Source organism: Myotis nattereri, assembly GCF_964212035.1.
Source record: "Myotis nattereri genome assembly, chromosome: 12".
Taxonomy (NCBI): Eukaryota; Metazoa; Chordata; class Mammalia; order Chiroptera; family Vespertilionidae; genus Myotis; species Myotis nattereri.
Genome location: NC_138087.1, coordinates 21,274,739 through 21,346,827, shown reverse-complemented (window position 1 = coordinate 21,346,827; position 72,089 = coordinate 21,274,739).

The window sequence follows — 72,089 nt, the reverse complement described above, 5'->3', positions numbered from 1 at the left end:
AATTGTCTCCCTGGGCAGTCATTCAACCTGGAGTTCGACTGCTCGCTATGACGTGTGCCGATCACCAGGGGGCAGTGTGGAACATGGCAGGTGTTGGCCATGCGGCACTGGCAGCGGGCAGCAGTGGAGGCACTGCTGGCACCGATGAGAGTGGGACAACGGTGGGATGGTGGAGCAGGTGAGTGGGCAGCACCAGGTCAGGGTGGGTGCAAGCGAGGGCCCGATCACCCCGCAGTGACCAGTGGTGGCGGCAGGGGGTGGGGCCGTTGCCCAGATCCCAGGCACTGAGGGAGCCTGCGGGGTGCCTGGCCCTGATCAATCGCCCTGCAGGCAGGATGGTAGAGCAGGTGAGAGGGTGGTGCAAGTGGGGCTGCAAGGCTGGGGGCACAAGCTGGGGCCTGATCTCTGCAGTCCACCCTGAGGGACCCCACCCATGCACAAATTTGTGCACCAGGCCTCTAGTAGTCTTATAATGGAGTATATCTGTCATCCTTACAAAAGATTAAGGCATAAGAATAATGACGCTATGTAGAAGAACTTTTGTATATGTGACAAAGCATGCATGAACACACACATATCCTGGGATATACATATACATTTTTTCTTGTCTCTTTTAGACTTAAGCTCTTCTTTTTTTTCCTTTTTATTGAATTTATTGGGGTGACACTGGTTAATAAAATTATACAAGTTTTAGGTGCACAATTCTATAACATTTCATCTGGACACTGTATTGTGTGTTCACCACCCAAATCAAGTCTCCTTCCATCATTTATCACCCTCATACCCTCCTCAAACTCCTCCCTCTCAGCAATCACCACACTGTTGTCCATGTCCAGGAGGTTTTTTTCCTCTTTTTTTTTGTTCAATCCCCACCCTCCAACTTCGACAGCTGTCTGCTTGCTCTCTATCTGTGAGTCTCTATTTTGCTTATTAGTTCATTGTGTTCATTAGATTCCATATGAGTGAAGTCATATGGCACCTGTCTTTCTCTGACTGGCTTATTTCACTTAGCATAATGCTCCCCAGGTCCACCCATGATGTCTCAAAGGGTAAGATTTCCTTCTTTTTTACAGCTGAGTAGTATTCCATTGTGTAAATGTTCCACAGCTTTTTTATCCACTCACCTGCTGATGGGCACACAGGCTGTCTCCAAATCTTGGCTATTGTAAATAACGCTGCAATAAACACAGGGGTGGATATATTCTTTCAAATTAGTGTTTTGGGATTCTTGGGATAAATTCCCAGAAGTAGAATCCTTGGGCATATACATTTATTCTTGAAGGATATATGAGTGATTTGTTATTTTAAATAATGGTGTATTATTTTTAAAATAATTGAATAAGATTATAAGCTAAATTTGTTTTCTTCTTCACATTATGTTTCTAATAAAAATACTAATAAATATAATTCACAAAAAATAAATGAAAAGATAAAGACAAAAGATTTAGTTACTTAATGCTACCAAGGCACAGATAAAAAGAGGCACGCACACTTAAATGTGACTAATATCAATTGCACTTGCCAGAAACAAAAGTGCAGTGTTTCCCAAGTCTGGAACTGGTCCTTCACTTACACATGTGCAGTATGGGTGTCTGTGTCTGGTGGGAGGGCAGGAGGTTCTGAGGGTTCTATTGCACAAAATCCTGTCAAGTCTTGTCCTGGGGTGAGGTGACTGTTGGAAGAGGTACTATACTGACTTCTTAGAACACAATTTAACTTGATGTCATGATCTGTTAATGTCAAGGTATTTAAGAATTTTTGGTTCACCATGTACAAGACATTGGATCAAAATTAACGGCAAATACAATACTGATTAATTAACAAAAATACACCACTGAATCAAGAAGATTTAATTGAATCAAATTTCCCCCAAAAGTTCATTTTTAAAATATTCCTAATATTTATAATTGAGAGGCAGATATAGACAGGCTGAGGCAAAAGTAGGTTTACAGTTGTTTGTATGAAAAATAACAGAATTAATTAATAATACAAGAATAAACTCTGTGTTTTGCATACTTACAACCGTAAACCTACTTTTGCCCCACCGAGGATAGGTTGCATCATTTTAGAAGGTGCACACTACCTATTTGAAAACAATAATTTCTTGTGATTTTGTTCAGATTCATTTGCACATGCAAAAAAACAAAAACAAAAACCCAGTAATGCCAACAGTGATCTGACTGACCAGCTAAATGTAGCAGGTACCCGAGAAGTCATCTGGGCTATTTGGTAAGAGAATCACTAATGGGAAAGGATAGGATAATACAACTAACTCATATACTACTTTCCTCTTCCAATATACTTGCATATTTTTAAAAAGAAAGAACCTTATTTTGTAAGTTATTAAGTAATTTCTCAGTTTATAATTTCGAAGTCTAGAAGAAGACCATGCCCTTCCCCTATGAAAGAAGCTGTTGTTATTGAAACTTGGGTCCTTTTTTGAATTTTCCTCATGTATCTAGTGAACCACAGTTCCTATCAGGTCCCTGCTAAAATGCAGCTCCTCATCACATACACCTCAAACAAATTTCTTGCAAAATACCGCCTAACCATGAATTATGCTACAACTGGAAACCAGAAAAAATATTATTACGGCCTTTAGCAGTAAGCGTCACATTTTGAAAAATACTGTCAATACAATGTCCTGAAGAAAATGCAGGACCTATTTTTAATTTTTTAATAAAAGAACTAGGGGCCCAGCACGTGAAACCGTGTGGTAGCCCGCCGCTGCTCACCGCCCCACCCACCTGCCCGCCACCCTGCCGCACTCACAGCCCCTTCTGCCTGCCCACCGCTGGTCGCCGCCCTGGCACGCTCACAGCCCTGCCCGCCCACCCACCGCTGCTCGCTGTGCTCGCCACCCTGCCCACCGCCCTCATGGTGACCGGTCATTTGGTCGTCACGGTTGTCACGGACACTGGCTTTTTATTTATATAGATAATGAAAATTTTTATATTTCAAATCTTTAGTAGTCCAATTAACAAAAGTTTGAAGTCTAGAATTCTTCAAATCATACTTTAAATTCATTTTAAGTGAATAATATTATTTCATTTTGTGAATATCTGATCTAGAATTATTCTGGCAACAAATCCAGCATATCCCAGACATGTGGGGGAGAGGAGGTCGTTAGCTATACCAGCCCCAATTAGTACACAGACATAAAGAATGAGAACTCAATCATAGCAACTGAAAAAATGGTGTAACTAATCCTCAATGTGTTTTTCCAGCGCTGGAATACAATCTACTTAACGCTTCATTAAAAAAAAAAAGTTTTCTAAAAGAGGCTAGAGGTAGGGGGCTGATTATGTATAAAGAGCTAGAATGTCCTATTTTTCAAATACAGTATTATGGAAAAATTTGTGGTCCAATCAAGAACATAACTGTGGGGAAAAAATAACATTCACTGAATGTGTTGGTATTGCTTTTGGGAACAGACAATTTGACAGGATGTGCTTAAAGCTACTTACTCCCTAACTGATAGAAGCCAGATGTGTGTCTGCCTACATCTGGGCAAGGGGGGGTGAGGGGTGGTGGGTGGTGGTGCAAGCAAGAAAGGAGTAAAATTATACATATAATTATATGTATACTTATATAATTATATAACTATATACAAACTAAATATAATAAAACGACACATAAAATATATAACAATAAAAATTATACACTTTAGTTTAGGAACATTAATAAAGTACTAAATATCTGTATCAGGTATTAGAAGATGCCCCAGACTGCAGTCACTAAAGCAAAGCGGAACGGGACAAAAGGGTTCAGTTTTATTCCTTGCCTTCTCCAGTACTCCCTGTCCTTCCTGCTGGAAGACCTCATACTCCCTGCCTGTCCAACCCCCCGTCCCCATACACTGTGGTGCCTACACCAAGCTTGCTCTACCTCAAAGAGCCCCATTTCCCCAAATTACACTCCTCTATTCATTCTAAATGCCCTTTCTTCTTTGCCTATGTTCTCCACAGAAATGAGAAAGAAGAAATCTAGCCCAGGGGTCCTCAAACCTTTTAAACAGGGGGCCAGTTCACTGTCCCTCAGACCGTTGGAAGGCTGGACTATAGTTTAAAACAAAACTATGAACAAATTCCTATGCACACTGCACATATCTTATTTTGAAGTAAAAAAACAAAACGGGAACAAATACAATATTTGTATTTGCATGTGGCCCGCGGGCCATAGTTTGAGGACCCCTGATCTAACCCTTCGTTATAGGAATTTAAGACAAAGTGCAAATGGGTTTTTTAGAAGATGAATGTTATACAAAATTAGTTGTTAGAAGATAAGGAAGATTTTTTTAAATCCTCACCTGAGGATATTTTTTCCATTGATTTTTAGAGAGAATGGAAGGAAGGGGAGGAGAGAGAGAGAGAGAGAAAGAGAGAAACATCAATGTGAGAGAGACACATTGATTGGTTGCCACCCACATGCGCCCCAACCATTGGCCGGAGATCGAACCTGCAACCCAGGTACATGCCCTAGACTAGGAATGGAACCCGTGACCCTCTGGTGCTCTAACCACTTAGTAACACACCAAGGGCAAGATAAAGAAGATATTTTAAATAGGGGTATCTCTACCCTACAACTTGTTCCTAAAACAGGCCGAGATCAAACCATTTTACTATTTCCTCAAATTTATATAAACCCAGTGAGAAAAGAAGTTGGGGGAACAGGGGAGAAGCATTTTTCTTTTTTGAGCCAACAGTATATACTTTTACATTCACCCCCCCACCCACCTATTTAACCCTCATGAAAGTGATAGGTATTATTATCCCCTATTTACACAGGTTTAAGCTGAGGCTGAGAAAGTTTAATTACCTCAAGTGAACAGCCCAAGGTAACCAATTTACTACTAATAATTTTGTTAGTTTAACATGTGTTGGGTATCTTTATATGCCAAGCATTATGCTGAAGACAGGGTCTCTGTCCACACTGGGTTTCCAAAATTGGGCACTGCAGGGTTAAACCCTTACCACATTATACAGTTCCACTTAATTTGGTAAGTCCTATGGATAAAGTTATGCACATCCTATATAATAAAGAGCTAATATGCCAATTAGACCAAACAGCAGAATGATCATCCGGACGACCTTCCGGATGACCATCTGGACGGCCTTCCAGACGAAGCTGAGGCTGTGAGGGCCGAGGCAGCCAGGGTTGTGAGGGCCGAGGCCCTTGCACAAATTCCGTGCATCGGGCCTCTAGTACTATAATAAGAAAACACAGCATTGTGATGGATTAAAACTATGGCCTCAATTCTCCCTGTCTCCATGTTCTGACTCTGGAGACTTTAAAAAGCCCTTGTGAGATTAGGCTTGTCTATTCTCTCTTGAGCCTTAGTCATCACCATGAGAATATATTCAAGCTACTTTATTGAAAAATAAAATACATATAGCAGAGCAGTCTCCCTGGTCATCCCAGCCAAGGCAGCCTAGATCAGCCAACACCCAGCCAACCCTGACACGAGAGCAAGCCCAACCAAATCAACACTTACTGCTGAACTCCTCTGAGTCAAAAAATATTTGTTTGCTACGCAGTATTATGATAGAAAGATAACTGACATAAGCATAACGATGAACACTGTGTGCTCTGGATTTAGGCTGACCAGATCACTGTGGCAGCAAGCGGGCCATGTCCGTTCAAGCCACCCATTTCAACAAAGGCACAACAAAGTGTCAGACGGCACCTCAGTTCATTCTGCATGTGTGCTGCTGGTCAATTACAGGATTTCAGTGGAAATGGATGAATAAGTAAACTTTGATCAACCCCTGTTTGGCTAGACTGGGAGGCTCCTTGAGGGTAGGAGGCAAGTCTCATTTACTTCTGCATGACGCGATAAAAGGTTTACAGCAGAATGACCGAGCAGTATTTGCCAAATGAAGGAATTGTAAGGATTTAAGTTATTATTATTATTATTATTATTATATATATATATATTTTTTTACCAAAATCAATGGGAAGCTGCTGAAGTGCTGTCAGGAAGCAACAGTGTTAAGACTTGGGTTTGACAAGACCACTCTGGCTGCACAGAGACCAGCTAGGAGCCACCAAGGCTGTCTAGGCAGAGGTGGTGGCAGCTTGGATTAGAAGAGAAAAGTACCCAGATTCGAGATAAACTTGGGAGGCAGACAAGAGAAAACTTGTTTGAGGACTTGAGGGCCTAAGGCACGCATGTCAAACTCACGGCCCCCAGGCCGCATGCTTCATTTATTCTGGTTAGCCTTTGAGTTTGACATGTTTGGCCTAAAGAAATGAAGTAACGGATTAAAAACCTAGGTTTTGGTTTGTGCTCCTGGATGGGCAGAGGTAACTTTCACTGAGACAGGGAATTCTGGAAGAGGAGAAATATTTAAAAAATGTACTCTTGATTAGAGTTAATCCGAGTTTAAAGCCACCATCTGGAGCTTCAATTTAAAGAATGTGTAGCATCGATTTACTTGAAGATTAATGTTCCTTGAATACTAATGGTGCCTTGTTGCGCTGGTGAAGTTCCTTTGCCCTACGTGGTCGCACTGTTCGGAAGGGAGGCTGCGCTGGATCTTTGTTAGAGAGCAAAATACAGCCCTGCTGTAAAAAGAACCTTGAACCTTTTCAAAGGAAATTAAGCTTACGGAGGAAAAGAGAGTATTGCCACATTTAAAATCAGTTTTAGAGACTAAGGAGGAATCCTTTCCTGCTAAATACATTGTCCAGAGACCTAAAAACTGACCTCGCTCGACTGTAGAACATTCCAAGCAAAGTACGAGCATTACTGGGCTCCCTCACACTCATCCTACACTCCACATCCCTAGAATTTCACCTAATGCCATTATTTTTAAATATATAATTGTTTAAGGTCACGATTCAACTACCCTTTTGAAGATCGCTATAGCTTTCACCCTGCAGTCTGTGTCATGATGGAAGCATTGGCTTAGATTGATAACTGGTCTCTTTTCCTAAAGAGTTGAGCCCTTAATCAAGCCTTTAAAAACATGTCCTGTATGAAATTCAAATGTTTATTTTACAATCGGATCATTATTTTATGTGAGAATGAGTCATTCTACTTTCTCCAGGCTTAGCGGCAGGGAATGCCTATTCCCCTACCCCCAAACCTAGCGCGGCACCTAAGAAATGTGTGCTCTTGGCTGCAGAGGGGCCGGAGCTGGGAGAGACTGGGATAGATCTGTGCAAACCCCTCAGTACTTTCTGATGGTGGGTGAGCGGGATTTTCATGTGTGCGAACGTAAAGAATGTGGGCCTTTGTGAGTCACAGGAGGAGCTCAGTGACTTATCAGTAATAGATGGTACCTTTCAAAGCCCAGCCAAACCCAGGGATCTTTTCCATCCCTGGAGAGCCACCACCCCTAAAGATCTGGCACAGTGAACACCTTAAAAAAATAAAATCTTTATAATGGCAGAGTTTCCCACTGAATTCACATTCTAGATCTTCCAAACCCTAAACCAAAGGGAGGATGAATTCAGGATCTATTAAGTGTCAAGCACTTGACATGTATTCTTTTATGAAATCCTGACTCCACACTGAAGAGTCACGGAGGAAAATCCTCTCCAGTGTATACGTGAGGAAACTAAACCTCAGAAAGGCTGGGTGATTAGCTTATAATCACACTGCTATTGTTAGTCAGAGTTCGGCGTGTCTCCCCTCAGAGTCTGTACTTGGTCTGTGCGCCATGCTAACTTCCAACCACACCAGCTTTACCTTCTACAAGGGGGCTCCCTCTTTGGGGCTAGCTTCATCTCCGCACCATTGCCCTATCATGCCAGGCATATCCCAGTTCCGCTTTGCTCCTACCTTTCCTCCTGCCCCTGAAATACTCCTCTCAGTGATCATTCTGCTTTGTGATTCCTAAGGGATCCATTTAAGAGGAAGCATTCTGAACTCTAAGGAATGATCCGTGTTGGCCCACAGCGAGACTATCAATGACTCCATTTTCCTTTTTGTGTCAGTAAGCTTTGAAATGCTGTCTAAACATATCATTAAAATGTAAAACCTTTTTATTATCAGGCTAGATCAGTGGTTCTCAACCTTCCTAATGCCGCGACCCTTTAATACAGTTCCTCATGTTGTGCTGACCCCCAATTTCATTGTTACAAATTGAACATAATTAAAGCACAGTGATTACTCACTAAAACAATATGTAATTATATACGTGTTTTCTGATGGTCTTAGGCGACCCCTGTGAAAGGGTTGTTCGACCCCCAGGTTGAGAACCGCTGGGCTAGATGGTTTCCTGTGAGCCAACTACCACCAAGGTCAGACAGTATATATTGCAGGGGACTCTCCCAAAAATCCAAAAACCAAGGGCTCCCAAATATTTCCATCACCTCTAAGTGGAATCCCCTTAGAATGCTAAGTCTCTTGCACTTTGCCAGTACCGTTTTCTACATCTATAACACCCTCCCCAATGTACAGTAAAGACACTATACCGAATCGATGCTTTGTCACCCAAATCTGACTCATAAGAAGGAGTTCAGCTTTACTTAAAAGCAAACAACACCATATTTTCCCTCTGCACCTTTTCCAGGTTGTGAAACCCTTGCACTAAATGTACCTCTGAAGCCTCCACTAGGGCTAAAATTATTTAATTTTAATACCTACCAGGGAAAGATAAATATTAATAGATGTTAGACACGAGTGAGAGCAAAATGTGTGCATTTTTAGATGTTTCCTTTAAACAACTCGAGGTACTCTGGAAATTCTTCTGAAAGTGCATAAATCATTTTCCCTGTAAAGGTCCACAAGCATCTCAAATAAACTCAAGAAACAGAAGAGCAGAAACAAGAAGGCCCAAAGAAAGCCTGGAGACCCAAAGGCGGAAGCACAACTTCAGTGAAGAGGAGGCAAGTGCAGAGTAATGACCTTGGCAGTGTAGGAACGGCTGCTCCCTGGGCCACAGCAGCAACCACCCTCAAACTGTCATCACTAGCCTTCTATGCTACTGTTTCCACCAGCATTCGGTCATCTGATATAACCACAAGGAAAAAGTTCCTATCCCCCCAGATGGCAAGGAAGCACTTGGGGCTTTTTGTTTTTCATAGAACTAGGGACTATTACTACAAATATGCTCATTTTCTGTTATACTGAAGACCCATTTACATTTGCTTATGTTTCTGTTTGTACTGATAGGAGTTACCTTTTACTAAAAAGCCCTATGTTTTCATTACTGATGTCAGCCCGAGAATTTCACTCTGAAATGCAAGCATCTCCCCATCACAGTGATTTCATTGCCTCATGAAAGCCATGAATTAACATTTAATTAGCCCATGGCATTCTAAGGCAAATAAACATGTCACACTTTTAAGACAGAAATATATGAAAAATCTTTCCCTTTCTAATTTATAATTCGTTTTGTCTGCTTATAGACATAACTGGTGTTGGATGTTTTAAAAATGAATGGAGAATGTTCTAACCAGGCAACTGTGGTTCTATCATGTCTGATATTCAGAAGAAAATGCCAACTGTTCCATTTACGGCATTGCAAAGTGCCTGCTTCTGTAAGACAACGGCTTTCTAGAGACCTGAAGCCAAGAAATGGACTGGATTGTGCTTGGAAGAAGCAAATAGGTGATAAGGCACATTTTAGACATAAAAGAATGATTAGATTACAACCAAGCATGTGCAGATTTCATAGAATGTTGGCAAAATGCAAAAAACACAACTCCTTCTTCATTTAAAACAATGAAAATGACTTCATATAATAAATTATAGTTTTCCATTTAAATCTTCACAATATTTATTTATGCCAAGGGAAAAATGTGTATTTTTTTACAAATACTATTCTCTTTAAATTATGCCCACAATTCCTACTAAAAATTTACTCTGTAATTTAAGCTAATTCTTAAGATAATTCTCCCCAGCCATTTCAGAAACATAAAAATAAGGCCAACTCTAGTTAAAAATGTATACTTACCCCAATAAATGTAAATGCTAAGAACTACATTTATTTTTCATATATGCAAAAATATATATTTAGTAACCATTACTGTGTATGATGGGATATCAACAGATGAATGTTGGGAAATGCAACTCTTTGTCTCCAATCACATTTTGTAAGCACTGATACTTGTTTCCTATTATAGTTTTACTAGGGGCCCAGTGCACAAATTCATGCACCTTGAAAGGAACTGTGGGCCGCGAGGCTGCAGTGGGTACAGGGGAGGGTCTCGGCCCATCCTACGTGCTCCTGCCTGGCCCCGCCCGCTGCGACTCCCGGTCCCCTGTCTGCCGGCAGTCACATTCCCGCTGCCACTCACACGCACTGACAGCATCAGCCCTACTTGCACCCGCTGACAGCACAGAGTGATTGGGGCCATCACCAGCAGCAGGTGTGAGAGGCAGCTGCCAGCCCTGATTGCCCCTCAGGACCAGGGGACAGTGGAGAAGCCCTTAGGGGTGACTGGGACCAGCAGCTGCCGCTTGCACCCGCTGATGATGCCGAGTGATTGGGGCCGGCACCAGGTGCCAGCACTGGGTGCAAATGCCCAGTGGAACCGCGGCGTGCGGGAGCAAAGAATTTTCAGTAACCACTAGAGGCTTGCCCCAATGACAGCGACCGGCACCCCTCCTTGGTGTGGCGTCCCCGCTCACCTGCTCCACCATCCTGCTGTGGCCGATGTCCGCCATGTTCCACGCTCTGCTGCCCACGCCCGCCATGTTTCGCATGTGCCCTCTGGTGGTCAGTGCACGTCAGAGTGACCGGTTGTCCGGTTGGTCTGCTGTTTGGTCTATTTGCATATTAGGGTTTTTTATATATATAGGTTCTAAAATTTCTGATTTACAAAATGTCTTTAAAATGCATAATTATGAGCAATTTAGTCCCAATTTCCAGGTCATGAAATCAGACTCTAATCTTCTTCCAGATAAGCTTACTTTCATTTCTCCAAATTTCATGATCAGTGACCAGGGGGATCCTCGGAACTGCTGAGCACGAGGAGCTGCCTGATGTTGGAGCTAAGCAAACTCTTTTCTGGGGATTCTAGTGCTTGCTGAGCGTCAGGGAGAACACGCGTTCTCCTTGCTGTTCACTAGATTCCTTTGAACTTTTAAAAACTCCTGATGCCTGGACCCCACAGCACAGAGAATAAATGAGACTCTCTAGAGATAAGGCCTGAGCACTGGTATGTTTATAAAAGCTCCCCAGATGACTGTAGTGTGCAGTTAGCACAAAGAACCACAGACATAAGAGACAGATGGATGTTACATCACGGTCAGCTCATTATTGCTAACAACCTGGTGAACGAGTAATGCTGAACAGAGAAAAAAATGAGGGGAGGCTTCCATGGGAGATGGATCATGACGGGACAAGGCTCTATTCTGTAGATACAAGAGGATAGAGGCAACAGTCAGAAGTCCCTCCCACCCCTGTCCCAGACTGCACTCCCTCAGGAGTCGATTCAGATTATCTGCAAAGTAAATGCCATCACCTCAAGCCCAGAGCACAGCCTACATGGGAGGCCCTAAAACATTCTTTTTCTGGAGACCGATTTTCAATGTGCGTGCCAGCTTTCTTCTGGGTTTCCCCTTCCCAATAAATTAACTCTCCACCCTGGGAAACTGACCCATCGAAAAACAGAGCACAGCAAATAAGAGAAGCTGCTACATTACATTTTAAACTGCATCTGAAAGACTTTTTAGTGATTGTGATGAGGGTTTTCACTTCATTTCATCCCAACAAAGATTTATTGCTTAACTTTTATATGCCAGGGAATAAAGAACAGAGAGATGAACCTGAAACAGGTCAGCACCGATGAGCGAACAACGCTGGCGGAGAAGGTGGACGGATTAAAAAAAGAACACATCATTTTGATACAGGCAAGGACAGAAATATATAAAGTTTCAAAAAATACAGAGAAAGGGCAGATACATTTTGTCTGGAAGGAGGTCATGGACAGCTTCACAGAGGATCACATGACTGAGCAGCATTCTGAAGACTAAACAGAAGTCCCCAAACCAGATAAGGCAGGATGAAACTTTTCTAGGAAACAGTCCATGCAAATGATCTCAGGCATGAAACAGCCAGGAACTGAAGAGAATTGGCTCTGCTCTCTTTCTCCTAAAATAAAAAATGGCAAGGATCTTGAATTTGAGGGCAGGGAGTAAGCGTTTATGAAAAACATACTCCGTGACAAGAATGCAGCGAGTCTTTGTTTTGTTTTTACACACTCAGATCATATTACAAAGAAGAAAATTGAGGCTCAGATAAGGGCTACTGCAGACATCCCTGGCATTGCCCTCTCAGGAGTAGTTAATTACTTTGTTCATATTATTCTTATGTTTATACGAATCGTTTTTAATAATGTATTCTATCAGTTGCCCTCGTTACATGGAGAGGATTAAGGTGAATTACTGGTGTCCCGGGGTTTTGGAATTAGCCACCAGAGTACTTCCTCATCTCAAGTTAAATATTAACACTCTGCTGATACCTGCCTGTGGAGAGTGTGTGTGTCACACGTCATAAATGTAAGCAGTCTGGGGAGCGAGTAATCAGGAACTAATGTCTGCCATATTGGAATCATCACCTTGACAGCGAAACCTTCAATAAAAGCAAATCTTTAAGAAGTGCAATCGGGAATTAAATGATTTTAAAATAGCATGATGTTCTAACTCTGAATCTGGAAAAACTTATTATAACTATTGCTAAATAGCTGTATTCACTGTTTTGAAAATATTTTTTAATGCTAACCATTTTAGGACACTTATTATTAGACTAGGTTAATATGGGCTTGTTTTCTTTGCTACTTCTCTTGTATGAAAAGGTAATTCTTTAATGTCGACGTGGGCCAAAACCTACAAAAGTTCAATGCAGATATCATGTCAAGTGCCACTTGACAGCCTCTTGAATTGTGCAGAAATCAAATTAAGCCCAGTCCATTTCTTACCATTGAGGGGGTTTTCCTTGGGCACTAATTTATTTGGTCAGGACAATAAATTCAGTTTTTCTTCAGCATGAACCAAACTGCTATCTTAGGTGTACTTTGCCTTACTCTACTTAGACCTCTGTTCTTTGAACGTCTAGCATCCCACTAAGAATCTTTTAATAATTCTACTATAGCTCTATCTTATACCACCTGACTCCAATGGGCTATTCTCTCCGAAAAAGCAAGCTGCTCTGAGTTCCTTTAAAGTTCTAAAAAGTTAATTAACATTTGCCAAGCACTTTGAAGACAGAACATGTGTCAAGAGTAATAATTATTTTTTAAAAATAACATCACAGGAGCTACCATTCTATAATTTTTTCTCTGCATCTTTATTATTATTTTTAATCCATGCCTGATTCAATGTCCCCCAAAGGCAGGAGGCATGCAGATATAAGCATGTCGTTTGTATTTTCTTTCAAGTAAGTGCATCGTCAGGCAAAGAATAAAGAAGTACTTTTCACACCACATTTTGCTCTGCACAACTTTTAGGCGCTAATTAAGCACATTTAAAAATCACTACTTTGAGCATGAAGGAAGCCCTCTGCACCAAAAAGCAGCTGGAAGGAAACCGACCAGTTTTAGGTCCCAACTCCGACTCTCAGAGGCCTGTGACTGTGGCCACAATTCCCATAACGGCCAAACCAGGAGAGGTGGGTTAAATCCTCTACCCAGACACCCTCCACCCAGCCTCAGCACTGCGTCCGTGCTACCTCAACTAACCAAGCCCTGGAAATCAGCCTGCTTAGGTGTATCAGATTGTCAAACACGGTAACTCAGACTGGCCTTGACAATGTAACCAATTATCGAATTAATTTATTAACACTTTAATGAAGTACTTTTAAAAGGATGATCTCTCAAAATACAAACTCCTACTAGATCCAATAGCGAGAACCTACGTCTAAGAATCCAGAAGAGCTCAGTGATTTCCTTGTCAGTGAGGCTCATTTTGGATGTCCTCCCACCAGCCAGTACCCCTGCGTATGAAGTCTTCCCACCGTGCGGCCTTCCACACAGCACATGTACTACACGTATCACGCTGAGTACACCGTGGCTGTTTATGGAGGTCAGGGCCCTTTGGAGGAAGCGAGGAGCACTGTTGAGACTGCACATCAGAAGACCCAACTCTAGAAAATTTCTTAGGAGGCTTTACTTCCGGAGAAGATGGCTCACCGCATTCAGCTTGTCAAACCCTTGACTGCATTTCAACTACCTTGATTAGCATAAAATGCCTACTGGCCAAAGCAGAACTGAATTGTTTAACTGTTCTCTCACTTTGATGATGAATGCCACCGTTTTTAAAAACGATTTTTAATTGATTTTGAGAGAGAGAGGAAGGGAGAGAGAAACATTAAGGCAAGAGTGAAACATCGATGGGCTGCCTCCTGCACAGATCGAGGCAGAAACCTGGGCATGCGCCCAGACTGGAAATGCAACAGCCACCTTTAGGTGCGTGGAACAACACCCAACCAACTGAGCCACAGTGGCCAGGGCTTTTTAATAATATTTTAAAGGATGATCAACTGCTTTAAAGTAAATGAAAACATTTTATATTCTTAGGTATATTTAAAAAACAATGTTCATTTTTGCAAATTAGCATTTATTTAGCTTTTGTAACTATCAGGCATTTCCTAAAACTATAACCAAATGTTCAAAAATTCAGTGAAAAGCACACTGCTTGTAATGATCTGCGAGAAATAATACTAAGAGTTCAAAGGTAGAAGAGAGCTAAATGAATACAATTTTAAAAAGCATTTACTCCTTTAAGACTCATAAAGATCATGTGTCTGAATTAGTAAATATTAAAAGATAAAATTAAACTAATTCATTTATTTCAATAATTTAAAACACTGCAGATTTGAAATTAATAAAAATATCCTGAAATCCAGGAAGATGATAAAATTGCTATCTTCTGTGTTATTGGAATAACGTTTGCTTTCTTCCTCAATTAGTGGCTGGGAGAAATTTTAAGTGTGGTGATAGTGTCCTACAATATGCAGGTTGGAAATTTAAAAATCTTCCCATACAGTCACTATTCCCACCTCTTTTAAACTCCTAACAAACCAATCAGAGCATTTTCATCAAATGTCCAGCAAAGCTACAAATGGATGGACATCTTAGTGACAATCTGCAGAGGAGCCGGCAGAAGGAAATACGCACGAAGTCATTCACGATGGAGGGCAGAGAGAAATCATGGTGCAGCATCTTTTGTCTGGACAAGCAGGTCAGCGCTGGGCGGGTCCTTCCCAGTAAGCCAGGGGACTGCTCACTTTTTAAAGTGCCCGTTCACCTATTGCATTTTCCAGGGGGGTTTATACATAACAGGTACCTGTTCTGACAAACAGGCAAGTACAGCTTGTCACTTGGCACTTTCTGGGTTACTTCTTGAAAAGGAAGTCCTGTTTCCAGCTGTTAGTGGGGGACAGTAGTCTCGCCTTACCTGCAGTTTCTCTTTCCATGGTTTCAGTGATCTAAAAATATTATGTGGAAAATTTCAGAAATAATTCATAAATTTAAAATTGCACATGTTCTGGGGAGCGTGATGAAATTTCTTGCCATCCGGCTCTGCCCCACCTGGGATGTGGATCATCCCTTTGTCCAGCGTATCCACACTGCATATGCTACCTGCCCGCTAGCCATTTAGCAGCATCTCAGTTATCAGACCTACTCCTGTGGTATCACAGTGCTTGTGTACACAGTGCTTGTGTATTTTACTTAATAATGACCCTAAAGCGCAGGAGTAGTGATGCTGGCAATTCAGATATGCCCAAGAGAAGCCATTCTATTTTATTATAAGTTATTGTTGTTATTCTCTTACTGTGCCTAATCTATAAATTAAATTTTATCACAGGTATGTAAGTACAGGAAAAAACACAGTATATATAAGGGTCTGGTACTATCCATGGTTTCAGGAATCACTGGGGTTCTTGGAACATATACCCCATGGATAAGGGGAGTACTACTGTATATAGACAAGGGCCGTTAAGAGGTGGAGACTGGAAGAGTCGAGGACAAATAGCTATTTTTGTTAAAGTTCTAGTCATAAGTAAGCATAGTTACCACCCAAGCCATCTGAAAGCTTCAAAGTCTTCAAGATAGTAAACTAGAGGGAAAGTTAACAGGGATATTGTAGATCACAATTCAATGGAAGGGAAGGATAACAGAATCTTAGGATGTGAAAGCTGGGATAGAGTCTTTTTAAAAAATATTTTTAAAATCGATTTCAGAGAGGAAGGGAAAGAGAAATATCAACGATGAGAGAAAATCGTTGATTGGCTGCCTCCTGCACACCCCTCACTGGGGACCCATCCCCGCAACCCAGACATGTGCCCTGACTGGGAATTGAACCATGAGCTCCTGGTTCATAGGCTGATGCTCAACCACTGAGCCATGCCAGCCAGGCTGGAGTCTTGATTGGACTAGACTGGATAGACTAATTGCCTTACGTAACCAATTCAGAGAAGTGAAAATAGTCTGTGAGACCTCTTAACTTGTAATACAAATTCAGAGCACATGTGCATGATACACCATTTACTTATCTGGTTTCTTTTTTTCTTTTTTAATATTTTATTTATTTTTTACAGAGAGGAAGGGAGAGAGATAGTTAGAAACACTGATGAGAGAGAAACATCGACCAGCTGCCTCCTGCACACTCCCCACTGGGGATGTGCCCGCAACCAAGGTACATGCCCTTGACCGGAATCGAACCTGGGACCCTTGAGTCCTCAGGCCGACGCTCTATCCACTGAGCTAAACAGGTCAGGGCTACTTATCTGGTTTGTCATGTGGGATGCGATGAAGAGAAGCTGGCCGTGGAAGAGGCCGGCACCATGGCAAAACAAGTAGCCACAGGTACACAGATAGGGAATGAGAGACTTGATTACTTTGTAATTAAAAGTCTTTTTAGAAAGTTTTGCTTTATGTTCTCAAACACTGTTGTTGTCAATAAAGTTTTCACCTGGGACTTGCTTATGTTTTAAAAATACTCTCTAAATCTGACTTTCTCCAATAGGGTAGGAGGTTGGGGAGAATTTGGGGGGCACTCATCATGTGCTAGGGATTTTACAGATAAGCTCTCAGTTCATCTTGAGCATTATCCTGTGAAGTATGTTATATCCATTTCACACAACAGAGAGTCAACACTTCAGGAGCAGATTCCGCTGAGGGCCACAGAGCTGGGAAATGGCAGCACCGGGACTCCCAACCCAGGCTGCGTTACTCTAAACCAGTGATGGCGAACCTTTTGAGCTCGGCGTGTCAGCATTTTGAAAAACCCTAACTTAACTCTGGTGCCGTGTCACATACAGAAATTTTTTGATATTTGCAACCATAGTAAAACAAAGACTTATATTTATTTTATATATTTAAATGCCATTTAACAAAGAAAAATCAACCAAAAAAATGAGTTCACGTGTCACTTCTGACACGCGTGTCATAGGTTCGCCATCACTGCTCTAAACTCAAGTTGCTTTCAAACTGATCAAGTCTTAAACTATCTAATACTTATCCAAGGAACAGCCAGGCAAGCCATGCAACAGGGACTTTTAAGCGATCACTTTGTGCCTGAAACCAGGATTGGAACAGAGGCAAAGTGTTGTTCTCATGATCCTGACTCTTACCCCTTTGTTCCCAACCTTCTTTCCTCGTGGTTTCCAAACATTCTCCTCCTCCCATGCACACTTCTCTTACCCTTATTACAGAGCTTCCCTTCTCTCCCTATACTTTTGGAACTGAATAGAACCAAGAGATGCTGGGTCAAGTACTACAATAGTATTAGTTCCTAGTCATTCGTGGTGGTCATGCTCCCAACACGTGATATGTAGCAGCATAATTACTTCCCATGTTTAACTCTTGAGACTGTTGCCACAAATTCTAGCCATGTGATATGATGATCTGGCTGTGCCACAGAGCAGCATGTATCTGTGTGGCCTTAAGTAGTAAGGAAAGAATTCTGAAGCAAGACCTTCTGCAAGCGTGTATAAAATAAACATGATGTGTGATGGTCACAAAATCCAAGTTTTAAGTAGCTTCCCCAGGTGACATAGTTCTAAAGCAACATGGTCTGTATCATTAAGCAAGCTTCACACTACAGCCTAGGCGTCTAACTACTTGGCTACTTTCCCTCCCACCAGAACTGACGATAAATAAAATTATTAACCACCTCTGACAAAATATGAAGATGCTAATGAATGAAGACTCAAAGGATACACATATTTATTGGAGAATGATTCCTAGAATGTGTGAGTTATTCCTCGTTTTTGATTAATCAGGTACAAAGTATCAAACACAGAATATAATTTCAGAAAAACAAAACCAGTATGACTATAGAGAAAAAGGGGTAGGCTTGTAACCACGAGAATCACAGCTTTTATGAAACCCACTGTAGAAAATGCATTTTGCACCATGACCTGTCACACAATACATAACTAGAAGTTTTCCAAAGCAGTGCCTACCATCACGATGTGCCATGTTCTTTCTCGATTTCCTTTCTTAAATAATACTTATGGGGCTCAACAAAAGTGATTTCATGATACACTAATGGGTCAGGCCCACACTCTGAAAACCCCTGTGCCAGAGGACTGTCAAATCCTCCCCCGCGTGCATCTTTTGACAAAGGCAGACAGTATGAATGGATCATGGCATTTTTTCCGATGAGTTCTGCCAAGCCTTAGGACCCTTCAAACTAGCATTCCGGGCAGCAACTATCAATTGGAACTGGGACGAAGACAAGACACAGTCACTAAGTTCCAAGAGGACAGAGTACAGAAGTAGAATAGCTACTTGTGCTATTGGCTCTCATTGTGCCCCTAGCGCTTGCTTAGTGGCTGGCACACAGAAGCACTCAGAGATCCACTGCAAAGCTGAGTCATTAAATGTCCACTAAGATTACAGGGTGAGCGCTGGCTCCTCAAGCTCCTCTGTGAATCCTCTCTCTCCTTCTCTCGGCTACTCCACAATCTCAATGTAAAGCTTTCAAGATTCAGTGGTTTTGAGCACTGTAGGTACCCTCCCTTCTTTCCAAGCCCCATCGTGTGATGGGTTTTCTGCACTAGGCTACTTGATGAAAAGCATCTCTGCTACTTTCAAAGACAACTGGTTTATTCTTAAAGAATCACCCAAAAGGGTTATGAAGTGGAAAACCACAGCAGAGTTCCTTGGTAAACTGGCCTAGGAAGGAAGGAGGAAAACGGACACGCCAGGACTTGGGCTGGATGCGAATGCATCTTCTCACCTCCACCTTTCAACAACATGCCTGGTTTCATACTATTACCCCCATCTTCCTGGTGGGGAAGCAAAGCTTTAGAAAGAGAAGGCGAGGTCACACAGTAAATGTCTGGCAGAGCCAGGATTAAAACCGAGGTATTTCAATGACCTTTTCATTATTCCTCAGCCGCTCCTGAAAATGGCATGTTAAGTCACAAAACAACAATGACCAGAAGCCTTGAATCCCTTCGAAGTGTGTGAATTTAACAGGTTATCACCCTGGAAAAATAAAACCCATACCTTAGTAATATATTTCATCATGTAACTTTATTTTTTCTTTGCCAAATCTTCGTGAGTTATTCATTGCTGGGTATGTTTTCCTTGGCAGCTAATCTTGGCTCAGGCGTAAGTTTTTACTGTACAGCAATTCAAATATGTTAAGTCCTCTATTACACAGAAAAAAAGGCATGTGTGCGTGTTTATGAAGTATAAAATGGAAAATATATGAATTGGGGGTGTGTATAGGGCAGTTAAAAAAAATTTGGCCTCTTGGCTCTCACCAGAAGCAGTTGGAAGGAAATGGAGTGGAAGAAGGCAGCATGGGTCAAGTTTAACTCACATCCACCCCCACACAAGTACACATAGCTTGATATAGTCACAGAACCTACAATGTGTAATTTGCCCAATCATGACCATGAGTCACTGTGAAAGTTACTACGGAGGTTGTTCGAGAAAGTATATTTCTGCTATAAGTTTACAACAGTGGTTCTCAACCAGGAGCAATTTAGGGGGCATTTGTCGATGTCAGCAGACATTTTTGTTTGACACAACTGAGTAAAGGCTCAGGATGCTGCTAAATATTCTACAATACACAGGACAGCCTTAGGCAACAAGAAATTATAAAGCCAAAATGTCAATAGTGCCAAGGTTGAAAAACCCTGATTTAGAGGTGATGTTGTTACCTGAGCAACACAACTACTGTACCCCAGCTGCCTCTCTGGCCTCCTCATCTTTAAATGGAGATAACAGTATCTGCCTTATTATTTGTTATGAATATTACATGAGTCTTATCATATAAAGCATTTAGAACAGTACCTATGACACAGTATGTGCCCAGTAGATGTTACTGCTCTTGTTATCACCACCACCACCACCGCCAGCACCATCATCATAAATCATCAAAGGTCACTACTGTACTGGGCAGGATTCTTATTAGCTGGATTCTGGGGGAGGGGAAAGGATTTTGTGGTCAAATAAACTTGGAAGACAGTGGAGTAAAACCAGACAGATTTCTATATTGCAGAACTTCTCAGAATCTTTAACAAGCAAAACTATATGGCATGTAGAATTTTCACAACTGGTCTGACTGAAAAACCCTATGCAGAATCTTGCAGGATCAAACACTCTTTCGGAAGAGGCTGGTGCGGTGAAAAGGATGGTGGATTGAGAATCTACAGATAGAACTCAGTTCTTAAGTCTACCATTTACCAGCTCTGAAGCCTGGTTAAGTCCCATGACCTCCATGATCACCAATGCAAAACAGAATTTGGGCCCTTCCCGTTATGGGAAGGTTCTGATCCTCTGATACTCCTGCGTGCTGAATATCACTAGCAAAACTCAAAGTCATGAATTATCAGGTAACAATGACACTATGGTCAAAGCCAAATCAAGAGCTGTGACAAAACACAGGCCAATCATGTCCACCAAATTAATGTTATTGAAGAAGCTCAAATAGCCAGCACTGGGAAATCAAAATGAATATGATGTACACAATAAAGGCTAGCTTATTTGTTGCTGTTGTTTCTGCAAATGCAGCCTCATCTTCTAAGCAGAAAGTGGGGCTAACAGAAAAGAACATGGAAACAATGAAAAATAGGTTTCCACTATTCAAATGGCACACCACTCAATTATCTCTTGTTAGGTACTAAAGAAAATCTGCAGAGAACATGACAAGACAGAATTGCTGTGTGAAGGAACTCTCCTTGGAGAGAAAGATGTGCAGATATTAGGCATCAGGTGAGTGCTCTGACAGAAGTTTTAACAAAGAGCCCCGGGCACAGAGTAATCTTAGTTATGGCCATTTTTTAAGTCAAAAGCACCATGGAAAAACCACAAACAAAATTGGAAAATTAAGTGCAGACACTTATCTCTTTGTTTGGGTTTCCAGATGAACATTCTTATTGCCTCCTGTTCAGACATCATCTACAGGAGCCAGGAAGATACCTGAACAGGAGGGTATGTTTGCAGCTTGTCATTCACTGGGATCTTCACCACTGAGTGCACTTGTACAGTCTGGCCCGAATCCACCACGCATGACAGAGGTGGCACGGGGTGGAGAGATTTGTGCTTGTATTGTCCAAGGCACTGTTCCATTATATTATAACTGTAAGCTATTTTAACTTGCATAACTGGAATTGCTCACTCTGGGGTGCACAACTAGCCATGGTTATCTGAGTAGCCAGTACAGTTAAATCCTCTTTTAATGCCAGTCTCTGGTGAAGCCCATAGGCCTTGGTCAGATTAAAAACCTCAAAACAACAACAAGATTAATAACAACCCTTTTTGCATCTATGGATCCCTTCTCAGATGAAATGCATAAAAATAAGGCGTTCCAGATTACAAAAGGAACCAGTTATATTGAATATCTAAGTATTAACATATATTTAGTAGTAGTAATATATGTAATTCTTTAACATATTAAATAAAAATATCTAGTATTGTCTATTAACTACCATTATGTCAAAACTGAACCATACATAAATATTTCTAGATTGACAATAACTGTAATGTGATATGGAAGTGTGCGTGTTCTCTACTGGTGACAAACGTCACAGGTCCTGATAAAATACTACCACAACTCGTCACCTCCATTATAATCTTAAACAAATGCTAAAATTCAATGAGAGGTGTTAAATAAAATGCAAACCAAAAACATATTTCTTTCCATCCAAGCTCAGGGGCCCGAATTCCATCCCCTGGCCCTCTTGTGACCCATGGACCCCACGTTGTTAGGAAGCCGGACATTTAGGTGATGTCCTAAAGCCTCAAGAACATTCATTAAAAAGAACAAAAAGTTAACTCATCCCATGGCTTAATTTCTTCTTTTCCTTGGAAATAAAGGTTTTGGTTACAGTAAAAACCGCCAGGTAAACTTACCAAATGCTCTTGCATACATGAGCTCATCTGATTCTCACAACGTTCCTGTGAGGCAGGTTTTAGATGAGCATTAACCCCATTTAACAACTGTGGACAGTGAGGCCACAGGCTTTTAGACCTGTCCAAGTCACACAGCCAGAGTGCTGAGCTGGGACCCAAACACAGAGCTCCCTACTTCGAAGTCCATACCCCAAGTTCCTAACTCCTGTGTGGGATCTGCAACGTGGGGTGGGAGAGGGAGACAACAAAAGCGATTGTTAAGACTCTTCTATCCACAGCAACATGCTTAACTAAGTTACTGCTAGATGGGGCAGGCCCTGGTAACTGACAAGCAACACTCGATCATTTCCTCCTTGTTCACTCTCGTTCGTATACCATTGTCCATAAACTAGTATTTTCTAGAATGCCAAATGTTCTAGCAACTATAGCTGGTCCCTCTGACCCAAACAGAATTCATTTGCTATTATTTCTGGAAGTTTGCCATACTGTTTGTATTTTATGAGCTTTTTTTGGATTTCAATGATTTCTTGACACATTTCTGATGATAAGCTTGTCTGTTTTGGCTTTTCCTTTAAATTATTTAAGTTTCAGGCGACTTTCCATCTGTGTAGTCCCTGTTTTCCATTCCAGACACAAAAGAGAGAATGGCTTTCTATTTTCAAACTACTTTAAGAATATTCTTCTGTCAAAAATATCTTTCAAAATGCTTGGATTTGCTTGCCTTTTGGTGTCGTCCCAAATATTAATTTATATCACCTACCTCTTAACCCCTCTTGCCAGGAATATAACCACTTTGCTTCAATGGGCCTCAAAAGAGGAATTCTGATTTTTTTTTTTTAAAAAAACAAAAACCTAAAGCTTTAATTGCTTTTACTATTAAAAGTCATTTTTTCCATTATGAAATTTATATTTTATAATTTTAATTGCTTCTCATGTAAATGCAACTTGTCTAATTTTTGTCTTTAACATTTTTGCTTTGACCTTTGAATTCATTTTGATAAATCTTTTTGCTATTGAAGTTTCTTTTGTTTTCCTGCATTTTAATCCTTATTTTGTTCAGCCTACAAACTGACTAGATCTACTTTTTAGGCCTCTTCTCCCGCTCTTTTACTGAGTCCCTTTGCTGAATTTCAGACACGGCAAAATGTTCACCCTGAAAGGGGCCTTTGCAATTATCCTGCACAGGAGAGCAGGGTTTTTAACCTCCAAACAATAAAAACTATTCCCTACCTCCTTTGCCACCGGAGAGAGCAGTGAAAGAGGCTGGGGGGCAGAGGGGAGGGAGAGAGGGGAGAGAAGTGCTAAAGGGAAAGATGAGGTCCAAGAAGTGTTGACCTAGAAAGGGAAGTGGGAGGGAGGGGAGAACAAAGGGAGGAAGGGGCAGAGGGAGGGAGGCAGACAGAAATAGAGATAGTGTGTCTATGGGATGGCAGTGGCCTCCCACGGGGAGCTCCTTAAGTCCCCTGGAAGAGGTACAGTGACAGGAAGCATTGAAACTTTGCGGTGGAGCTTTAAGATGGACCACATTGAGACACCCTTAGGTAGCCCTGAAGTGTGCCCTCACTTGACACATGGACAGCCCAAGCAACTTGTCTAAAGCCACCAGCCAACACTAGAGACCCAGCACTGGAATACGGGTCTCTGCCCCAGGCTCACCCCCTCACTGCAGAGCCAGCAAAGCACCATTTTCACCCTATTCCTTGGCCTTGACGCTTTCTCTGGTGGGGTCAGGACATGCAGGGCTGTCTCAATGCCCACGTTCGTTCTGGCTAGCCCTGACAGCTCTCCTTCAATCCTCACAACCCCAAGAGCCTTTGTACCCACACAAAAGGTCAGGTGTGATAATAAAGGGAAGGGACCGATCATTTATTTAACCTTCACCACTGAGGAAGATATAATTACTTCCATTTCACAAAGAGGAAACCGAGGCTCATGACTGTGCAAGGCTGCAATTAGTGGTACGCTACCCACACTCGCTAGCACACTTCAACACACAAACACGTATCAGGACTGTCATAGGCAAAGAAGTGTTATTTCTTTTATTCCCTTATTCATTGTTTTAAAAAATATTCATTGGCCACCTATTATGGGTCAGGGGTCCCAATGGCTTTAACTGTATTCCAGTTCCAGGGCCGGGGCTCCAAAACCCACAAAAAATGACCAGGATGATTCTTTTGGAAGTATCTGCAGGGGAAACTTACAATCCATCTGAAATATGAGGCTTAATAGTTTAAGACGCTACCTATTTCTCTTAGTCACAAATATGACTACCGATATCATCTATGTCGTTTGCCGGACTCGGACATGAAAAACTTTGAACCAGCTTTAAAAATCAAAGAAAAAAAAAGTGCTCTAAAAGGGGACATTCAAATGCTATACAAATGGCTCCCAAACAGGTTTTTTTTTCTTTCTTTTTTAACAAGGGCTCCACAAATATTCTGCTTAATTACTGTAGCAAAGTAATTAAGAGTAGAGCCGTGGGAATAGGAAAGACTTAGGTTTGAATTCCGGAGCCACGCCATTTACCAGTTGTTAGAGCCCTTTAATCTCGCCAGGCCAGTTTTCTTGTTGGTAAAACAAGAACAATCATGGCACCTAGATTATAAGGTTGCTGTGAAGATTACTGGAGGTAATACAGATAAAGCACATGGAACAAAGCACAGCATGCAGGAAATGATCAATAGAGAGAGCTCTAACTGCCATTGGTATTATTGCTCGGGCAATGAGAAGAGTTGAACACATTTTATTTTAATATTGCTTTTGAACAAAGATCTAGATGAAGTTGACAGCCTACTGATTTTGGAAACCAGTTTTGTGTTAGTTCTTGATAATAATTTGAGCACGTGTTCTGAAATAAAAGTGGACAATAATAAATTATGCTGTTCCATTTATAGTTTAGTATTCCCAGTATAAATTATGTTTTTGGGTTAGCTAATAGAGCTAACACATAGTAACGTCTATTATTCTGAAATATATAGTTGTCTTATCATTTCTACTTTAATAAATTTTGCAAAAAAGTTCTACCAACACTTATTATTAGTATAGTTAACTCCACCTTCAGGAGATTTACTTTTCAAATCTGTTTTTTTTTTTAAATTATTAACTGATTTATAATTAGCATTCTTCACTGCCTTCTCTGTGACAATGTGTTAATTTTAAAAAGGAAATACAGAACATTATCTTTTAACAACTGCTAAGTACATTTATTTCAAAAGGAAACTCAGTTTTGTTAAACATTTTGATCATTCTGTCATTCCATACGATTTACTGCCATTTCTCCAGAATTTGAAAAACTACAGGCACCAATGATAAAAATTATATTAAGAATTAATTCTTGAAAAAATCCAGTTGGTTAATCTTTTATATTTTCTTCTATTACCTTTCCATATAGTCTTTTTTTTGTCTATAAAGATATTTCAGTTCTTCTCATTGAAAAACAAGTCACTAAAAAATATCTTTTGGCTAATTTGGTTTAATATTTAATAAGACTAACATGTCTTATATTTTTTCTTTTATATGAAACTGGAAATTTGTTTGCACATATTAAAAAAAGCATGATAAAATTTCAATTTTTGGTTTTTAGAAGTAATTAGAATGCTACTTACCACACCTCAGTCCAGGCACAAACTTGTACTAGTAACACTTTTACTTCGAATTACAAGTCAAACAACTGTTTGTCATGACTAACAGTTACTATGCATATAGATATTCATTTTAAGATAAAATTAAGGTTGTCCTTTTCATTTTAAAAAAAATTCTAATCTCAATTCTAAAACCAAAAAGAAATAATAAAGCAAACTAGAATCTTATCATTATTTGGGTGCTGGCAAACATGCGGCAACATTATAAAACTATTAAAGACAAGCTATAAAGTGTACATTGTTTGTCTTGTTCCTTAACTTCATATAGTTCCACTCTTACTCATAAAAAAGAAATCGGTTTTGAATCATGGCACAGAATGTGAAAAGGAAATGTCAAGTGACAATATTACCAGTTAGTTTACTTGAAAACCAGATCTAGTTAAAAGCCAGTTAAATCCTAATTTCAAAGACTTCACTCACTCTAGGTGAATTTTACCACAGAGAGCTCACACTTTTATTGCTTTGGTCTACTGCTTCTCCTGTGAGACTTTTAAAAATTAAGTTAATGAAGTTGCGATAGTAGGTAAAAGATCGGGTTTAAAGAGGGAAAAATTGCCGGAACCCTGTAGAGTTATTCAATAATGACTTTATGACTTGGATTTTGACTTGAACGTACCCTGGAACTTAAAAAAATCTCAGGTGATCTTAGTAAGATCTTCCTAGTTTGACTTTTGGGGGACCAATCCTTTGCTTGCATCTACCTTTGGACTTCAAAATAGTTTCACCTCAAATGTATAATAATACTGGCCTTGATTGGTCATTACATGCCACGTTTAGGGCAGTTAGACGAGCACACGGTATATACCACAAGTCTCTGGAGCAGGCCCTTCTGAGTTGATATTTTAAACACATCCAATTTCCTAATGTGGCCAAAGTCCACCTGACTTCACAGAGATAACTTAAACATTGGCTGCCATTGTTTCTAGATGTAGATCTTTCCCCTTTTCTGCTATTCTCAGAACCAGGAGTATTTCTAAGCAAAGAACTTAGATTTAAAATTACAAGGGGCAAAATCCGACAGAGAAATGGAAGAACTCTTACACGACCAATGCTATACCATTTTGATCACTTTAAAAATCTACCATTTACTGTACTTTTTGCCTCTTCCAAATTGTAGAGGCTGAACACACACACACACACACACACACACACACACACACACACCCCAGAGAACTACAATACAAACTCTAAATAATTCAAAAAGCAAGTGAACACCCTAAACGCACTTTTGAGCTGCATTCTCTTGAATGCTACCCACACCCTGGAGGACTTATAATCAAATCATATTCTATCTTTTTTTTCCCCCAATTAGGTTGAAAGCAGTTTGAATAAGGCTACTGCCTAGACACAAATGGCACTAATTTTCCCATTTGCGTATAAGCCTTTTAACTTCAGCTGTTGTGCCCCTGGCAAGGAAGTGGAGCTGAGCTGGACAAGACTAAAAGATTTCATGGGTTTGATCTGCTGTGGATCATGAAGCCGGGTTTGCAAATGGCAGAGACGCCACTTTCTTCCTGCCAGCGCCAACTCCCTGGAACCAGTGTAGACGGGCTGCGGGGAATCCGACTCTCTGAATTTCTCTTCTCGTTCCGAATCCAGGCTTACGGGGAAGAACTATGACCAACCCACGGAGCTTGTTGTATTAGTTATCTCCTCAGCCTTTCATCTCAGCGCCCGATCCTTTGACAGAAGTGGCACAGACACAGAAATGGAAACTGGGCCCCAAACTACTTAGCACAAATGTCCCCAAGGCCAATAAAATACGCATTTTCCTTTTGCTAAAAGTGTAACTTGTAATTAATACAACCACTCTTATTTTGTTCAAAGGGTTGGCGCAATTTGTGATGTTAAAAAATAGCCCCTCAAAAGCGGCACTCTCTTAAAATGAAAATTACTTATTTAATTAACTTTTATAATGTATTTCATTTATAAATCGGTCTTAAGTGTTGAATAGCCTGGAAGATGGTATTTAAACAATCTATAGTAGGCTGTATGTTTGATAAAGCCATGATTAAGAATTGTACAATAGGATTTTTTCCTCATGTCTGCTATATTTTAATACACTTCAATATATACTGGCTAAAAAGTCAATTACACAATAAAGTAGAAAGTGCTAGGAAATGTGATGGATGTGGATAAATTCTGATCCCAAACTTATTTTTCATCCTTTCCCTGCTGCAAACCAAAGCACGCATATACCATAATCATGCTTGGATTTTCCCCCGCTTCATCTCAATTCTCTTCAAAATTATTTTGATAATTTTCTGGACTCCTCACATAAAATATGGTGAGTAGGAAGTGTCAATATCCATTAATAAAACAGGCACATTAGGGTACTTACATTGCACCAATGAAATAACTGATTTACTTGTTATACATTTATGTTTTTTTTTTTTTAAAAGGATAGTTAAAAAGCCTCAGTGAAAAAACATTTTACAATACAAAGATCAAATTTCACTGTTTCTTATTTAAGGTTGACATATTCTAGATTCAACAACTTTTTTCTTTCTAGTCTATAAAAATATGTTTTAACAGAAAATAAACTTTCTCACTCCTATAAAAAACTTTTAAAACACTTGGGAGATTACTCCTAAGGAAACAGTCTGCTAAATACATCAAGAAACTGTTAAAACATAATTATTGATTCTTTTGTTAATCTGCGGTTCAAAAAAACTGGAAAATACCTATCAAAACCATTACTCTTTAAGAATCATACCATTACATGTATTCTAAAATGTCTTCACAAGACATTTGACTTAAAGGTAGACACCCCTGAAATGCTAATAATCAGAGATTTAATCTGTTGTTTTTTTATAGTTTAAATTTGTTAAGAGACCCTACAGTGTTTATATGTTGAAACTACCCAGAAAAACTAAATAAAGAAAAACTGTGGCAATTTTATGAAAAACTTAATGACACCTACTGTCATTAAATGTCAATGTTTCAAGCAAAAGACATCTTATAAACCTATTAACAAAGAAAAGAATCGTTAAAGTAAATAACTTAAAAATGCTTTGAATTGTCCCATACAGCTATTAAAAAAATTAACTATAACTTCAATTTTAAGGCAAACCAAGATAAATATATTTCTTAATTTGAGAAAAATCATCTGCAAAAGAAATTCTTTTATTCCACCCAATTTAACACTGTTTACTTGAGAATGTGAGATTTACAAGTGTGCATTCTCCTTAAAATTCTGTAAGTAGAAGGTGTGGCAAAAGTAGGCTTGTAAGTACACGAAACTCAGTTTATTCTGGTATTGTTATTTATTGATTATTGTATTATTTTCCAGATATACAACTATAAACCTACTTTTGCCACACCCTGTATAATGCGTAATTTTATGCTACCTTTTTATTTTACTTCCTCAAGCATTTTTATAGCTTCTAGAATAACTATCTAGTTATTATATTGTACAAACATGATAAGCTTAACTTTTCTTTCCACTGCCTTTTTAAAAAAACAATGCTCAAGAAGATTTCATTGTATACCTCCTTTCTTAATCATCTATTTTAAATTTCAAAACCAGTCAACAATCCATGTTATCAGTCAAGGACTGTACCTGTGATCCACACTTTTTCAGACGATAAAATTTCACCCAGGGAAATTTCACCCTGTACTCTTGACTTCTCCCCACAGTAATGAACGCAATATCCACATTACAGTACGGTCTGAATATGCACAACTAACAAATAAACACCACAAGCTGATGATTCCATAAAGTCTGATAAATCTATGAAGACAAATACAAATAAAAATGGGGGGGGCTTAAAATTCAATTTAAGGTGTTTTTTACGTCCTAAGATTAAGGAAGTTGCCCAATTTTCATAAGGCTGTTACAAGTTAAAGAGGAAAAGGTGGCTATAGCTCTAAAGGGGGTACTGAAACCACTGTTATTTTTATATTTGTCTCTTAAAATCAAGATAAAGGCCTTCACTTAAGGATTAAAGTCTGGAGACCATGAGAAATAACCCGGATTAGATTTGAAAAGAAAAAACAAAAACCCACAAAAACTTAACAGTCAGTCCTTCCTCCAAACAATCACAAAACTCCCTAACAAATAAACCTCAACTTGACTGTCATTTGTAAATCACCTTTTTAAAACCAATTTAAGCAAAATTCCTTTAAAGTATAAAATAGAATATTGCTTAAATTTCTGTCCATGAGAGAAACACTTTAACGCAAGGGTAAGAAACTCCAGAGAAAAAAAAGAAGATCTTTTTCCTAACCCCATTCCAAAACTGTCACGGACGCCGTGAAGGAAGGTGCAAGGCCCGATTCCAGAAACCAGAGGTCCCCGAGCGGCGAGGGTGCCTGGCCTTAGTCTCAGCTGCAGTCCAGGTGTCCGTCGGTCCGGAGCTGCCTGTCATTCTTAGTCCCAATACCGCCGGTGCAGAGACAAAGACGGTCCCGCAGGAAGCCCACGAAGGGGTCGCTTACGCTTAAGTTTCCCTTAAACTTCTCCGCTGCCCCAGCGGCGCCAAGAAACCACTTGGGCCGTTTCTCACTCCGGCCATTGTCTCGCTGCAGGATCAAAGGCTCTGGTTTTAAGGGAAGCACCGCTGGCAAAACCAGGATCTCGCAGAGCATCACTTTCCCACCTGCTTAAAGCGAAAACAAACTCGAATCCTCCTACGTGGGCACCTGAAAAACACGCCCTAACTTCTCTGCCCTTTAGAGGGGAAAGAGGAGGGAAGTGGCAGTCACGGTCTGTGCTAAAGGGGCTTTCTTCCAACATCGATGATCGAAAGCGCGCGTCCCCATCCGCTCCCGGACACACCGCTCCTTCTTCGCGGGTTTGGGGGGGAAGAGGGTGGACCTGTGACTTCGGAGACGGAGCCGCGGAAACAACGGCGACCCGGGCTGGAGGAGGAGGTGGTTCTGCGCAGAGCCCGGGCCGCGGTGCCCAGGCAGCGCCGACCCGGCCGCAGCATCCCCGCCCCAGCGCCCCTCGGACCCGCGCGCAGCCCGCCGTGCGCCCAGGCCCCGAAGCCACTTCTCAACTCCGCCCGGCCCCGCTCCTCGCGCCTCCCCGTGTACCTGCGGGTCCGGTCAGAGAGCGGAGGCGCCGCCAGGCCTCGCCCCGGCGCCCGGGCAGCCGCCGCATCCCTCCGGCCTCCGAACCCCCGCAGCCCCGCGGCCGCCGCCTCCCGGATCGGTCCGCGCGGGCGCCGCGGCCGGGAACGCGCGTCTTGCCGCGCTGGGCGCCGGCCGTGCAACCTGCCGCCCGCGCTGCGCCCCAAGGTGTGCGCTGGTCCAAGCCGCTCGCGAAGATCCGGGGCTGGGGGAGGACGTCCCAGCCCCCCGATCCCCGGCCTCCGGCGGCGCGGGGGAGAGCGGACCGCCGCGCACCTCCACCGCACCCACACCTGCCGCAGCCCGCGCCTCCGCCGCCGCGGCTCCGCCCCGGCCCCGCCCCTCCCCGCCCCTGGCTCCGGCCGCCGCGGGCAGGAAGGGGAGGGCAGCGGTGCCCGGGTCCGCGAGCGCACGCCGAGCTGTGCCTCCTCCCTTGGGCCGGGGCGGGGTCCAGGTCTCCCCACCGCAGCGCCCGCCGCTCTTGAGCGCCGGGATTTGGAGGAAGCAGTAGCCACCTCAGTCCCCTTGGATGCGGCAGCCCTTTGCGGCTGGGTGCCTCTCGCAGAGAGTCAGCGCTCAGGAAGGGGGAGGATGCCCACGTGCGCGAACCGGACCTCTTCGGTGCACCCCCCAGTCCTTGCAGTTGAGCAAACTGCGCGGCGGAAGTGCCTCCTAGCCGGACCCCGCGCCTGTAGGGTCTCCTGAAAACCTGGCCGGTTGCGCGGGCCACGAGGGTGAAACTTGCTATTGAGCACGCGAGGGGGTGTCCTGCCCTCTGCAGCGGACTCTCGTGTCACGGTGCTTCGAGGCCTGCCCTAGATGCCACCTCCACCATGATGTTCTTACTGGTGCCCACCCGCGGACAGATTGGATCTCGCCCTCTTTCGGACAGCCGGGGCGCCCCGAACCTCCCCACCGGCCCTCGGATGGAGGAGGGCGCTTAGGGAAAGGCAGCGAGCCGTCTCCCGGCAAGTTAGTTATTTTTATTGTACTGCGTGGATTCACAATCAGTACTACAAAGCGGAGAGATTTGTGCTTTCCTAATCCCTACCCTTTGCGTTTAAATGCCTCAAAATCAGAGGCTGTAAGTTTTAGCTCATCTCTGGAAGTTTTCAAGTAAATACTGAGTGGTACATGGCAGGATGATCGCACCAGATGACCTAGCAGGAAATTCTGGCTGTCCCACTTATCCGTATCCCCTTGAAAGCCCAGCATGGCTTCTTGCACCTAGGTGGGGGTGGGGTGTTCTGTGCGTGAATGTAATTAATTTTTGACGAAGGTCAGTCTAATTCTCATAAAATTTTTCCCTGGTAGGTGGTGGTTTGGGAGGCAAGGTTCATAGTGGTATTTTTATTGAGGGTGGAATATATCCATGTGAAAAATCATTGATTCAATAAAAATGAAAATCTCCATCAGATGTTCCCCAATCGGTTGGTACTTATAAAGCCTTCTTTCCTTAGTCAAATGCAGTTGATGTACTGCATAAATTAATTGCATAAGCACTTAGCTCAAGGAATGTATTAAAGTTTCAAGTGTAAAATTTTCTGTATACAGTACAGTTGAATAAAACATGTTTAAAAATAAAGTAAAAAATAATCGCCATTTCCTACATTTAAGTGTATGCTTTGAATTGAGAGGTAGGTAGTGTTTAATGGTTAATGGTATTAAGTAAACAACCAGGAAGCAAAGAAACTCATCCCACTTCAACTTAAAGCAGGTTGAATTCATGAACTCGTTTATTTTTTTTTTTAAATCTTTACTGTTGAAATTATTACAGAGGTCCCCTTTGTTTGTTTTTCCCATTGACCACCTACACCCGCCCCTCCTGGCCTCCACCACACTCTTGTCTGTGTCCCCTGGGCTATTCATATATGCATGTAAGTTCCCTAGTTAATCACTTCCCACCCCCCCACCCCCACCTTCCCCCTGAAATTCATCAGTTTGTTCCATGCTTCTAAATCTTTGGATTTATTTTGTTCATCAGTTTATTTGGTTCATTAGATTTCACATGTGAGTGAGATCATGTGATACTTATCTTTCTCTGACTGGCTTATTTTGCTTAGCATAATGCTCTCCAGGTCCATCTATGCTGTTGCAAATGGTAAGAGTTCTTTCTTTTTTACAGCTGCATAGTATTCCATTGTGTAAATGAACCGCAGCTTTTTTATCCACCCATCTGCTGATGGGCACTTGGGCTATTTCCAAATCTTAGGTATTGTAAATTTCACTGCTATGACCATAGGGGTGTTCATATATTCTTTCTGATCGATGTTTCTGATTTCTTAGGAGATATTCCTAGAAGTAGGGTCACTGGGTAAAACGGGAGTTCCATTTTTTCATTAACTCTATTTTAAAGAACTGAGAAATCTCAAGTTATTTTTAAAAAGTTTTATTGAATTTATTGGTCAATAAAGACCTCAATGTATTTACCTATCTTTTAAAAAGAACTTATTGGGGTGACTTTGGTTATTAAAATTATATAGGTGTCAGGTATAAAATCCTATAATACATCATCTGTATATTGTATTGTGTGTTCCCCATCCAAAGTCAAGTCTTCTATCACCATGTATTCATTCCCCCTGTACCCACTTATACCTTTTTTAACTATTTCCTTTTTTATGGCCGGGTAGTATTCCATTGTGTAAATGTACCACATTTACCCACTCATCTACTGATGGGCACTGGGGCTGCTTCCAAGTTTTGGCTATTGTAAATAACACTGCAATGAACATAGTAGGTGCATATATCCTTTTGTGTTTTGTGTTTCTTCAGATATATTCCCAGAAGTAGGATCACTGGGTCATGAGACAGTTCCATTTTTAATGTTTTTTTTTTTAATTAAATCTTTATTGTTCAGATTATTACATTTGTTCCTCTTTTTTCCCCCCATAACTCCCCTCCTCCCAGTTCCTGCCCCACTCTCTGCCCTCACTCCCCACCCACTGTCCTCATCCATAGGTGCACGATTTTTGTCCAGTCTCTTCCCGCATCTCCCACACCCCTTTCCCCCGCAAGAATAGTTAGTCCATTCCCTTTCTATGTCCCTGATTCTATTATGATCACCAGATTATTTATTCACTTGATTCTTAGATTCACTTGTTGATAGATGCATGTTTGTTGTTCATAATTTGTATCTTTACCTTTTTCTTCTTCCTCCTCTTCTTAAAGGATACCTTTCAGCATTTCATATAATACTGGCTTGGTGGTGATGAACTCCTTTAGCTTTTCCTTATCTGTGAAGCTCTTTATCTGACCTTCAGTTCTGAATGATAGCTTTGCTGGATAAAGTAATCTTGGTTGTAGGTTCTTGGTATTCATCACTTTGAATATTTCTTGCCATTCCCTTCTGGCCTGCAAAGTTTCTGTTGAGAAATCAGCTGACAGTCGTATGGGTACTCCCTTGTAGGTAACTGAGTTTCTTTCTCTTGCTGCTTTTAAGATTCTCTCTTTGTCTTTTGCTCTTGGCATTTTAATTATGATGTGTCTTGGTGTGGTCTCTTTGGATTCCTTTTGTTTGGGGTTCTCTGTGCTTCCTGGACCTGTAAGTCCATTTCTTTCACCAGGTGGGGGAAGTTTTCTGTCATTATTTCTTCAAATAGGTTTTCAATATCTTGCTCTCTCTCATCTTCTGGCACCCCTATAATTCTGATGTTGGTACGCTTGAAGCTGTCCCAGAGGCTCCTTACACTATCTTCGTATTTTCGGATTCTTTTTTCATTTTGCTTTTCTGGTTGGGTGTTTTTTGCTTCTTCGCATTTCAAATCTTTGCCTTGATTCTTGCGCTCCTCTGGTCTGCTGTTGGGAGTCTGTATAGTATTCGTTATTTCAGTCCGTGTATGCTTAATTTCTAGTTGGTTCTTTATCATAACATCGAGGGTCTCATTAGATTTCTTGAGGAACTCACTACATTTATCGGCAGCTTCTAGACAGTTCTTAAGAGACCTTAAAAGTGTGGTTCTGAACTCAATATCCTCCATTGACAGTTTTGTCCTGTTTCTTTGTCTCCGCATTTTTTATGCTTTCTTGGTGCACCCCCTAGTGGTCTTTGTTCACAGTCTTGTTGTAGTTAAGCCTTGATTGTTGTCGGCAATACCGGGGGTGATTTGACCTCCAGGCTAACTGGCTATGAGAGTCTGCTGTGTCTGCAGTGGGAGAGCTTCTGTGCTGGATCTCTAGGGCGGTGCTAATCTAGCATTTGCCTGAGGCTATCTGGCAAATGGTTCTGGGCAGGGCTTGGGCGGGGCGGGTCCCCGGGGATCTACAGGGCAGGCCGGAGTGAGCAGTTATGGCTGCTCTCAGTTCTGTCCCTAGGGGCTCTGCCTCACAGAGTCCCAGCAACCGCTACAAACCTCGGAGAGAAAGCTGCCTTCGAGTTCCGACCGAAGCCAGACAGTCCCGCTTCTCCCGTTTGAGTCTGGGTCCCTAGAGACTCGCCTGGATCTGGAGCTCAGAGTCTGAAACTCCCTCCCGATTGAAAACAACAACCGCGCCCTCCGCCTCCAGCCCGTTCCGCCTGCACTCTGCACCTGAGTATTTCACTTCAGCACTGTGCCTCCTCTGAGTCTGGGTATGATATTCTCTTTCCTCCTAGTTGTAGAATTTCCACTCAGCCAGCCTTCCTGTGGTTCTGGATGATGTCCGTTCCGTCTTTTAGTTGTTTTTTGAAGTGGTTGTTCGAGGCAGCAGTCTCCAGCGTTAACCTATGCCGCCATCTTGGTTTCTCCCATTTTTAATGTTTTTGAAGAATCTCCATACTGTTTTCCACAGTGGCTGTACCAGTCTGCCTTCCTACCAACAGTGCACGAGGGTTCCCTTTTCTCCACATTGTTGCCAACACTTACTGTTTGGTAATTTATTGATGATAGCCATTCTGAGTGGTGTGAGGTGATAACTCATAGTGGTTTTAATTTGCATTTCTCTGATGGTTAGTGGTACTGAGCATCTTTTCATATGTCTACAGGCCATCTGTATGTCCTCTTTGGAGAAGTGTCTATTCAGGTCATTTGCCCATTTTTTAAATTAAATTGTTTAGGGCTTTTTGTTGTTGTTATTATTGTTGTTTTGTGTTGAGTTGTATAAATTATTTATAAATTTGGGGTATTGACCCCTTATCAGATATTTAGTAATTGGTGAATATGTTCTCCCATTCAAGGGGTTGTCTTTTCATTTTGTTGATGGTTTTCTTTGCTGTGCAAACACTTTTTAGTTTATTTTTTCTTTTGTTTCCTTTGCCTGAGGAAACATATCAGAAAAATTTTTGCTACAAGAAATATTTGAGATTTTACTGCCTATATTTTTTTCTTCTAGGATTTTTACAATTTCAAGTCTTACATGTAAGGCTGTAATCCGTTTTGAGTTTAGTCTTGTGTATGGTGGAAGAAGGTTGTCTAGTTTCACTTTTTTGCATGTATCTGTTTAGTTTTCCCAACACCATTTATTGAATACACTATCTTTATCCCAGTGTATGTTCTTGCCTCCTTTGTGAAATATTGACCATAAAAGTGTGGGTTTATTGCTGGGCTCTCTATTCTGTTTCATTTATCTATATGTTTGTTTTTATGCCAGTACCCTGTTGTTTTTACTACTTTGGCCTTGTAGTATAGTTTTATATCAGGTAGCGGGATTCCTCTAACTTTGTTCTTTTTTCACAAGATGGCTGTGACTATTTGGGGTCTTTTGTGGTTCCATATAAATTTTTGTAATATTTGTTCTAATTCTGTAAAATACGACACTGGTATCTTGATAGGAATTGCATTGAATCTATAGCATGCTTTGGGTAGTATGGACATTTTAATGATGTTATTTCTTCCCATCCATGAACATAATATATGCTTCCACTTATTTGTATTTTCTTCAATTTCTGCTTTTTTTCTGCATCTATTGATATGATCGTGTGCTTTTTAGTCTTCGTTTTATTTATGTAGTATATCACGTTTATTGATTTGCAGATATTGTACCAACCTTGCATTCCCAGAATAACTCTCTTGAACTTATTTCTGCTCTGATTTTTATTGTTTCCTTTCTTCTACTCACTTTGGGCTTGGTTTGTTGTTTCTTTTCTGGTTACCTTAGTTGAGAGTTTTCTTATTTCTTGAGATAGGCATGGAATTTCCCTCTTAGGACTGCTTTCACTGTGTCCCATATATTTTGGGTTGTTGTGTTCTCATTATCATTTGTTTCAGGGTATCTTTTGAATTCTTCCTTGAGCTCATTGTTAACCCATTCATTGTTTATTAACATGTTATTGAGCTTCCATGTCTTTCTGTGTTTTTCAGTTTTTTTCTTGTGATTGATTTCTAGTTGCATACCGTTATCGACAGAGAAGATATTTGATATGATTTCAGTCATCTTGAATTTATTGAGACTTGTTTTGTGTTGTAACATGTGGTCCATCCTCGAAAATGTTCCATGTGTATTTGAAAAGAAGGGAGGGGAGGGTGGTAAGAGATTAACCAAAGAACTTATATGCATACATGTATAACCCGTGGACACAGACAATATAGTGCGGTGAAGGCCCGGGGAGGGAGTGGGAGGGGGAGAAGAAGGGGTCAATGAGGGAAAAAGGGAAAATCTGTAATACTTTCAACAATAAAGATTAATCTTTTAAAAAGAATGTATATTCTGCTCTTTTGGGATGAAGTGCTCTGAAGCTATCAATTGAATCCATCTGATATAGTGTGTCATTGAAGGCCACTGTTTCCTTGTGGATTTTCTGTCTGGAAGATCTATTGATGTCAATGGGGTGTTAAAATCCCCTACTGTGACTGTATTACTATTGATCTCTCCCTTTATGTCCATTAAGATTTGCTTTATTTATTTAGGTGTTCCTGTGTTGGGTGCATAAATGTTTACAAGGGTTATATATTCTTGCTGGATTGTTCCCTTGCAGGGGTGGGGAATGTCTAGCCCACAGGCTATATAAGGTCCAAGAAATCATTTTGTCTGCCAAGGCATTAGGGATGAGTTAATTAAATGTCTGACCAAATATAGCAGGCTAATTTTTAAGTTGATAATTTTGTATGGCTCACGAATGATGTTATAAATATCTAAATGGCCCTCGGCAGAAAACCAATTCCCCACCCCTACTTTAGTAGTGTCCTTTGTCTCTTACTATAGCCTTTGCTTTAAAGTCTATTTTGTCAGATATATGTATTGCTACCCCAGCTTTTTTCATTTCCATTTGCATGACATATCTTCACAACTCAGTCTGTCCAAGATTATGCCAGGAGGCCGCTGGAATTCAGGATGGTAGGGCTAGTTGATCTATGAAGGGTAGGTAGGTACTGGTCAGGCTTGAGGGGAGGTAGGAGGAATGGCTCCCCACCCCAGAGCCACACAACTCATCTGTCCTAGATTCTGCCCAGACCTTGGCAGGTGGGTCCACCTGGAGGGTGGGGCTAGAGAGTCTTCTGTGAGGGGAAGACACCAGTCAGGTTCACGGGCAGGTTAGAGGAATGACCCTGCCCCAGAGCCACACCACTCAGTCACGGATACCTCCTGAGTCTGCCCAGACCTCTGAACTCTGGCACAGGTAGCTGACTTCTAGCCAGGTATGACCTCCGTATGGTGGGGTGACAGGGAGTCCAGAGAGTGCAGCTATTGTATTCCCCAAGGCCGATGCCATAGGAGGGGAGTGTTCCACCCAAGAAATACGGTGTCTGCTGTGTGGGAGAGGGAGTCAGCACAGAGATCCTGGCAGCTGTCCCTTCAGCTCTCTCCCCAGAGCCATCAACCCCAATCTCTCCACACGACTCCAGTCTGCTCTGCCCTACCTCTGCTGGAGCCCAGGGTGAGTGGCTGGGAATGAGATTTTAGGAGGACACCTGTGCCTCTAACAGACTCTAGTCTCTCCCTGGTGAACAGAATCCCCACAGATTTTCACAGCCAAGTGTTATTTGGGCACCTCTCCCTGGCTCTGGTGCTCTGGGCTGGGGAGCCAGGTTTGAGGGTTGAGAGAGATCCTACGCTCCTCAGGGGGAAACTTTGCACCTGAGACATCCCTTCAGAATCTCAGCCCCTGTGGTGGGAGTGGGACTAGCCTTTCACATCTCTGCCCTTCCTACCAGTCTTGATGTGGCTTCTTGAGCAAATCCTTGGTTATACGACTTCTATTCAATTAGTCTTCAGTTGGTTATTCAGGTTGATTGTTCTGTATTTTAGCTGTAATTACAGTTTGGTCCTGGAAGGAGATGAGTTTAACATCCCCCTAGTCTGCCACCATTTTAGATCCCCCAATCTTTACCAAGGAAAAATGAACAAATATTAACAAGGCTATCCTATATACTAAAAGGCCAATGTGCAAATTGACTGAACGGCAGAACGACCAGTCGCTATGATGTGCACTGGCCACCAAGGGGCAGACGCTCAATGCAGGAGCTGCCCCCTGGTGGTCAGTGTGCTCCCACAGGGGGAGTGCTGCTCAGCCAGAATCCCTGAGCTGGGCTCACAGTTGGCGAGTGCAGCCGTGGTGGTGAGAGCCTCTCCCACCTCCACAGCAGCGCTAAGGTTGTCTGATTGCCATAAGTTGGACATCCCCCGAGGACTCCCGGACTGTGAGAGGGCACAGGCTGGGCTGGGGGACCACCCCCCCCCCGTGCATGAATTTTGTGCACCGGGCCTCTAGTTGCTAATATAATATTCCTGATACTTTTGAAAAATGAGTTTTCAAAATTCATAGTCACAGTATAAAGGAAAAAGTAAATGTATTGCAAATTATGAAAAATGTGCCTCAAGATGTAAAGACTATGAACTTTAGAAAGAGTTAAGTGCTTTTAAATATGTATATATTTCGTAAACCTGTTTATAGAAAACTCAAAATTGAAAGCATTCTTTGAAGTGAAAAAAATACTACTCTAACGTTAACCTTGGAAGCATAGTATCATCAAACTTAAATAGCTTTTTAAATATAATATGTTCAAAGAAAAAATAGATTTCACTGAGTTGCATAAAGCAAGACTTTATCCAAAGACCAATAGAAAAATCTATCAAATAAACAAGCAAAAGCATTTCATTTGTGAAATACAGTTTTAAACTTTTATATGTAAGCCTAGAATAATGTTATAGAAAATATCACACAATTGCTTCACCAAAATTATATATCATAACATGATGAATAGAAAAGAGCCAAAGAGGGGATAATTCACCTCAAATAGTAAATAACCCAAGCAAAAAGTATTTCAAACCCATAGAAAGAGAAATATCTTTTAGATTTTTGATTTGAGGCAAACAAGCTGTTTGCCCTGAGACAAATACACATGTCACAATAAATCCAGAGTTAATAGAATAGCCATGAATGACTCACATTGCAAATCACACAGGCTTCTTCAACTTAAACTATCAAAACAGCTTGCCTGGGGTATTTCACATACAATTCTATTCACATTTTGCTCCATTAATAACGACAGCACTTTCTGAAATTTGAGAATTCCCTCCTCAATCTTTACATGCGAGGGAAAGATGAACTATTTTCTTTCTATCTGTACCTAAAAATAAATAAGCCAAATTTTCTCTCAGTATCTAAATAATCTCTCTCTATAAAACTTACAAAGGTTAATTTATCGTTTCAGTTATCATTAATAATTTCTGTGCCTTATAACTGTTCTGTGTGACATATTTTTACACGTTCTCTGACAAGGACTTTCAAAGGAGAGTAGAATAGAATTCTTAGTATTATTTTAAAACACTGAAGTGGTGCAAGAGGCAAGGGAAAGAATTTTCTTAGTTAGAGGTCTTTGTTAGCCTTTAAAATTCTGATGAGCTTTAATATGAAAGTTATCAGATAATTTCTATTTAAGTAATTCATCTCTCTGATGACACTGACAAATATTTTTACTGTTTGTTGTTTTTTTAAGTGAAAAAAATCTTGCTAAAAAGACAGACATAGATAGTTATGCAAAATGTTAATATCTGTTAAAACTAGACGGTCAGCATATGAATATCTGACATTATTTTGAAATGTTTCATAATTTAAGAATAAAAATGGAAATAAATAAGAAAATACAATAACAGTAACTAATTTAAAAATTACTTGTGATTCCCCATTTGTTCCTACACAACCTTTAACACTAGTTATCTTCCATTTGCAGACTGTTTTTGTGGCTGCAATCTCATGCCTGCTACTTTCTGAATAAGAGTTCTAGCTATAGAGAGAAGTGCATGCAGAAAGGGGACAATGACTATTTCTAAAAGGAACAATACCATGCTTTTCAAAGTAAATATTGTAGGTAAAACAAGAGCAAGCTGAAACTGTTATATGACATGATAGCTTTTATTCCATGCTGAGTTTGGAATGTTATTTTGAATGCTGGTATTATTTTCTTTAAATGATTACTGAAAAACAACATTTTATTTCCTATAACTTCCATAAAGTAGAAATAGTGAAATAAATATATTTCTGAAATAAACTTAATATGAAAAAAAGTGAGCCATATCCAGTTTTGTTCATTACATGGTTTTTATAAGAACATTTATAGAGAGCCATGGGTTTCATTCACTTCAGGAGGAAATGACATATTCTTGGATTGTACAATTGCCATTAGGTATGCATATACTTACTAAATGCTAAATCAGTTTTCTGTAATTTTTCAACTTTGCCTGTTCAACCTCCGTTTTCACTTATAAAACTATCTCTAAGTGCTAGAAATATTTAAATATTAACAAACTATCTCAAGATTCTGGAAAGCCTGTCCTTTGGTGTCTCTCTGAGCTGTAACAGGGTAGCCATTGAGGAGTTCTGAGCAGCACCCTAAAGTCTAGCCATCCTTTCCTTACTCAAAAGGAATTGGACTGCTTCATTCAAGGAACGCACTTACTAGAGAAAGAGAGAAAAGTAGAGAAATGATGGGCTCCATTTTGAACCATTTTGAATAATGTAATGGCAGGCTATTTCTTTCAGAAAAAGAAAGTGCTAGTATAGCCTGTCTAGAGAATTCTTGTCGTCAGGTTAGCACAGGAAAGTAGAATTATTTTCCAAGGGTACAAAATATGTCTTAGCCATCCCTCGTTCTGGCTTTACAGTGGGTGCAATATATAATGTACTTAGGCTTTAGAATAAAGCGAATCTCCTGTTTTATTCCTCATTCTGCCTCTTAACTTGGATTAAACCCCAACATCTTTATTCCTTAATTTGTACACCAGGAAAAATATCAAAAATACCCACCTCATATGGTCATTGTAAAAATTAAACAATAATGTATATGAATGGATTGATAGAGTGGCAGGTATACTATCTCTGAGAGAGAGAGAGAGAGAGAGAGAGAGAGAGAGAGAGAGAGAGAGAGCGAGAGAGAGAGAGAGAGAGCCAGCCGTTGCATTTCCTTCCCAGCCCTCCATAATGATGCTGCGGCACACCTAATGTGTTAGGTACTGTATGGAACACATCAAAGACTTTCAGATGACTCTGGGCTGTTATTTTTGAGGCTGAAAAAGTCAGTAATGTTTGGAACCACATCAAGGATTCCAATCCATTCCCACTCCCCATGCAATGAGTGACTAGTTAATAAAGGCCATGCCAGTATGCATGTTGGATACAAGCAAAAACAAGTTCATAGCCCAGGGAAGCTGGCACATTCCTTAAATCCCTGTCCAGCTAGAAGAAGAGAGCTGGGATCTAAGCAGATGCCCAACTGAGGCCCAAATTGTGAGTGTTGGATCCGTGTTAAAGGAAAAGACATGCAGTTTATCTTCATGGTCACTCCTCACCCTCCATGAAACTGTATGAAATGACGGCTGTCTGTCTGAAGGGAGACATGTTGACAGACCCAGTGTCCTGGGGTAGGGCGCATTTGTGTTGTTAGCATGTATTTTAAAAAAAATATATATTTTATTGATTTTTTTACAGAGAGGAAGGGAGAGGGATAGAGAGTTAGAAACATTCATGAGAGAGAAACATCCATCAGCTGCCTCCTGCACACCCCCTACTGGAGATGTGCCCGCAACCAAGGTACATGCCCTTGACCGGAATCGAACCTGGGACTCTTCAGTCCACAGGCCGACGCTTTTGCCACTGAGCCAAACTGGTCAGGGCTTTAGCATGTATTTTTAATAGGATATTAAATATTTTAGAAAAGGATGTGTGAGAGGGTCCTTTTCCCCTGCTGGCTATTTTACAAATCTCATACCTGATGTTCGCATGAGTATAGTCCTAGTGTAAAACTCTATCACCAGAAAAGCTTTCCCAAACCCGGTCCTAACCTCCCTTCTTTTCTGCTCTGTTGCTTTGTTGCCTGTTCTCCCACAATTAAAAGACAAAACAACTCATAATATTTGCACTGCATCTGCTCTGCTAGCCTTTTAGGACCAAGCCCTGTGCCTTATTTGTCTTTGTTTTGTCAGCCTGGCCCATTTCCAAATACATGGCAGGCCCTCTATAAATGCAAGAATGAATACCCTGACGCAGCACCTGCATTTGTCAAATTTGGTATCCCATGTTAGGTGTCCCATAAAAAAATGAAGAGAGACAGGAGGAGGAGGCGGGGAGAGAGGGAGAGAGGGAGAGAGGGAGAGAGGGAGAGAGGGAGAGAGGGGGGAGAGAGAGAGAGAGAGAGAGAGAGAGAGAGAGAGAGAGAGAGAGAGAGAGAGAGAAAGAGAAAGCTGGGGTGTAAAAAATTTTTTTTAAAAAATACATGACTTCTCAGAGCCTTTAATACTCTAATGTGCATTGTATTTCCCAAACATATTTAACTATGGAACCCACTTTCACGGTTTTGAAGTTGAGCAGCACAGTTTGCAAAATTCAGCTCTAATCCCAACGAAAGCAATCCACACATTCAGCATTGATTCTTGAATGCCTTGTAAATTACAGTGTGTAATCCCTTTTCAACCAAACACCGTAAGGTTTACAGGTACCAGCTTCTCAGCAATATGAACACAATGGAATCCCAGCACAATGAAACAATTCGTGCCCGCCCCCTCCTTAGAGTGCATTGTAACAGGATTTCACCTGGGTTGGATCTGAATCTGACTAACGTCATCTTACCCAGAGTAAGCCAGCATGAAGAGCAAAGGAAGGAAAATGTTTGGCACAATATTTTGTCAGACAATGGTGTCAGCGTATCAAGCAGAGTAATTACAGCTCTGGTTCTAGACATGCACCGTGTACTTTCCAAAGAGCTTTCCCTCACCATCCTGGGAAGACAGTTTGAATTGATGGCAGGCACATGAGAAAGGTGATTGTGTGGAACAAATCCCTGCAGGTGGGGGAACTTCTATAGCACCTTTTCCTCCTGCCACTTCTCACTCCCTGCCTCTCCTCCCTTCCCTCAGCTGTCTTCTCTCTTCAGAACACTACATTTTTCACCTTCTGTTGTATCAGGGCTGGTAGATATTGCCAAATCAACACATTGGATGCTGACTTAATAAAAGATAGTATTAAAATACGTTACGACTAGTATGGCACAGGCACTGGCCAACCAGAGCTGAGGGCTGCCAGGGCTCTGCAGTGGGCTCCAGAAAGCTCCCCCCTCTGTCAGGACATAACCCCAATTAATTGCTGAATCAAAGGGCAGGGGGATGTCCGAAGTTAAGGGGCCGGGGTATAGGAGGGCACTGGGGGACTGGGGCGTAGGATAGTAGCTGCTTATTACTAGCACAGAACTATATTGATATTTTGCAAACCTGGTTATAGCAGTGCATGCCAGATGCTTGTCATCCCGTAAACCAAAAGGTCTCAGGTTCGATTCCTGGGCAAGGCACATACCTAGGTTGTGGGTTCTGTTCCAGATTGGAGTGCATACAAGAGGCAACCAATAGATATTTCTCTCTCACATCTGTTTCTCTCTTTCCTTCTCCCTCTCCCTTCCTCTCTCTCTCTCTCAAATCAATGAAAACATATCCTTGGGTGAGGATTTTTTTTTTTTTTTTAAAAGCAGCTTCCGAAAGGATGATCATTCAGGCTGTCACATCATGTAATACTTTGGCTTCTATTTATTTTTTAAAGATGCCTCCTCATTTTTTGGAAGCTTCTTTGCTAAAGACTGTTCCTTAGCAAGTTTTATTGAATATTCAATTTATATGACCATGAAAATTGTGAAAAAAAATTGTGTTTCAATATCTTTAATTTAAAAAGAAGATAACTACAGAAAAGGGTCTCTCTCCTAATTGGTGTATAAAAATAAATTTGTTTGTATCCTGCTTTCTCCAAATTTATGAAAACATGATTATTGCTTATATAAAACATGATTCTGTAAAAATCTGTTTTTATCATCTGTTTTCCCTCTTTCCCCCTACAGACCACTTTAGACCATTTCTTTAAACAGAATGGGAAACTTGACATGAAATGGAATAGGAAGTAAAAGCAGGATATAGAGGGAAAAGAGAAAATGGAAGCTTTTATGGGAATGGAAAAATATAAAGATAAAAATGTGTATGTGTATACATTCATATAGGTTGTATAACAGACATAGTTTTCACTCTGGGGTAAATAGATGGATGTAAGAAGATAAGGAGAGGGAATAGTAGCGGCAGCAAGATGATTGTTATTTATAAACAACAAGGGTATAAACTTGTTCCCTGAATCCCAGAATCCATGAGGCTTGAGAAAGAACAACAACCACAAAAAGCTATTTGTGGGTTAAATATACAAGTGAGATAGTAATACTTGTAGTATGTAAAACTCGCAAGTTATGAAAGAAATAAAATGATTTATTTATGTTGACCCTCACTTATCTCTTTTCAAATGCTCAATGCCATAGAGATGTCATTTTGACAATTGAAGATTTTGGTACCATGCATGACCAGAAGTGCTTGCTAATGAATTCTAGTTTAACAGAATGCTGAGGAAATGCGCTTTTACTGAATACTAGATAAACCAGCTTATATTGTAGTTAAAAAAAAATAGATTAAAATACATGTTTTTCCTTATACATAAGATTGCTAACTTTTTGAAAACTTAAAAACTTTGGTAGGTGTAGCCTGGAAAATGAGTTTCAAACGTGATTTGATTGGATTCATGAATTTAAAGTGAGCTATAATGGAACCTAGAGATATTGGGGGGAGACTTCTAGTTTTAAGAATAACAAGGCCCCACCGGCATGGCGCAGTGGCTGAGCATCGACCCATGAACCGGAAGGTCACGGTTTGATTCTCAGTCAGGGCACGTGCCTGGGTTGGGGGCTCAATCCCCAGTGGGGGGCGTGCAGGAGGCAGCCGATCAGTGATTCTCTTTCATCATTGATGCTTCTAGCTCTCTCTCCTCTCCCTTCCTGTCTGAAATCAATAAAAATGTATTGTTTTTAAAAAGGAGTAACAACAGGGACACAGGGAAGGAAGGCAAAGCACTGGGCTGAAAGCCTCTCTACTTTTTATTTTCTTATATTCAAGCTCTCCAAGTTGATATGTGCTAATCTGATTGTGTATAAATGCCCAGCATGCTTCCAAGAGAACTTAAGGGAGAAAACTGGACATATTGATTAGATTAGATTAGATGCATTTTCTAAAGGAACTATTTCCTGTCTTGGCTTATAGTCAAAAGTTGTGAAGAGAAAGGATGAGAGCCTTTGAAATGAAATCTGCCTAACCAAATGAGTTCTAAATTTCTCATTTTAAGGGCATCTGAGCAATGACAGGTGAAAGCAATTATTGATACATAATGAGTATTAGTGATGTTTTGTATTTTTAAAAAATATCTTGGAATTAATGTTAAAACTTTGCTCAAACTAGATTAAATCACTGACTTAATATTAGTTAACTAAGTCTTAGTACATTCTGTACTTGTTAAGTATTGTGTCCTTGGCGTTTAGGAAAAGTATAGCTTGCTAAAGTAGTATGACGTCATTCTTTTTCTCTACTGGTTTACAGGAAACTTACGGTTTCCTAACCTAAGTGCCTTCTCAGATATATGTTTTTATATTCTTTTCACACTTTGCCTTGCCAGCTATTTTAAATAAAATCTATTAAGACACATTTACAATGCAAGTTCAATGTTAAAGAGCCATAATCCTGTAATAATGAAAATTGGAGAGGGAATGGGCCCAAACAGGCTAACACCAGACACTTACCAAATAGGATTTCTCTGTACAGAGAATATCATTCACCTCTACTTCCTCATTTATTTAAATCTTCTAGAAATTATCTTGAATTCTAAGAGCTCTCTTAGCTGGGACCTTTTTCATTTTCTTTTCTGCTGTTCAGGTATGATTTTCATCAAATACAATCACAATATATCCCTTCATATTTGCACATCATGCATTCATTCTTCTCCTGCTGTCATTTTTGGAGAAATAAACATTTTGCTGATATGTAATGAGGGAATGCGAGGAGTGCCTAGCTTTTCAATGATAAAGTAAAAGAATGGAAGAAAATCCAAGTAATGAACTGGGAAATGGGACTTGGAGGCACAGCTGCTTATATAGTAATGCATTTCACACAATGGTGTTCAGTATTTATCTCCTTACCACCAACAACACTTAAGCCACTGCTCCCCCCAAAATCTGGAACATAAAATTTTTTCCTTCAGAAAGCTAGGGAATTAAAAAGGCAGGAGCTGCCTTGGCCGGTTTGTCTCAGTGGATAGAGCATCAGCCTGTGGATTGAAAGGTCCCGGGTTCAATTCCAGTCAAGGGCATGAGCTGTGGTTGCAGACTCAATCCCCAGCCCTGGTCGGGATGCATGCAGGAGGCAACCAATTGATGTGTCTCTCTCACGTCAATGTTTCTCTCTGTTTGTCTCTCCCCTGTCCTTTTCACTATCTCTTTCTTAAAAAGAAAAAAAGGCAGCAACTAGCACAGTGCTACCACCAGCAGAAGTGGAATTATTCCCCAGAACATGAGAGGGGGTGGTCAGGACCAGAGGAGTGAACTTTGCTTATGCCATACATAAGGCAAAAGCCAAAGGAAAAGGAAACAGATGAAACATCATGGAAAGCAGAATGGAGGAAAATGGAAAGAGTGTGCAACTGGTAAACCCAAAGGAACCCCAGAGATGAGAACAATCCGTTAGTAATTAACTAGTCACTGGTTGTTGAATATGAGTCTTGTCCTGCACAGGACACTGGTTAAGAATATGGGACTATAAGCTAGGATCTCTTAATAACTTCATTTCTAGGTGGTAAACACATGTAACCTAGATATAAACAATGGTTGACAGTGTTTTATGTTCAAGGTCTTAGGAGTTAGAGGACTTCAGAGAAGTGAGCAATCAAAGAAGACTGGTGACCTTTGGGAGCAGGCTAGATTTCCACTTGGCTTTGTCCCCAGACACTTATCTCGGTCAATAGTGATTGTCCTCATTTTGCAATCTGGGCTCTTGTCACCACAGCCAAGTACACAAAAAGGGATTTCTCTGGAATAACTTAAATTTCAGGGGGTTATTTCAGAGAGAAAAATCAGTGTAACCTACAGGACAGTTAGATGCCTAGCTGTTACAAAATTCTCTTTTAATTTCTTTTATAACTTTTCTCTTTATCCACCATACAAGGAAAAAATACGGAGAGAAATGCTTTGAATACAAAATATACCACAGTACAAACTATTTGCTAATGAATTTGGTTCACTTAGCTCTTTGGAATAGAAGCAGAGAAAAACTGAACTGAGAGAAATCATAGAAATAATTTTATTTGATATTCTCATGGTACAGATGAGGAAATCAGTCCATTGAGATGTAATGAGCTACCCAGGGTCATATAGCTACAACTAATAAGACCCCATGTCTCCAGAATCAATGTTCTTATCTTTATACCACATTGTTTCTAGTTATAGTATTTTCATACTTAAATGATATGCTTCACATATTAATAACCTACAACGTAGGAAATTTTAGGTTATGTGATAGCAGAAAGTGCTTGACTTGGAGCCAGATAGCCCTGAACTGGAATTCTGTTTGGCTAAGCTCCAATTAGCTGTAAGATCTTGTCAAGGTCATTTATTTAGTCATCAGATGGCTATTGGGCACTTACTATATACTCAGCTACTCTTTTAGGTGCTGGGGATAAGAGGCAAGCAACTTACATTCTAGTTAAGGGAGGATAATAATAGAGAGGTAACTAAACATTTACCATGTCAACTGTGATAAATTTAAGAAGAAAAATAAGGCTAGATTAGGGGTCAGAGAATGACAAAGTTTATAGAGTATTAGGAGAGGTCTGTCTGATAATAGGAGCTAATGTTTACAGCATTCTCAGTATGTGCTGAGTGCTTTACATAAAATGGTCATTAAATTCTCACATTATGCTGTGAAGTTGGCCCTATTAATATCGCCCCTTGACAGATGAGGAAAGGAAAACCCATGAAGTTAACTAACTAACCCAAGCTTATCCAGCTAGTAAGTAACAGGGCCAGACTTTTAACCCAGTTTGTCTCCAGAGTGTGCTCTAACCACTGCTCATGCTGCCTGTTCAGTAGGGTAACAATAGAGCAGCGAGGTCTCTCAACTACAGTTTTCCTGCCTATCTTGGACGTGTTTGCGAACTAAAGATGTAGCATTTACTTGAAGCTTAGCCCTGTGTCTGTCACAAAGCAGGTTTGATAAGTCAGAATTCTTTGGCTGCAATTTGCAGAAACCCAGCTAAAGGTATCTTGAGAAAAAGAAAGAATGTTTTGTTGCGTGTAAGCCGATTGCACGGGCGGGGGCAGAAGGGACCTCAGGGATAACTGAGGTCAAGGACTCAAATGCTCAAATGGAGACGTTCTCCTTCCCTGTCCTCTGTCTCTGCCTGTGGGTTGACTTTATTCTTTCCTACGGTCGGATGACTTTCCTTGTGATGGGAAGTGTGGCTGCAGGTTACAGATTTCAATAGCTAACTAATGACCACTTGCCATAATCTGCACTCACAACAAGTAAGCCTCACAACAACTCTGTGCAACCATTACGCTCATTTTCAGATGAGGAAATTGAGGCATGGATAGATATTTAAGTGGCTTATTTGAAGCCACTGGCTGGAAAGGGACACAAACTTAGGCAGTGCCCTAAGTCAATATGTTCTGCCTCGACTGAGTTTTAACATTAAACTGAGAGAAGAAAAGAAAGGCAGGTAATGTATTGGGGGCAGAATTTATGTCACCAGTTTCAACCACACTATTCACAGACTCAAAACATTTGACGCCATGTGGGTTATTGCCACTATACGTAGCGGGCCTCCTGTTCCCTGCTCCTCCTGCCCCACTCTAGGACTCTTCTGGCTCTGCATTTGTTGTTGGTCTTCACTCTTGGTACCTCTGCTGGATCCCTGCTTAATGACTATGAATAATTATTTCTACCTTTGAGTCTTGTGCCTCGAAAAATCAGAATTGACTAAGGCTTCTTATGTGCAGTACCAATGTGTTTCACATTTTACTCTCAAGTAGTTTAAAACTGCATAGTAGACATAAATGGAATCAACTTCCCAACCTGGAAGGATGGGGAGCTGGACTAAATGTGCAGTGAAGACATCTGGGAATGGTTGGGACCAGTTATATCCGAAGAGCTGGGTTGCTTACATCCAGGGAATCTTATTTGAGGCTTGCACAACAGGTTTAGTTCTCTGTTTACGAAGCTTCATCTTGAACTGCCTTCAATTCTGCATTTGTGAAAATGTGAACAGTAGTCCAACTTGGCAAAGTACTTTTGCAACAGAACAGCCCACAAAGGTTCAGAAATAGGTGTTGGCAAGAAAGATCATTCAATTGATTCTTGCAGGAATTCTGCGGAAGTGGAGGCCACATCTCAGGCTGGAAAGCTTCCCTTACTTTGTGACTGTGAGGCATGGAACACTCCTAATTTAAAATTATTTATTACTCTTTCAGTTCAACCTAATAGTCTACAACACTGAGTTTGGTTTTCCTCATAACATAAACTGTCAAAATGTATTTTTATGACAGTCATAAATATTAATGAACTACACAGAAATATTTTTTAAGTAGCTGACAGAATAAACAATTAAGTATAATGTAACTCCTCTAATGATGATCAATAATACAGACGCTCATGTCTCATTGTTGGTGATGCACCTATAAAGCAAGAACAGACAAGGCAATCCAGAGGGTAGCATGCAGACAGTATATTATGGGAAGCTGGCAGATCATGGAGGGCCCCTCAGGGATCTAATGGATCCTGAGCTCCTTAGAGTAGAGATGTTGTGTTGTTCATATCTGTATTCCAAGTGCTGATCATAGCACCTATCACAAGATAGATTGCTCTGAATGGCTTGTTGAATGACTTGCTTCTGTTGAGACACAGTAAGGAAATACGACAGTAAAAGGAAGGTAGTCCAAGTTCAAAGGGAGAGAACCAGAATTGAAAGTGAGAAGGCAAAGCTAAAGGGATGGGAAATGAGACTTGAGGTTTGTGGTGTAGAAGCCAGGTGGGAGTCATGGAGTACCTTGGCTTAGAAAGGCCAAAATGTTCCTTTGCAGAAGCCAGTGGTGGAGGCTGGCTTGGAAGGGGCCTATGCAACTAGGTCAAGACAGGAGGTTGTTTGTTTGGGTGTTTGTTTTTACCAGCCGTACAGGTGGATTTCAAATAACTTTTTATAGAAAGGACCATAGGACAGCCTGTATCCTGATCCACAGCAGGATCAGTTTTTCACCTGGAGCTAGTCCCCGTCAGGATGGCTAGGATGACTGATGATGATGACCACATCTGACATTTACAGAGCACTTATTGTATGTCTGATATCACTCAGTGTCATTTAACTCTCCTATTATTTCCTTTAACTCTTCCAAAAACTCTATGAGAAAGATACTATTAATATTTCTATTCTACATATAATGAAACTAAGGCACAAAGAGATGAACTCGTTCAAGGTTGGTCACCTAGTAACTAATGAATGTGGGCAGTCTGATTCCAGAGTCCATGCTCTTAACCCGTAAGCTATGATTTTTCATTTAAGCTCAGATCCAGGTGGGATCTAAGGGTACTGTTGGTGACTTAGGCTGAGTTCCCAGAATGCATGGGGTAGTCCCAGCACAAGCAGGTCCTGATCTCACTTCACTGTGATTCCAAAACCTTCCCAACATTTGCTTTGTCTGTAGAAGCAAGTTTCCTTACACCCCTTCATCATTATCAGGATGAAATTAATTTAATAATTATGAAAAACTAATGACAAAATTGGGGATGACATGGGAAATCTGAATATGGACTGGGTATAAGATGATAAAAACAATTGTTAAATTTTTTAGTAGTGATAATAGTATGTAAGAACATACGTTTTTTAAAAAAATATATCTTTATTGATTTCAGAGAGGAAGGGAGAGGGAGAGAGAGGTAGAAACATCAATGATGAGAGAGAATCATTGATTGGCTGCCTCCTGCATGCTCCACACTGGGGATTGAGCCCGCAACCCAGGCGTATGGCTTGACCTCCTGGTTCATAGGTTGATGCCCAACCACTGAGCCATGCTGGCTGGGCCAAGAACGTACTTTCAAATTTTAAGCATGCATATTGAAACATTTAGAGTCTAAAGGTCATGATATCAGGGCTTACTTTAAAATAATTGAGCAAAGGAAATATAGTAAAATGATCATTATTAAGGGTAAGTGATTGACATGTAGGATTTCATTATGATATTCTCTCTACTTTGTAGTATATTAAATTTTTTTACAATAAAGTTCAAATAAATGTAATATTACATTTCCCAATTCAGATACTATCATACTTTCCCAATTCTTATAGTACCGGAGAGCACACAGTTTCAAGATATACGGACTATAATTGCATCTACTTGCAGACCATTGTTAGAATTCAGGAAATAATGTGTACCAGTCACTCAGCTCATTGCCAGAAACATCAGCGCCCAGTAAGCATGAAATATTTTTAGCAGTCGTCAAACTTCAAAAAAACGGTGTTCTATTTCATGAGGCGTCGCCACACTGAAAAAATCACCCCGTAGTAAGGCGAAGGCGGACCATGTGGCTCCGTTTTCACCTGCCACACCTCAGAGACATCCTGTGTCTTTCCAACCAGGTGGAAGTGGCCGTTTATTTCCCCACAACAGCATTTATTCCTTTGAGTAGAGAGTGAAAAGGCCATTGGACAGTTTTGAGCTGTGAATAAGCAAATACGCAAGAGGCCATAGAAGCCGAGTTTGTTGAGCAGGCCTTGCTCATTCCAGAATAACGACACACTTTGGGTTAACGATAGGGAAGGCACAGGAAGCAGTTGCACTGACATTTCAACCCATTCCTGTAGCCATGCCCATGAACGCCCAGACTTCTGGATTCAGGGGACTGCCCTCTCTCTCTGGAGGATGTGATTTCAGAGGTTGCCTTTAAGTCAATTGAAAAGGACCCTGATGAGAAAGCCTGCCTTTCACACCCCCGCCCCTCCTCCGTGAATCTAAATGCAGGGCTTTCATCTTCTATCTCCCCGCTTAGTTCTGTGATGCCCTGTGAGGTTGCTTTGATTTGGTTTCTCTGGGAGGCCTGCCAACCCCATCCTCACAGAAGGTTCGAAATGATTGAGATCAAACGTTCTGAGACAGGGTTACATTTCCTTTTCTGACCCACGCTTTTCTTTGTTTAGCTCCATGCCCTGTTTTGTCTTAAATCTTCTCTTCCTTGTGCATAGAGCCCCTACAGCCAAAGAAATTTCTAGGTCATGGAATCATATACTTTTAAGTGGTCCTAAGAGTCATCAAATCTAACTAGCTAAAATAGGAATCTCCTTTACAACAACCCCAACCCATGCTAATATTCAAATATGACTGGCACACACTTCACAGAAAAGAGTTCATTACCACACAGGATGCTGATTTAATTTTAATTTAACTTTTAGAAAGTTCTTCCTTCATATTTTTCGGAGTGTAACTAGCCTTAGTTCTAACTCATGGAGTTGCACAGAATAGCTATGTGATAGGAAGCTATCATAATCCCTCCTCTCTTGCTTGTCTTCTCTTTTTTCAGGTTAAAAATCTATTTTCTAAGCATTAAGGGGAAATTAAGACATGAAAGTAGAGGGTAGCCATAAAGACATGCAGACAGCCCTAGCCGGTTTGGCTCAGTGGATAGAGCGACGGCTTGAAGACTGAAGGATCCCAGGTTGGATTCCGGTCAAGGGCACATGCCCGGGGTTGTGGGCTCGATCCCCAGTGGGGGGCATGCAGGAGGCAGCTGAACAATGATTCTCTCTCATCATTGATGTTTCTATTCATTGATGTTTCTAGCTCTCTCTCCCTCTCTCTTCCTCTCTGAAATCAATAAAAATATATTAAAAAACAACAACCATGCAGACAGATGGGCTTTATATCATTCATTATTTCATTCATTTATTCACTCAACAAATAGCCCAAAGTGTGGTCCAGGCACTGGCCTACATTCTTGGCATACATTGTTCTATATGTGGAATGTTTGTGTTCCCCCCAAATCCACATGTTGAAATCCTACCCCCAGAGTTGATGATATTAGGAGGTGAGACCTTGGGGGAGTGATTAGGTCATGAGGGTGGAGCCCTCAAGAATGGAGTGGTGCCCTTATAAAAGAGACCCCAGAGAGGCCCCTCGTCCCTTTGGGCATGTGAGGACACAACAAGGAGACTGGCCATCTACAAACCAGGAAGAGGTTCTCAGCAGACAATAAATCTGCCAGTAACTTGACCTTGGACTTCCCAGCCTCTGTAGCCAAAAGAAATAAATTTCTGTTGTTTATAAGCTACTCAGTCTATGGCATATTCTTATAGCAGCCCAAGCAGACCAAGGCACATACTATGACACACAGCACTCTCCTCACAGAGCGTAGCACCCGGCAAGGAATACGGACGAAAGGTAATTAACCCAAGACAACTGCAGGCTAAAATAAGAGTGTACAATAGGGGTACTGTTTCTAGGTGGGTGGTTTGAGCGTATTCTTGGGGAAAGAGCTTGTTGATCTGAGACCTAAAAAAAGGTAGGATTTGGCCAGGCAAGAAAGTGTGTTTGTGGAGGAGACAGGGTGGGAGGAGGGAGGGGGAAGCAGAGGCATTCTAGGCAGCAGTTCTGAAGTGGGGAGGAACTTGATACATTCAAGGGACTGAAATGTGTGACTCGAACTTAGTGAACAAAGAGGAGAATCTTAACAGATGAGGTAGGGTCTTCTAGGGCTTGGGACTTTGTCCTGAGAATAATAAGAAAGCAGGGGGGAATTTTAAGCTGAGAAGTCATAGGGTTTCCAGACGTTTTTACCATTGTGGCCACCCTCTTCTGGACAGACTCTAATTATTTAGCATTCTGCTTCAGATGTGGTGCGCAGCGCTAACCACGTGCTCCAGACGGGGTCTGGCAGGTCCAGAGCGAGCTGGGCCACTGCCTTCTTTGTTCCGGACATCGGACTGATGCAGCCCAACAGTGCAGTTGCATGGGAGGCCACCGTGGCGTAGTGTTGTGTAGACCCTGTGGTCAACTAAAACAGCACCTAATTTGGGTTGGATTGTTGACCTCGGATGGACTGCAAGGGAACCGCAGGTAAAATTGAGATGGCCAGATGGAATTCCTCTTCTCTTCCTGTGTCATATTCAGCCTCTGGGATTAGAGAGTTTTGCTTTTGTTCTGGGTTTTTTTTTCCTCCTTTCTTATATATATTTCTAATTATAACATTAAACTTATAAAATACAGGAAAAAATAGCAAAACACATAGAAATCGTTTAAATAAACAGAGATAGCTGCTATCACCTCTGTTTACATCTTTCTCCAAGAGTCATTTTCTATACCTGAGACCACACTGTCCTGTAATATTGCAGCCTGCTTTCCCCCATTATTATTAAGTCATAAGAATGTATTTTCATTAAATGGTCTAAAATGTGCTTTTTGTTTGAGGACATTTAAGGTTTCTGGTTTTTACTTATAAAAGTGTATTTTTACATTTAGATATTTGCTTGCATTTCAGAGTATTTCCTCCGAGTAGAACCCCCAGAAGCATAGCCAGAGCTTCTTTGATACGTAATTATAAATTGCTTTCCAAAACGGTTGACTAAATTCATAACTCTAACGGCACTGTACATTCTAAAAATAAATTAACTAGCCATACTGGTTAATAGAGGAAAGTAGAATGGCATTCTTGTTTGTTTTCATTTCTAATTACTAGCGATGTTAAAGATTTGTAAATGGTTCATAAGCCACATGTATTCCTTTTGTGTCAACTGAGGTATATTTTTCCTGTGCATAGTGGTCTTACTTTAAATTTACCATAAATTTACAGAAACTTTTCATAAGTTAGGATTTTAACCTTGAGTTTGTCATAACTCTTACAAGTACTCATCCCAATCTATTTGAAACTCTTAATTTGCTTGTGATTTTAAAAACACAGATAAATAAAAACGACTGCTCCTACCTGCACACGTAGCAAGCGAGTGGCACTGTAGCCAGAAGGAGCCTTCCTCCCCCACTGACTTCTCCTTCAGTTTGACATGAGTTTTAAAATAAAATAAAAAGAAGCTTTCACTGGCTTCACCCTAAATAAATCTTATGTAAATATTTTCAAATATAGTTAAAAATAAGTCAGGAAAAGCCAGGAAGTCTTATTTCTCTAATAAAATACAGGACTTCAAAACCTAATTGACGGTGTCCATTGGGGCCTGCAAGACTGAATTCTGAGATTTGCCTAATATTTTGTAGTGTATGTTTCATTAAACAGAGTAAATGAATAATATTAATATAATTCTTTCTTCTCTGATAGATGGTAATGATATTAACTTATTTGTTATAACTTTTGTTTAAATTCTATCAAATGATATTAACTTAGTATTTGTTATAACTTTTTGTTTAAATTCTAATATTAACACAGTTCTCCTTCAAAAGGACTTTGGGATCAAAAAGTTCTGAGCTTCTTTGCTCATCTATAAGATGGGGTTAATAAAAGCTCTTCTTGCACAGCTTCTGTCGGAGGACTATGTACCGCGGCATAAGTACGGAGCCCAGAGCTGGGAGATGCTGTTTTATGCTGCAAGTCCCCTCTGCTGCTCACTCCTGTCTCAGACTAGGAAAGACCCTGTGGTCCCTGAGGAAGAGCCTGTGTGCATCTGAGTGCAGGCATCCTACATTGGCACCAACCCCAATAGCATGTCAGGCTAACATATGAATGGAAAAATAAGTGAAGCTGAATTTTGCATATTATTCATTTATTCAACAAATATTCTTTATTCCCCTTTAAAAAAATATATCTTGTTGATTTTAGAGAGGAAGGAGAGGGAGAGAGAGATAGAAACGTCAATGATGAGAGAGAATCATTGATCAGCTGACTCCTGCGCGCTCTCTACTGGGGACTGAACCCGCAACCCAGGAATGTGCCCTGACCAAGAATTGAACCAGGACCTCCTGGTTCATAGGTTGACACTCAACCACTGAGTCATACCAGCTGGGCCAGCAAACATTCTTGAGAATCAAATGTGTGGCTAGTATGGTGTAAGGTGTTGATCATACAGAGAATAATAAATCTCTCTTTCTGCATTGATAAAACAGCATTAGAACCCCTTGAGTAAACTTGTCAGCCTAATTTGACTTGCCTGCTCTGCTGCTCCAATCCTAAATTTCCCTGGAAACAAGGAATAATCCCCCTAACCACCTGACACTGAGGTATGGGTGACATCAACTCTACAAATGTGCATGTAGCACTCCAGAAGAATCAGAGAAAAGAATGTACTATTGAGTCAACTAAGTGTAGAGACAGGGGTTGCTACAGGGTACCACCATACCATTTAAAGCCAGAAGAAATGGTTTATATGTGATGCTGATGAAATATTCTAAAAAAGAAAACTCAAATAAGAGTAAGCCAATTATTCCCAGAGGAATTTCTGATTTATCCACTATGCACAGGGCATATTCTGATCACTTAACTCTGTGAAATAGTCAAGTGTCTTGGGACAACACTGCTTTTACTAGTAAGTAAAATGAACATTTATGAATTTTTTTAATGGTCTTATGACTCACATTTTTTTGGTATAATTATTTTCTTATTTTTAAGATGTGTATTGTTAAGCCTTTGCGAAACTGAGAAATTTAATTTTAGGAAAGAATGGTAAAAGAGGGGATTCTCTCTCACCTACCTGATTTGTTTTACTTATCAGCATAGGAACTTATGTTTTATGATCTACAAAATGTCAATTGCCAATATGGAAGTCACTTAATCATTTTTAAAAAGGCAATTATTTTCTTAAACTGGGAGGGACTCTAACTTGAAGAATATTTGTAAGAGAAAATGTGAGCTGATTCTCATTTCTTTCAACTTGGGCACTCCTAATCTTTCTCCAGAACAAATTTGAGATTGCTTTTGTTCATTATTTCCAAAAGTAGACCTGACTCAGACACATTAAATAATTTCAACTGGAGGCTCTTTGCTCCTGACAAAAACCATCCTCTTTAATATCAGGTGAGTATTTGGAGCTTCCAAATGATATTACTATTCAATTACAAACTACAGCTAAGGTGAACCGTGGAGCCCTAGCTGGTTTGGCTCAGTGGATAGAGCATTGGCCTGCAGGACTGAAGGGTCCCAGGTCTGATTCCAGTCAAGGGCATGTACCTCAGTTGCAGGCTCCTCCCTGGCCCGGATCCTGGTCAGGGCAAGTGCAGGAGGCAACCAATCGATGTGTTTCTCTCACATTGATATTTCTCCCAGTCTTTCCCTCTCTCTTCCACTCTTGCGAAAAATCAATGGAAAAAATATCCTTGGGTGAGGATTTAAAAAATAAATAAGTAAAGAGAACAGTGGGATAGTACTTTAGTTACCATCATGGTTCACACTCTCAGGTTCTCCTCTCTCTCACCCAGTGGTGTGCATGACTTTCTGGGAACTGTTTGCATAGTGTGGTGGGTAGACCATCACTGGGAAAAGTCACTTGCCCCGTTCACAAGTCTTGTATATGTAGGAGGTCAGGCGGAATAGGAAAATAAAAAAGAAAGGAAAGAAAGGGAAGAGAGAAAGGAAAGTATAAAAAGAAAAGAAAAGGGGAAATATCTTAGATGTGTTTGCATTAACTTGGATATTTTCTGAATCTTCTTTCTGTAGTCTATCACTGCCCTAAAAACTTTATTTTTCTCTCAAGGCCAGGTGATGGGGAATTTAAAAATAAAAATTGAAAGTGATAGAAATCTCTTGTTCTGACACCTTCCTGGCATAGGCAATCCGCACCCATCAGGAGCACTTGCTGGATCACTGTTGCTCTACAAGTAAAAGCCAAAGTAAACACTTGCACAAATAGTATCACCATCAGCACTGGCTGCATCTTTAAGGCAAAATCCACTCCTGAGATTGTGCAATGAGGCAGGAATTATTATCCTTTCCCACCCCTGCCCTTTCTCATCACTCATACGCCTTCCAACATACACACATGTCCAGAGGCACATATACTTGACTTAGCCCTATAGTATATAAATAGAATTGCTGGATCCAGTCAGAATTTAGCTCAGTTTCTATATCTAAGGGGGGAAAAAACTATTCCAAATGGTCTAGAAAGGATCCTATGAAATTTGAAACTGATTTTGACATGTACTAAAGTATAGCTGTAATATGATTCACATATATATTTTGCTCGCTATAATTTATTAAATACTTATTTTGATCTTTCTCCCTTTGTTCCCTTCATTTTCAGCACATTATGAAAAGTATTAAAAGGAGTGCCAACTATTTCCCTCTTTAATTCACATCTTTCCCTGACAATTTAATTAATGATATTGACAGGTGATTTTAAGAGTAAAGAGCAAAAATACAGTGAAGACTAGGAGAGTTGAAAAAGGTTGGAGGAACTACATTTAAAAAAATTAAAGCAGCCCACATTATTTACCTGACATCTGATGAGGACACTGCCCATAGTATTCAGAGCACTGCTTTTTGTTTTGTTTTGCAGAAGGTTATAGGAAGAGATATCTAAGAACATTTTTGACCTAATGAATTATATCTTGGCTTTCTTACTATTTTATCATCTATAATAATAATAGTGTAATATGCTAATTAGACCGGACATCCTTCCGGATGACCTTCTGGACGAAGCCACGGCGGTGAAGGCTGAGGCAGATGCACGAATTTCATGCATCAGGCCTCTAGTACTTTCTATAATGCACCAAGTAAACCAGAAATATATTTTATTAATTTAGTATGAAAGTGAGAGAGAGAGAGAGAGGAAGAGAGACAGGGAGGGAGGGAGAGAAGGAGAGAGGGAGGGAGAGAGAGAGAGAGAGAGAGAGAGAGAGAGAGAGAGAGAGAAAGAATATCATCAGAAAAGGCTGCTTTGAGGATGAGGGGATTAAGAAGTGCAAAGTGGCAGTTACAGAACAGTCACGGGATGTAAAGTGCAGCATAGGGAATAGAGTCAACAACATTGTAATAGCTGTGCATGGTGCCAGGCGGGTCCTGGAAATATCCGGGGGAACAGTTAGTAAAGTATATGAGTGTCTCACACTATACTGCACACCTAAAACTAATACAAAATGATATTGAACGCAAACTGTAACTAAAATATAAAATGTAAAGAAAAGAAAAGACTGCCTTTCAGCGCTGTGATAGCAGAGAGGGGAAAACTATACTTGGACTCAGTTTTGCTGTTGAGCTGCTGAAACAGCTTTTGGGGCACCGGGAGTCCATGGCAACTTATTAAACAGTAGGAAACAGAAGGGTCTCCTTTTGATAGAATTATATCAGAACACTTGTGTTTTTTACATTTTTTTTTGCTACTATAAGTTAGTTTATACTGGGTTCTCACATTCATTAATTCCTTCTGTATTTGCCATGTCCTGGACTACATTTCCAACTGGACACAGAGTGAGACCTGCCAACCCAATAATCAGCTTCTTTGTGGACAGCGGACAATTAAATGTGCTCACATAGACTTAAAGCACACTGGCTTCGTCTCTGTGCTCTAGATTCTGGAGGAAGCGGCTAGGTTCACATTGCTCTCTACAACTTTGTCTCTGTCTATTGCTGGCGCTCTGACTTTTGATGTGGGGTGGTGTGTGTGCGTGTGCGTGTGCGTGTGCGTGTGCGTGTGCGTGTGCGTGTGCGTGTGTGTGTGTGGTTTCAGTTGCTGCTATCTTAAAAAGGGTTTCCGCTATGCCTGAGGAATGAGATAATAGTTTTTAGCCCTGGCTGGCAGCTCAGTGGTTAGAACGTTGGCCCTGGCACCAGAGGGTTGAGTGTTTGATTCAGGTCAAGGGTACATACTTGGGTTGCAAGTCTGATACCTGGGCCCAGTCGGGGTGCATGCAGGAGGCAACCAATGGATGTGTCTCTCTCACATGGATGTTTCTCTCTCTCTCTCCCCGCCCCACCCCTCCCGTTCCTTCCACTCTCTCTAAAAACCAATGGGAAAAGTATCCTCAGGTGAGGATTAACAACAACAAAAGAATTGCTTTTAGTTAAGGGTAACTATAGACCAGTCGCCAACAACTGTCAGTGCATTTTGAAAGGCTAGGCTTTACCAGAGATACCCTGAACACTGGACATTACCAGCGGCCTATACATGTAAGTAGAACTGTGAGTGCCATTAAAGCGTAATAAAATCTTTAGGAAAAGCTCTTCTGTTGCATTTATTTTTCATTCGGTTTGAGGGTAGCTCCACTTTGTTTTATAATCGTAAGTCTTTCTTAACCAACCTGGTCTTGCTCTCCTTAAGTTTCCCCGCCCCCTGTTGCCATGGTGTGCCTTGGAGCCTGAAGCAGGAAGACAACCTCTAGAGATGTGAGGTAAAAGGAACACATTCTTCTGTGTACATGCACAAGTGCATTTTAAAAAATTTGAACAAGTCCACAAAATCTGAGCCACAATTGAATAAAGAACAACATGCACAGAACAAAGGAGTAAAAATCCATTACATACAATATATATACACGCGTGGTTGGGTGTCTGGGGGTCCTTTGGTTAGCTCTTTACCATGAAAATTATGTTGGCAGTGTGTGTGTGTGTGTGTGTGTGTGTGTGTGTGTGCATGTGTGAAAATGACTTCATACTACAGATCTGATATCTGTAATGTCAAATGTTAGCATTTGCACATAGTACATTGTATGCAGTTGAAACAAAAACAGTATGTAATTCTATACAGAGAACTTATAAATCCCCTCCCTAATTTTATAGACATTGTAACAGAAATGATGATGATTGAGTCATTACGACTGAAAGTTGATTTCTGTGTAAAAGCTATAGATACACCTGCTCTGCTGCTGACAGGATAAAATAATGGTCAAGAATTCAAACTCTGGTTCTGGATTGTCAGGGTTCAAATCCTGGCTCTGCCCTTGCTCATGGCCTTGAGCAAGGGGATCAACCCCTTTTCTTGTCTGTGGAAAGGCCATGCCAGAGGCACCTATTTCACAGGTTTGTTGTGAGACTTAAATGATGGAAACTCTGCATGTTACGTAGAAGTATTTCATGAATGCTAGCTATTATTAGGGAAGCAACTCTGCAGAACTTGGGAACTCAACCTGGACATTGTTCTTGGGGGCGGGGGGGGGGGTTAATAGCTGTGTATTACTGCATATTCTACTGTTATTACAGAAACCACTTAAAGGCTGCTGGCTGAGGAGGTTAGCCTTGTAGAGTTGGATCCTGCATGAGCGGCTGCCCCAGATCTGGGTTATCGCTTTCCTGACTTGCCTGGCTCTCCAGTTTGTGCGGATCTGCTTCCTCACTTTTAACTTGGAATTTTAATCACATACATTGATTAGCTGTTTGGCAACTGCATCCTCCTTTTTTCGTCTGTCTGCCACAGGGATGATTTCCAGTTCTCCTGTCCCTTTATTTAGCTCTTCAGATGACTCCAATAGCTCTGCATACGCCGGCCTTTAATGCCTATTTTGTCTCCTTCGGTCTTCCCCCAGCTCCTAGCTTCAGACTGAGAGCAGAAAGAGTCCTCACAAAGACAATGGTTTTAGTAGCTTAATCTTTAAACACAAGAAGAGGCTCTCCTTGGTTCACAAAGGCCACAGAACGCAGCAGTGGTTCACGTTTAATGCACAGCAGAATCATTTGGGAGGTGTTTAAAATGCAGATTTCAGAACGCTGTTCCCAGACATGATTCTGAATTCTTATAGCAACAAGTTAGGGGGCCAATGATATGTTTTTGTCACTATCTCACCTTTCAGAAGACAGAAAAAGGCCCAGACTTTCCCAAAGTTACTCTTCTCTATTTTGTTTTAAAAGAATGATCTGCTTACCCTTTTAGAATTTCAAAATGATCACTTACCTCTTTAGATTATTATGCAGTCAGAAGATTTGGGATAAAAACGAAACAAATTCTCTAAGCATTTACTGTTGAGTCAATTCTCTCCAATTTTCTTTTCTCATTTGGGCGCCTTCACACCCCCGTGCTTGAGTCCAAGCCTCATGTCACTACCACTAACCTCAAGCCAGAAGCTCGGAGAGAAGAATAGAGCTTTCTTCACTGAACAAGGCTGAGTAATGCCACCATCCCACCTTCCCTGGGCTCAGTGCGCTACTGTAGTCCAGCCAACACAGGCCTGTTCTGGAAGCGGGCCAGCCCTAGCCTCCTGCCTACGTGACCACAGTGAACTGTTCTTGCCAGATCCCCAGGACTTCTGTCTGTGAGGAATCTAAACCACACAAACAACATTGAAATTCACTCTTCTTTCCTGGCTTCTCTGGTTTGGTAGGTCTTCCTTTCTGTAACACAGTCATGCACTGAGTGCCTGTCCTTTGCTGGAGCCTGGCTATGTACTAGAGAAGAAAGACATTGCCTCTGCCTCCAGGAGTTCATCAGCTAGCCCGGAAGTCAGAACAATAAACGGCTAGGATGCAATGCGGCTTGCGCCACAACTGAGGATGGACCAAGTGCACAGAAATGGTCTCCCAAATCAATCGGTGATTAACAGTGTCCTTGGAGCCTTTGAGTCTTCTGGGACCAAAGTACCACAATCACCTAAGCTCTCTTTCCTCGCGATGGAGATTCTAGATCGCTAATGCATTTCCAGAGCCTGACTTCATGGCAACATCTTCTGAACTCTTCCTTAACCCTTCACCAAACATTCAAAGTCATTCCAGCTCCCCTCAATGGGAAACAATGTCTTCTTCTTTTGAAAGACCATAATACTCTGCCTCAACATCCTTGTGGTACTTACCAAAGTTTGCATTGCTTTCTGGCTGTTTAAATACATTAGAACTTTCTCACCCTTCCAGGCTAGAGATTCCCCGAGGGCATGGACTGCTCACCTCGGTGCCTTGTACAGAGCACAGTACATAATTGATGCTTAACACATATTTGAACAAATGAATCAACAAAGGAAACACCTACTGATAAAAAGGTCCTGAACCAGAACTATTAGATATTACCTTGATCTGAATCATTTCCTGTTGGCGTTAGATAATGCAATCCTCCACCTCTGGCCTTGGGGGGAAATAACCAACCAAAACCCTCCAAATTCTGGAAAGATAATAGCAGATCCAAGGAGTCTGTACATACAGATACCATGTTGAAAGACAAATATCAAAGATTCTAATTATTTCATGTTTATATTTTAGTAAATGCTTTGTTCATAAATATCCAAAGTGTAAACCTGATGGCTGTTTTGAGGTTTACTAAGAAAAAGACACAATAAAAGCAGTGGCAGTAGAACTTTCTCCGAAACTATTGAATTAATGTGTTTTACCTTGACCTTGAAGACTAAGTAAAAATACTGGTGAAAAACACTGAATACAGATTATTTACTTAATTGTTAAGACAGCAGTGAAAATAATGAAAGGGAACAAAATTGAGCACTTACATAGAACTTCACTATTTGCTAGACTCTGAGCAAATTGCTTTCATGTAGATTATCTATTTAATATCTGTAGCTACTGGGTGACGTTGATGTTATTAACTTTATTTTGCAGACCAGAAAGTGGTGCTGAGAGAGCCTAAGAAACTTGGACAAGATCCTTTGTTTAGTACATGGAGGAGCCAGGCTAAAAATCCAGTTCTATTTAATCCCAAGACCTATCCTCTTTAATGATGCCAGTTATGTATCAGAGATGTAGCTGAGCCAAAAATAGGTATCAGGGATTTCTCATTTTAATACATTTTCAATGTATTATAAGTGAAGTTAATATTTTATTCACTTTACAGATATAGTCTTGTAGCAGCTACGTTATTGTTCAAATCTCATATATTACTAGACGCCCGGTGCATGAAAATTCGTGCACTCGGGGGAGTGGGGAGGGTCCCTCAGCCCGGCCTGCACCCTCTTGCAGTCCCAGACCCCTTGGGGTGCGGGCCAAGTCGTTAGTTCGACATCCTCGGGAGAGGCTCCCATCACCACAGCTGTGCTGGCCAGCCATGAGCCGGCTTCTGGCTGAGCGACACTCCCCCTGTGGAAGCGCACTGACCACCAGGGGGCAGCTCCTATGTTGAGCATCTGCCCCTGGTGGTCAGTGCACATCATAGTGACCAGTTGTTCTGGTCATTCCATGGTTAGGGTCAATTTGCATATTGGCCTTTTATTATATAGGATAATATGTAAGTTTAAAATGGAGGTGCATAATTATACTAAGTGGCCTTAGAAATGCAATATAAGGCAGATTATATTTAGGACCTGTGAAAATCCTCAAATAAGTTATCCAATTTTAAAACACAAAGCTTATGATTTGCAACCTTCTGGAAGGAGCATGCCAAGCTACTGATACCTGTCCTCCTCATAAGGGCCGGAGTTGATGAGATGGCTTTAGATTCTTTACTTAGTGATGGACTTTTTCTAACATTCAGTTCTTTTACTTATGAATGGGGGAAAATAATAGTCTATACTTTGTGAAGACATAAAAATGAGATCATGTATATAAAGTGTTTATCAGACATCTGAATAAATCTTATTTAATTATTATTCTTAAAGCACAAATATTCAACATTTATTTGCAAATATCGAGCATCTGAAAGTGTCAGGCAGTCTTATAGGCACAATAAATAAAACTGTGAATAAGACAGGATACTTGACCAATGAAAAGATAAATAATAACATTAAAGAATAATTATATTGCCATTAATACTAGCATCTACTGAGTCCACATTTGTGCCAAGTGCCTTTTCAATCAATCACACAAGTTAGAGTTATTATTTCCATGTATGGATGAAGAAACTGAGGCTCCGAAATAATCAATGACTTGGCCAAGGCCAAAGAGCAACTGACTAAGGGACCTGGTATTTACCCCAGGACTGTTGGTTCCAAAGTTTGTTTGTTTGTTTGTTTGTTTGTTTATTTATTGCTACACCCCAGACATTTTTTTAACCAGGTCCTTAACTGAAGCATTTCCAGCTATAATTTCCTGCTTTTGCAGAATGAATTTTTTGGAGGATGGTGGGGTAAAGGTAAAAATATAGTATGCATGCAATTAATCACACATGCATTCATTAATTCACAATTCAATGAATATTTACTGATTACATTTCATCTTCCAGGCTCTATTACAGGCTCTAGGGATATAACGTTGAATGTCAGACACAGTCCCTAATCTTATGAAACTTACATTCTAGTGGGGAAAAAAGAGGCAAAAGAGTAAATGAACAAATGCATAAAATAATTACAAATCATTATAGATTTTATAAAGGACACAATGAGCTGACATCTAGAATAACAAGGGGGAATCATCTACCTGAGTTAGCATGGTCAGAAGAGCCTCACTGAGTAGTATGTGATATCAAAGCCCAGGCCTGAGGTTGAGAAGGAGATAACCATGGGGTGGATGGAAGAGAGTGAGCTTGGTTCTTCTTATTGGATCCTTGGAAAATGTCATGTTCCAAGGATTTGCTAAAACTTTGAATTTCAGGAAACAGAAAAAGGTGCCTACTATGTCCAGAACTGCCAGTGTACTGTCTTGAGGGACATTTCTTGATCTTGGTTGATGTATATACTCAAGTTCATCACTTTCTTCTCCCCAGCTCATTTCCCTGTCCTAGGGATCGACTGTCCCACTTTTCCCAGATGCTGCCTCTCATTCTTCCATCTGAGGATCTCTTCTCTCATATCTCACTTGCAATGGGGTGTAGTATTTTGACTTTTGGTCATATTTTCTTCTATTCTCAGTCAAGATCCCAGTAGGGAATAGATTTTCTCTCAGATGTTTTCAGTGAAGTGATTTAAATGAAAGGATTATTTACAGAGGAGTAGACATAGTCAAGAAATTCAACAAGCAATATTGGAAGCCATTTCATCCCTAAACCTATAAGAGAGGAAATAGTGTTATGTGAGTCCAAGAGAACTAGAGCCATAAAGGAAGAGTTGTCTGACCAGAGCTGTAAGCAAGAGGAAGGAACTTGTAACAACAGCACCAAAGGAAGCGAACAAAGAAGAGGTACCCTTGCCTTGATCTCTTCTTTGTACCTCCCCTTGACTGAACCCAACTATAAGACAGAAGGCAAGAGCATGAAGGTGATACCATGGTGATACCATGGTGATACCTTCTATGGCCCATTACAAGGAAAAGCAGAGTAGAAATAGTTCTGAAAAGACATGATTCGAATTCAAAAGATACCAAACTACATAAAATGAAGAATACAGTAATCCCCCTTATCCATGGGGGATATGTTCCAAGACCCCAATGGATGCCTGAAACCATAGATAATACCAAACCCTATATATACTATGTTTTTCTCCTATACAGGCATACTCTTTACTTCCTCTCTTTGGTATATCCAAATTGCCTGGTTCATCCATTATTTCATTATTCCCAACCCAAATGTACATTTTTAAGTATTATTTCCCCTTTCCTCATAGATTAGAAAATGGAGGCCAAGAGAACTTTGCTATTGTTCCTCTTTCTTTCATTGCTAATCATTTTTGAAATACTTACTCACTTCCTTCTTTCACCACCCACTCCATCCTCACTTGCAACTTTGAATCTACTCTCACCAAGACACAACATTTCTTGTTCAATCTTCCCAGAATTTGTGGGGGTTAGCTAGGCGCTCTTTCTTGAAACCTTTCCTGCTTTATCTTCTATAGTAGCGGCTATAAATTTTACATACCATGTAGTTTAAGCAAATAAAGATCTAACAATTTTATTCCTGGTGGCTTTCATGTCCATTAATGGTGAAAAACTTAAATGTATCAAATCAGGGTCACTGAGGCTTTTCTGTATTAGAGCACAGATCTCTTGATTCTCTCCTTCTGCATTCTCTCTTCCTTCTCCCCAGACTATTCTAAGCTCTGAGGGGCTTACCTTTGCTTCTCATATGGGAGAGACAGTCTCTGCTAGAATTCACTTTTGATGACAATTTTATTCTATTGCTCTGCAAGGTGACTGCTCCTGGAACCTCAGTGGTCTGCCTCTGCTGACTCACCCCACCCTCACAATGGCTGGCTCTGTAATCCTTTCAGACTTAGTCACATCCTCCTCTCATTCACAGCTTTCACTGGCCACCGGGAAGTTTCTGCAAAAGGCTCTCCTGGCCTCATTTTATTCTTTAGTAACTGGTCCTTTTGACCTGTTATATTTTGTGGTAATGTCTTACAGAAAGACTACTTTTCAATTGCCAGCTATTTCTAATGTTTCAGTAGACACACAGAACATGTTGGGATCTCTTATATTTCTCAAGGAAATCTAAAGAGTCTGAGAGGTGGGTGGAGAGATTGGGGAGAGGTTATTCCAACCCATGCTCTGCCTAAACCTGCCCAGGAAACACTGCCACTTTCCTCTGGTTACTTCATGTTGACAGAAGACCCTTGGGAAATCTGCCTACTTCCAGAGTTTGAGAAAGGAGCACTGGCCCCCTTGTTTTTAAATCCCCACATAAATCTAGGCATCTCTATCGCTCACACAGATTTTGACCCTGAGGCAAGAGCTCACACTACCACCCAAACTCCCTTGCTCTCCTTCCCTATTCCTCTCCAGGTTTCTTTTTTCCTCAGCCCAGAAAGGATTCCTACTTCTCTCTGTGTGGTGCAAAATCTGCTCCTGAACGATCACAAATTCTCACACATTCTGTAGTTGAAAAAGGAGAGTGCTCTGAGTCCACTGGGCTCTTACCTGTGTGTGTACTAGTATGTGTGTGTTGGGGGGCGTTGAAAAAGGCTTTCTCTTTCAAAGTTAGTATTCTTTCACTGCCTTTCAAGAACTTCCTTAGGAACTAAAAAAGAATAATCTCTTTTTCTTGCTGAGATTCCTTCCCCCGACCTTTATTCTTTGTTTCCTTAACACATTAAGCCTTAGCCTCAGGGTTTATAGTCAATTATGCTTACGAAGGAATTGGCAAGAAGGAAAAATACAATACATTGGGTAATGCTTCAAAAATCTTCTGTTAAGATTGTCTTTGACTACTTCTTTTCTGGTTTCTCTGCATTCTCCCACACTATTAACACTGGTGTTAATCAAAACATTGTCAATGAATAGCTTCTGTTCTTTCTATATACTTTCTTTTAATGCTTAAATATAGTTTTGTACCTATAATTCTTCACTTCTTTGGGGTCATGTACCTCTTTGAGATTCCATTAAAAGTGGAGGAATTTTTACCCAGAAAAATGCACTTAAGCTTACACATATTGTATTAGTCCACTTTTGCTGTAATAATAATAATGATAATAAGAAATACCCATAGATTGGGGGGTTTAAACAGCAATCATTTATTTCTCTTAGTTCTGGAGGCTAGGAAGCCTAAGATCTGTGTCTGACAGGGACCTACTTCCTGGTTCTTAGACCACTGTCTTCTGTGTCCTCACATGGCAGAAAAAGCAAGGGAGCTTTCTAGGGTTTCTTTTAAAGGTCACTAATCCCAATCATGAGGGCTCCACCCTCATGACCTATTCACCTACCAAAAGTTCCACCTCTAAGTACAATTGCATTGGGGGTTAGGATTTCAACATACGAGTTTTGGGAGGACACAAACATTCAAGCCATAACATACCTGAATTTTTTCACTATTGAAGAGGCTCACAGAGTTTCTTACACCTATTATGGAAACTATGGAGGACACAATTACTTGAGTTAAAACCACTTGTCTGGCTTGTTTATTGCTATATTTCCAAGGCCTAAAAGAACACCTGCCACAAGAAAGGAACTCAGAATCAATTTTTCAGTCAAATAAATAAAAATTAATATTTCCACTCTCATCTCTCTCCTGAATTTTAGCCCATTTTAGCCACTGCCATTCAGATGTCACCTCAGAATCTTTAACTCAATATATCCAAATAGAAGTATTATCCTTCACTTTTGTTCCCTATTTAAACCTATGGCCCCTGCTCTCCTCCAAGCTTTTCTGACTCTACCTTCAGCATTTTTAATTCCTTCTCCTCTTCGTTTACATTCAGTTGGCTTCCAATGCCTATTGATTCTGTCTCCACAGCATTTCCCACTTCCCCACAGTCTATTGGCACTATATGAAGAAGGCACTTTTGAAGTATCTACCCAGCTCAAAATGACCCATGACATTCAATTCCTCACCCTCAGGCTGAGTTCCAAAGAGTTACTAAGTTATGTTTATCCGTTGCCCCCATGTCTATAGTTAATTGGACACCTGGTTAAAACTGGGTCAATCACATTCTATCTTTTAGAAATTTGGAATTAGGATTGGGAAATTTTAATTTACTTTCATTAATTTTTTAAATATAGGATAGGTAAAATCGATAGAGTCCTAAGACATCCCCCTTCAATCAGGTGGAGTGAATCGCAGAAAAAGAAGATATGATGAGAGGAGAGAATAAAACAGTCATTCAGGGAGAAGCAGGAGGCAGCAAAGCAGACACCAGAGATAGTGTCGCTGGTTCCTGACAGCCCAGCACCAGGTTCTTTTCTGTTCCTGAAGTCTGGTTGCATTCCTGCCGGTGAGTTCTGTAGGACACCCTTTTTTAATTCTTATACTCTTTTAAGAAGTTTTCTAGATTATGTTGTTTGCTTTCTCTAGCGCCTGGCTTTCTGTTATTTGTGAGACTATATGTTAAAGTGGAATATGATCTGTCTTTGTTTCAGCTAGGGCAATAATAGATGCCATATCTCAATGTTAGTTGAGAGATAAACCTATGGTGTCTGTAAATATTAACACAACTTTTGAACTCCCTCGCTCACATGAGGCTGTAAAAGAGCTGAGAGGGTGGAGAACAAGAGAGAATTTGTGAGAGGATATCTTTACAGGGACTTCAGCCTCCCAACATTGGGGTTCTTCATTTCTACCAAACTTCAATGGAAATTGGCTGTGTGTTCTTTTAAAAAGGGATCCTTCCCATGAGAGAATGCCCAAAGGGCATTGCAATCGATTGAGGGAAGATCAAGAACATCCAGAAAGAGAAAAGGCATAGTCATGTCAAGACCGTGCAGCCTCGTTGCTGCCCAAGCACATATTTTGTGCTTAAAACTCTGGCAATGATTCTGTGTGCTGCTTATTCTGCACTATCTTTACCAAATTATGGTGACTGAAACAGTAGGTTTGGATATGAAAGCAGCTTGCCCTGCCAATGGGTTGGCCCTCACCATCTGGCCGAGATGTCCTAATGGGAGGTACTTGAGCAAAATTGGTGTGACACCCCAATCTTATCTCCTGTTAAAGCAACTGCTGCCTGGCCAGAACTTAGATGCATACTCGCACCTCTCTCAAGGGAGGCCGGGAATTATTGACTTTAGCTGGGCTGCTTTTTGATCAGCTAACACTCTGGAGTTCTTTTGCTAATAAAAGAAAGGGAGAACAAATACCCCAGACAATTGGTTATCTTACCCACAATTCTTTTACTAATTCAATTGACATGACATACTACTGGTTGATTAGTCTCGCTAAAGTACAAGTTGATCAGTTCATGTATCTTTTCAAAAAAATTTCAATGATCTTCAATTTCCTGCTGAATATAGTTTAAACTCAGTTCCCCTTAAGATAATTCTTAGTGTTTTATTAGACAAATATAAACTTATCTGCTTTTCTATTCTTGAATATTTATATAATCTTTCTTTTGTTATTGTGAGCAATGTTAATATCCTTGTAGGTAACATGATTAGTGTTAGTCACTTCTAAAAGGGCATCTAAAAATTTTATTCACATTCCTTTATGGCATTTCATGTAACATGTAGCACAAGATACATGTTTATTAAATACTTGCTCTGTGAGTAACAAATGGGCTAACTCTGCCATGGACTAGCGAGCTACGGCCTCAGAATCTCTGGTTCACAAATTCAGCTCCAATAATTAAGCAAGTTCTAACAGAAAACTTCAAAAGTAAAATAAGAAAGAGAAGAAAGAGCATGAAAGAGCCTGGAGAATTTAATACAATAGCATTAGTGTAGGTAATGCCAGCTGCTGTAACAAATAAACCCTCTATTAATGGTTTCACACAAAAT